This window comes from Salvelinus namaycush, chromosome 7, assembly GCF_016432855.1.
Source record: "Salvelinus namaycush isolate Seneca chromosome 7, SaNama_1.0, whole genome shotgun sequence".
NCBI lineage: Eukaryota > Metazoa > Chordata > Actinopteri > Salmoniformes > Salmonidae > Salvelinus > Salvelinus namaycush.
In genome coordinates this window covers 47,904,592-47,958,681 of record NC_052313.1, presented here as the reverse complement: position 1 = coordinate 47,958,681, position 54,090 = coordinate 47,904,592, and the positions used below count along the sequence as shown (strand labels likewise).

The 54,090-nt window shown below is 44.3% G+C and overlaps 4 protein-coding genes and 1 pseudogene across 4 annotated transcripts in view; 4 read left to right on the top strand and 1 right to left on the bottom strand.

Annotated features, from left to right (window-relative positions):
- Positions 1–6,250: 6,250 nt before the first annotated feature.
- On the top strand, positions 6,251–8,090 carry LOC120050497 (claudin-10-like). Its single transcript, XM_038997087.1, has 5 exons — positions 6,251–6,470; positions 6,954–7,115; positions 7,199–7,280; positions 7,413–7,519; positions 8,089–8,090. Coding segments are annotated over exons 1-5 (573 nt in total).
- Positions 8,091–11,181: 3,091 nt separating this feature from the next.
- Positions 11,182–12,828, top strand: LOC120050550 (claudin-10-like). Its single transcript, XM_038997140.1, has 5 exons — positions 11,182–11,413; positions 11,730–11,891; positions 11,997–12,078; positions 12,213–12,323; positions 12,429–12,828. The coding sequence occupies exons 1-5, from the start codon at positions 11,182–11,184 to the stop codon at positions 12,826–12,828; spliced, it is 987 nt and encodes a 328-aa protein (XP_038853068.1).
- A 2,992-nt stretch (positions 12,829–15,820) lies between these two features.
- LOC120050496 lies at positions 15,821–18,046 on the top strand (annotated as a pseudogene).
- Positions 18,047–18,293: 247 nt separating this feature from the next.
- On the bottom strand, positions 18,294–29,852 carry dzip1 (DAZ interacting zinc finger protein 1). The gene is made up of 18 exons (XM_038997086.1): positions 29,777–29,852; positions 28,627–28,785; positions 27,699–28,301; positions 25,743–25,827; positions 25,260–25,396; positions 24,991–25,137; positions 24,733–24,858; positions 24,582–24,644; positions 24,307–24,435; positions 23,958–24,006; positions 23,702–23,752; positions 22,847–23,004; positions 22,421–22,625; positions 20,087–20,240; positions 19,510–19,907; positions 19,189–19,316; positions 18,896–19,058; positions 18,294–18,805 (listed from the first exon to the last, which is right to left on the bottom strand). The coding sequence occupies exons 2-18, from the start codon at positions 28,639–28,641 to the stop codon at positions 18,726–18,728; spliced, it is 2,691 nt and encodes an 896-aa protein (XP_038853014.1). The 5' UTR covers positions 28,642–28,785; positions 29,777–29,852; the 3' UTR covers positions 18,294–18,725.
- Positions 29,853–42,290: 12,438 nt separating this feature from the next.
- LOC120050761 (heparan-sulfate 6-O-sulfotransferase 3-B-like) overlaps positions 42,291–54,090 on the top strand; it is a 24,119-nt gene continuing 12,319 nt past the window's right edge. Inside the window, exon 1 of the mRNA XM_038997318.1 lies at positions 42,291–42,838. Within this exon, the coding sequence (XP_038853246.1) occupies positions 42,291–42,838 (548 nt within the window). The remainder of the gene's footprint in view (positions 42,839–54,090) is intronic.

The window sequence follows — 54,090 nt, the reverse complement described above, 5'->3', positions numbered from 1 at the left end:
TCCACCTCCCCGCACTGGTCGGGCTACGGGGAGCATACAACCAGGTAAGGTTGGGCAGGCTCAGTGCTCAAGGGAGCCAGTACGCCTGCATGGTCCGGTATATCCGGCGCCACCTCCCCGCCCCAGCCCAGTACCACCAGTGCCTACACCACGCACCAGGCTTCCTGTGCGTCTCCAGAGCCCTGTTCCTCCTCCACGCACTAGCCCTGTGGTGCGTGTCTCCAGCCCATTACCACCAGTACCGGCACCACGCACCAAGCCTCCTGTGCGTCTCCAGAGCCCTGTTCCTCCTCCACGCACTAGCCCTATGGTGCGTGTCTCCAGCCCATTACCACCAGTGCCTACACCACGCACCAAGCCTCCTGTGCGCCTCCAGAGTCCTGTGCGTCCTGTTGCTGCTCCCCGCACTAGCCTGAAGGTGCGTGTCCTTAGCCCGGTACCTCCAGTTCCGGCACCACGCACCAGGCCTACAGTGCGTCTCAGCCGGCCAGAGTCTGCCGTCTGCCCAGCGGCGCCTGAACTGCCCGTCTGCCCAACGGCGTCTGAACTGCCCGTCTGCCCAACGGCGTCTGAACTGCCCGTCTGCCCAACGGCGCCTGAACTGCCCGTCTGCCAAGCGCCGCATGAACTGCCCATCTGTACTGAGCCTTCAAAGCCGCCCGTCTGTACTGAGCCTTCAAAGCCGCCCGTCTGTACTGAGCCTTCAAAGCCGCCCGTCTGTACTGAGCCTTCAAAGCCGCCCGTCTGTACTGAGCCTGCAAAGCCGCCCGTCTGCCATGAGCCGCCAGAGCCGTCCGCCAGACAGGAGCCGCCAGAGCCGTCCGCCAGACAGAAGCCGCCAGAGCCGTCCGCCAGACAGGAGCCGCCAGAGCCGTCCGCCAGACAGGAGCAGCCAGAGCCTTCCGCCAGACAGGAGCAGCCAGAGCCTTCCGCCAGACAGGAGCAGCCAGAGCCTTCCGCCAGACAGGAGCAGCCAGAGCCTTCCGCCAGACAGGAGCAGCCAGAGCCTTCCGCCAGACAGGAGCAGCCAGAGCCTTCCGCCAGACAGGAGCAACCAGAGCCTTCCGCCAGACAGGAGCTGCCAGAGCCTTCCGCCAGACAGGAGCAGCCAGAGCCTTCCGCCAGACAGGAGCAGCCAGAGCCTTCCGCCAGACAGGAGCAGCCAGAGCCTTCCCGCCAGACAGGAGCAGCCAGAGCCTTCCCGCCAGACAGGAGCAGCCAGAGCCTTCCGCCAGACAGGAGCAGCCAGAGCCGTCAGCCAGCCATGACCAGCCAGAGCCGTCAGCCAGCCATGACCAGCCAGAGCCGTCAGCCAGCCATGACCAGCCAGAGCCGTCAGCCAGCCATGACCAGCCAGAGCCGTCAGCCAGCCATGACCAGCCAGAGCCGTCAGCCAGCCATGACCAGCCAGAGCCGTCAGTCAGCCATGACCAGCCAGAGCCGCCCCTCAGTCCGGAGCTGCCCCTCAGTCCGGTGTTGCCCCTTAGTCCGGTGCTGCCCCTTAGTCCAGTGGGGTTAATTTGGAGGGTGGTCATTAGGAGGAGGTTACGAAAGCGGGGATTGACTATGGTGGGGTGGGGACCACGTCCTGAGCCAGAGCCGCCACCGTGGACAGATGCCCACCCAGACCCTCCCCTAGACTTTAGGTGGTGCGCCCGGAGTTCGCACCTTGAGGGGGGGGGTTCTGTCACGTTCCTGACCTGTTTTCCTTGTTTTTGTATTTGTTTAGTATGGTCAGGGCGTGAGTTGGGGTGGGCATTCTATGTTATGTGTTTCTATGTTTAGGTTCATTGTCTATTAGCCTGATATGGTTCTCAATCAGGGACAGGTGTTTTACATATTTAGGTAGGTTGTTCACACTGTTTGTTGGTGGGTGATTGTCTTCCGTGTCTGTATGTATGTTCGTACCACACGGGACTGTAGCATTGGTTTGTAGTCTGTACCTGTTCGTGCGTTCTTCGTGTATTTGTAAGTTCTCATGTTTTAGGTCAGTCTACGTCGTTTATTTGTTTTGTAGTTTGTTAAAGAGTTTTCGTGTTTCGTCGTTCTGTTAATAAATATTCATTATGTATTCATCACCCGCTGCGCCTTGGTCCGCTCATTCACCACAAGACCACCGTTACAATAGCAGTGGGATGAGTCATTCAAACAGGTTGCTGAAAGTGGTATGACATGGCAATTTCTACAGTAGCTATTCCATCAGGTCCTAGAATAAATAACTTTGTTCTGTGATGTTCATTTTGATGTAAAACTGGATTTACAGCTTCTGGTCAATATGTAACCAGCCACAGGAAGACACATCCACAATAACAGAACACATATCTATCTCTCTCTCACTCAATTCAATTCAATTTGCTTTATTGGCATGACGTAACAATGTACATATCTTTATCTCTCTGTGGTATGATACGGCATTTTTTTTACAGTAGGGCATTTCCATGTAAAAAGCCCCATGAGCACTAACATGTGAAGTTCACAGGAGCACATCAAAGTTGGTATCAAATTAAATTAAGGGCTATACTTTTTCAAACATTTTCCATCCTATAATTTAGGAATAAAAAAGAAAACTAATATCAACATTTATATTTAGTTTTGCAGAGATTATTTGCCTTCTGTAAGTTTAATAAATATTGTCTAGTGTCTTGTCATTCTGCTACCAAAAACCCACATATCTTTTCAAATTTCTCTCCCTCGTGAGGAGGGAGGAAAATGAAAGTTCACAGTGGTAACAAGGAAAGGTAGACCTTCCAATTAGTTATGTTTTTACTAATAATGATTTATTAAGTGATCTATTACCAAATTGGTAACAGAATGCCCCAAAATTCTGTAACAGAATGACTGCAACTGAATTGTCTACAATGGGAATTCATAGTAGTCACAAACCACAGGTGGGTCACCTGCTACTGTCCTCCTTTCCATTGGCATACTGTTATGTTCAGCGCACACCTACCCATGAGGCCCCTCTCTTTCCATTTACTATAACTAGCCCTTTCACCAACTGATCACCGACTGACGGGACGTCCATGGACGTTGAAAATAATTGAAATTTGGGCAGTCCAAATCTGAACCAATCATATATGTCAGTTTCACAAATTTGGACAGTGCAGTACAGTGGATTAAAGTAGAGTTTAATACAGTACAGTACAGTAGCGCACACTGCAGTAGAGTACAGTATAATCTACTCTACTGTACTTTACTGTAGGCCTACTAAACTCAGCAAAAAAAGAAACGTCCCTTTTTCAGGACCCTGTCTTTCAAAGATAATTAGTAAAAATCCAAATAACTTAGAGGGTTTAAACACTGTTTCCCATGCTAGTTCAATGAACCATAAACAATTCATGAACATGCACCTGTGGAACGGTCGTTAAGACAATAACAGCTTACAGATGGTAGGCAATTAAGGTCACAGTTATGAAAACTTAGGACACTAAAGAGACTTTCTACTGACTCTGAAAAACACCAAAAGAAAGACGCCCAGGGTCCCTGCTCATCTGCGTGAACGTGCCTTAGGCATGCCTCAAGGAGGCAGGAGGACTGCCGATGTGGCCAGGGCAACAAATTGCAATGTCCGTACTGTGAGATGCCTAAGACAGCGCTACAGGGAGACAAGATGGACAGCTGATCGTCCTCGCATTGGCAGACCACATGTAATAACACCTGCACAGGACCGGTACATCCGAACATCACACCTGCGGGACAGGTACAGGATGGCAACAACAACTGCCCGAGTTCCACCAGGAACACACAATCCCTCCATCAGTGCTCAGACTGTCCGCAATAGGCTGAGAGAGGCTGGACTGAGGGCTTGTAGGCCATGTTGTAAGGCAGGTCCTCACCAGACATCACCGGCAACAACGTCGTCTATGGGCACAAACCCACCGTCGCTGGACCAGACAGGATTGGCAAAAAGTGCTCTTCACTGGCGAGTCGCTGTCTTGTCTCACCAGGGGTGATGGTCGGATTTGCGTTTATCATCGAAGGAATGAGCTTTACACCAAGGCCTGTACTCTGGAGCGGGATCGATTTGGAGGTGGAGGGTCCGTCATGGTCTGGGGCGGTGTGTCACAGCATCATCGGACTGATCTTGTTGTCATTGCAGGCAATCTCAACGCTGTGCGTTACAGGGAAGACATCCTCCTCCCTCATGTGGTACCCTTCCTGCAGGCTCATCCTGACATGACCCCCAGCATGACAATGCTACCAGCCATACTGCTCGTTCTGTGCGTGATTTCCTGCAAGACAGGAATGTCAGTGTTCTGCCAGGGCCAGAGAAGAGCCCGGATCTCAATTCCATTGAGCACGTCTGGGACCTGTTGGATCGGAGGGTGAGGGCTAGGGCCATTCCTCCCAGAAATGTCTGGGAACGTGCAGGTGCCTTGGTGGAAGAGGAGGGTGACATCTCACAGCAAGAACTGGCAAATCTGGTGCAGTCCATGAGGAGGAGATGCACTGCAGTACTTAATGCAGCTGGTGACCACACCAGATACTGACTGTTACTTTTGATTTTGACCCCCCCTTTGTTCAGGGACATATTATTCCATTTCTGTTAGTCACATGTCTGTGGAACTTGTTCAGTTTATGTCTCAGTTGTTGAATCTTGTATTCATACAAATATTTACACAAAATAAAAATAAACGCAGTTGACAGTGAGAGGACATTTCTTTTTTTATATAGTTTATATAGAATTATACTGTACTGAACTCTATTCTACTCCACTGTACTTTACTGTGCTCTACTGTGATGTCCAAATTAATAAATCATAGACATCTATGATTGTGTAACGTTGAGAATCGGGAAGCAAGTTCAGGGATTGAGTGTTTTAATGAATAAACGTAACACAAAACACAAACAACGCACACTAGAAAATAAACAATAACGCCTGGGGAAGGAACCAAAGGGAGTGACATATATAGGGAAGGTAATCAGGGAAGTGATGGAGTCTAGGTGAGTCTGAAGACGCACAGGTGCGCGTAACGATGGTGACAGGTGTGCGCCATAACGAGCAGCCTGGTGACCTAGAGGCCGGAGGGGCAGCACACGTGACCGATTGGTTGTTCTTGTGCATTGGACTGTGTCTCAGAGTCATTCTGTTACCGTGAAATTGCCCAGTATCTATTGCCCAGAAACTGGACTTACAGTTTCTGGTCAATATGTAACTAGCCACAGGAAGACACATCCACAATAACAGGAATCTCTCTCTCTCTCTCGTTTCATTTCTAACAGCCAAACACCCCCATTTCTGCAGACCATTTCTGCAGCAAAAATAAACAAACATGACAAGACACGTTGGCCTTTGCTGAAATATCAACTTCCACGTCATTTTCAACATACAGAAACAACCTCTACTTTCCTTCCATCTGCACTGATGTGAAGGAAATAAACTAGTGAATACTTGCCCATGGCTTTCACCAATCCTGTGTTTGTTTGAGCTGGATATTTTCAGATAAAACAGACTAGGAAACGCCCCTATTGAAGTTTTTGCATCATGACTCAGAACACCCTCATGTGGTCGCATGAATATTATATATTTTCTCACCACTGGGTGGGGCTATGAGTCAACAGATAGGCCTACTGAACACCATATAACTGCAACATTTAAACACTTGTATGAAACGTTTATTGCAGGACATTTTATAATCAAATCAATGAATTGTATAATTTCAACCAGTATAATCGTAAGGAAACTACGTGACACTAACCTTTGCAACGAGTGAACAACGGTCTTCCTCTGTCTATCTATATGCTGAACAGTTGCTTATTGTCCATTTTTCTGTCATTCACATGTCAGTGTCTTAGCGCTGTTTCCTGTCCACCAACAAACATTTAAGATCCTTTCAATTAGCCCCATCTCCTACTGATCCACTCACTCAAATGACTACTGTGGAGTGGTGTGTGTGTGTGTGTGTGTGTGTGTGTGTGTGTGTGTGTGTGTGTGTGTGTGTGTGTGTGTGTGTGTGTGTGTGTGTGTGTGTGTGTGTGTGTGTGTGTGTGTGTGTGTGTGTCCTTGGGATTGGTCCACAGGTAGAAGTGCAGAGGCTTGAACACAGAGCCCTCCCTGTTGAACATAAACCAGGCTACGACATCTTAACCACTGACACATTTCACCTCCTAACCATTCACCCTGGACTGCCTCTGCTCTCCATCCACTATCTTTAGCTCCACAGACATACAGTCTCATCTGCCGCAGTTGCCGTTAACCAGCTTACCTGACCCAGCTCTACAACAGACAGGACAGGACTATCTGAGGAGGATGAGCAACATGGCCACGGAGATCGTTGCCTTCATCGTGACCATATCTGGATGGATCCTGGTCTGCTCCACGTTGCCTACTGACTACTGGAAGGTGTCCTCCGTGGATGGGACGGTCATCACCACGGCGACCTTCTGGTCCAACCTGTGGAAGACCTGCGTCACGGATTCTACAGGAGTGTCCAACTGTAAAGATTTCCCCTCCATGCTGGCTTTGGACGGTCAGTTCAAACTTTAGCTGGTTGCTATTTTTGCTGTGATGTTGTATTGTCATTGTAATTGTATGTGATTATGTGTATTTTTTGTGTGTGTGTGTGTGTGTGTGTGTGTGTGTGTGTGTGTGTGTGTGTGTGTGTGTGTGTGTGTGTGTGTGTGTGATTTCTTTGACCTAATCACAGATGTGTTACATTTTAAGCATCCGTCTCCTGGGGATGAATGGCTGGCTTTGAAAAAAGTGGTATTTGGAATTTGATAACCCTATCGGTTTGTTGGCCTAAGCCCAAGAGCCTCTAAAAGACACACTACCAGAGGCCAGAGCAGCATTTGAACCGGGTGTTCAAGCTGCCATTTGAGGATACAATGCTTTTAAAGTGGCAATGAGAGGAAAACTGAGAAAGTCAGAGCACTTTTACAAGTGTGAGATAACTCAGTGTTTGTCTCTTTATCTCTCTCTCCCTCACACACACACACACCCACACACCCAGCGTATATCCAGGTGTGTCGGGGCCTGATGATTGCGTCTGTGTGCCTGGGGTTCTTTGGAGCCACCTTGGCCCTGATGGGAATGAAGTGTACCAGGATCGGAGGCTCAGAGAGCACCAAGGCCAGACTAGCAGGCCTCGCAGGCCTTCACTTCATACTCAATGGTGAATATTCATTATATTGTATGCTATTTGAACTACTCCTTGCTATTTAGACCAGAGCTGAGTCCTCTCCGTTTTCTCTGCAGGGCTTTGCTCCTTGACTGCATGCTCCCTGTACGCACACAGGATCACGTCAGAGTTCTTTGACCCACTCTTTTTTGCTCAAAAGTAAGTGTTCAGCTTAACTGTGCTACTTAATGTCCTACTGCACTGCATGTCGACAAATGAAAATGCAGCGAGCACATGTATTTACTAACTGGTCACTGGCTTTACTGGCTATGCCCGTCCTCTCGTGGCCAGGTTTGAACTGGGCGCAGCGCTCTTCATTGGCTGGGCTGGCTCTGTGCTCTGCATTTCAGGAGGACTCATATTCTGCCTCTCCTTGTCAGAGGGCTTCAGGCAAGTTTGTACAATTAATTAAACGATGATCAATTACAGAAAAGTATTACTTTGATAGACATGTTTTTTCCCCCCTTCCATTTACTCAATGTGTTATGTAATCTGTAAGTACTGTACGTATCTCAACATCATGTTGACTGAGATACAGAAATCGAAAGTTATCTGTAATAGAGTAGACGGATCGTAAAGCTTGTCATTCAGTAAGTCAATGAAGCAGTTTAATATGAACTGTAATTAAGTTGTTTAAGTACTGGCATATCCAGGGATCACTGTCAACATCTTGTCTCATAGTGATAACAGTATAAGGACATGCACTGTATGTTGATGACTGAATGTTTTCTTTGTGTATAGTATCCATGTATTTATGTGAAAGTCACCTTGGGTGGGGGGCCTAGGGAACTAGTGTACGGGGTGGGATGAGGTACCAGGCTACTTCAATAACTGTCACTACAATTGTCTTAGACCCGGAGACTTCTCTGTCTTCTGGACTCTGACTTTTTCTTGGACCATGGAAATGGAATGAGGACACTGTATATCTCATAGGAGTAACCCTTAGTGTTTTCCTCTAGTCGAGCAGAGTACTCCTACAGTGGTGCTACGTCAATGGTAACCAAGCGTCACAAACCCGGCAAGTCTGCCAACGGTTTCTACAAATCGCCAGTTCCCACAGACCCCCGAGCCCCAGCAGAACACCCAAGGCAGTTTGGAAAGAATGCCTATGTGTGACAACGGACGGACCACTGGCATTGGCATATGGTCATATGAGGTGACCGTGGACTATTGCATATGAGGTGACCTTGGGCTAAGCTTGTTGAGGTCACCTTTTCATACCTCTTCAGCCAGAACCCCAATTCCTTATTGAGACGGATTCCCGTGTGATTACATTACCTAAGGGTGTGATGCATGCTACCTGCTTTTATTTTCCTTAATAGCGCACTTCTTTCCAATGCACTGTACATAGAACATTGTTTTTGATATCTTCTCTGCCAAAGGAGACTCCTTACTGTCCCTGTGCCTCTGCTGTATAACTGACTCGAACGATGTCACCCCCTGTGGCACAAACAATGCTGGTGGAAATAACCCTTGAAATCAGCAAGAGGAAATAGATTGTTGGCTCCTCTCTAAAACCACATTAGGTAATAGGTCTCTTCTGTCAACGGGCGATAAACAAAATAAATCAGATAAGATTGTTTTCTTCACAGGGCAGGAAATTCGGTTTGGCTAGGATCACACTATGAGCTCCTGGGTCACCTTGAAGGGACAAACGAACTGGTGCTCTTCCAAATCCATTGTTGTTCATTAGATATGCCTCAAGAACAAATATCAGGAATATGTGTCCGTTTGAGGTCATCTAAAGACATTACTCGATTGGTTCATTCCTGTACATCTCCCAATATGTTGTAAACAGTGGCAATGTCAATAAATGTTGTTTTTTTTGCATACAAGAAGGAATTCAGTGATCATTTTCTCTGAATGATCCGATGAAATTAATGAATTAAGGATAAAGAAAAGGGCGATTGAATAAGTGGACTTTTTAATTTGGGGGTTTATCACTTTGACATGGACCTCTGTATGAGTGTCTCATGACAACTACCTCTGGAACTCAACTGTGGAGCCAATGTCTGTCTGCCATATGCTGTCACTCTTTAGCAGACCACAAGCGAAGCCTAGATGAAGGAAGAGTCAATAGAGAGCATTGTGCGCTCTCAAGAACTGTCAAGTTCTTGTATTTTTGCAATATACCTCACACTGAAAGATGGCCCCCTACCAGCCACCACAGACAGAAAGGGGCTTCCGTTGCCTCGACTGATCACAGAGTTACCAATCAACAGCAGTCCTGCCCCAGTTGATCTTTGTTCGGACTCGGATATGGGAATCGGAAGTTTCCCCCCGCCGCCTGCCATCTATCTCCACCTTCTGATCAATGGAAACCTTAACCCTGTTACGCGAATCCTCTTGGCCCTCCGAGCCGGGGGACTCTCACCAGCTGGCATGGAGCTACAGCTGGCAGCCGCCCCGTGCTCCCTGCTCCAGTCCTGTGTATCCGTAAACAAGTGTCGGGTGTCCCGCAGCTCTGGTTGGTCAGAGGACCTACTCTGACTACGCTACTATGTTTGGATGATAGCCAGACATCTAGACAAAATCAATAATGGTGAGTGATTTCCCATTTTGATGTCCATATTTTTCAGAATGAATCAAGAGATGAATACGCCATAAAAAAACAAACAGTTTTATTGTATGCAATAAGTCTAAGATTCCTAATTTGTATGGATTGAAGCATCAGAATGACCACATGATTCACAAGCATCCATAATTCATGTTTATTTTGTTACATCAGATTCTACATTCAAACATGAAGCCACCAGCAGAATCCTTGCCCCAAAACGTTTATTTCTGCCAGATTTACAGCATATACTTTCCGTACAAAATACACAAGTTGAGTCTGATTCGGACTGTGGTTGAGGCACAGTTTGGTTGCCTTTCAACAAGACACCACCAGACCTCTATACTTTTATTTAGAGGACCATAGAATCAAACTATTGACAGATAGAAATTCAAACAATGTTCTGTGTATGCATCTTTGGATGGAATCTTACTTAATATTTCTTCAATTATCATGGTAGGTTATTATGCAGCAGGTATTTGTGCTTTATAACCCATGATTAACGTGAGGCTCTGCCAGCGAAGACAACCACTCTTTTGTTCTTTCTCTCTTATTAGCCCTTGATTAATGAAAAGCATGAATTACCACCATATAGGTCCATGCATCACAACAGTGGGTCCATTCCAATGTCCCATCTACTTTGCCAATAAGCCGAGGGACTCGGTACAAAGAAGACCCTTCTGATCTTCACTCACCACAAGAAAATCCATCATTCCCCATGCAACTAATACCATCAGAGAGAGCCGTGGATTTAAGCATAATTATATGAGGTCAAAGACGTTATGTTTTAATTATATAAGTGAAGCAGGCAGCACACCTAGCTAATAACCTACCGCAGCCCGAGGCAATGTCAACGGACAATGGAAGCGCTTCAACAGACTCTGAAGTTGTAATTCCTCAGGTAATGAGTTCTTATTGAACTAGTTAAGGTCAGACCAGCACTGTATTTAAAATAATGATAATCTTGAGATGAGGTCAAGTTTTTCCCATAGCATTTGGGCCATACTAGGTCATGTTTATGTCCTTCGAATACATTTGATCAGAATTAGTCAAGTAAATCAAAAGGAATCAGCTTGGGACATAGAGATGGATGTTTTTGAAACGTGAGATAAATGCTTAGATCAACATTTTTAGCACCCAAACAAGGTTCTGGGAACCTGAGCAGCAACAGACCCATATCAACCCTCATGCAGTATGGGAAAAGTGACAACCAGTTAGAGCCACAAAATGACTGTCTCCTTCGTCATACTGAGCCCTGCTACCAAGCTGTATGACTGGGATGAGCAGGTTTCTTCTACAGCACAGCACAGCACAGCAGGAGACTCAGGCTCCACTGGATGGTGGCTCCACCAAGGGGACACACCTTTGTATAGACGAGAGAAAAAGGAATCGCCAATAAGTCAGATCTTGAGAAAAGAAATGCAACAGAGACGGTCATAATAAGACAACTTGAGGGTTATCTAGATATAGAGCATATAGACTGACTCCACACACCGGAGTATCAGGATGAAAATCCGCGTGATGCAGATCTGGGGCTTCCTGATGACAGTGCTGGGCTGGATCTTTGTGGCATGCACCATGGCCATGGAGGGCTGGAAGGTCACGTCCATCGGGGGCATGGGCGGCTCGGCTGTCATCAAGGTGGCCTGGTACTGGTCTAACCTGTGGAAGGCCTGCTTCACCGACTCCACTTCTGTCACCAACTGCCAAGACTTCCCTGTGCTCTGGTCCGTGGACAGTAAGTACCATAGAGATATGCATAATATAGTATGTTCTAATTCTATTTCTATGGTGGGCATAAAGTTGTATATTAACAAGAGGGACACATCTGAAGACAGCCTGTTAATTAAGTTAATTTACCCCCCAAAAATAGGGCTTAAAACAAATTATGTTAATATGTGAGTATTACTGTGCTCTATCTTTTAAGCAATGCAGACAAACTTCTGTGAGTTTAGACTGTTTCAGTACAGTGACATTGGTTATTCCACTGAAGTTATAAAGCCTACTGTAGTGTAAAATGTGACCGTGCGTTCGGTTGTGTTCTAATCAACCAGACCACATCCAGATTGTGAGGGGCCTGCTGATGGGTGCTCTGTCTTTGGGGATGCTGGGGTTCGTACTCAGTCTCATTGGGATGGAGTGCACCTTCCTCGGGGGCAAGGACAAGGCGAAGTACAGGAAGCTCTTCACTGGAGGAGTCTGTCACATCATCAGCGGTAAACATATTCTTTCAGTTGACTTTTCCCTCTGTGAAAGCAACCTGGTAGATGCACACTGTAGCAGATTGAGAGTAGATGACTGACTCACTTCGTCTTATGCAGGCTTTCTGGCTGCGTCGGGATATGCTGTCTACGCAAAATACGTCTCCGGGGAATACTTCAACCCCTATTTTGAAGGTTTAAAGTAAGTTGACTTGGATGCAGGTTTTTCCATTCAGTTACAAGATAATATTAATTCTCTCTCTCTCTCTCTCTCTCTCTCTCTCTCTCTCTCTCTCTCTCTCTCTCTCTCTCTCTCTCTCACACACACACACACAGGTTTGACCTGGGGACTCCTCTGTTTCTTGGCTGGGTGGGATCAGCTTTCCATATGACAGGGGGTTGGTTCTACTTGGTCTCTGTGTGCAAACTGCTCTGTGGGGACGCGAGGTGAGTACAAGCATAGCCATGCTCATCATGGAATAGTTATTCATTTACTCATAATACACTTGTCATTGATTTGTTCTTTCTCATTTTGTATGTTATCTCTCCCAGCAAAACTATAGTCATCCCTGAACTTCCCGAGGTTGAGAGTGACCAGGCCAAGTCCACCACAGTACAGTCCCCAGTATCCCAGATCACCTCAAAGATCAAGGTTTCATCTGCATCTAAGATTTCTTCCAAAGCTGCACACTCAGATGTGTCTGCCATCTCCTCAAAGTCTGGTCAGTCCGGTCGCGCGTCCAAATCAGAGCGGTCTGGGCGGTCCTCAAACTCCGGGCAGTCCTCGAAATCTGGCGGTGGGTCTTTGACGTCTGGTCGTCCATCGAGGTCGAGGTCTCATGGGTCAGTGCACTCTGAGGTGAGCAGCGGCAGCAGTAGTACAGTGTCCTCTTTATCCAGTGGGTCAAGGAGGAGCGAGAGAGAACCGTTTATCAAAAACTCCTACATATGACCTGGTTCTGTCCATAGTATGTGTGATTTTGACTGGATCGAACTGAAGTAACAATTGTCTATACTGTATATGATGATTAGGGCTGTCAGAGTTAATCCGTTAACTTTTTGGAATTTTAGTGAACTACTGTTTTTTTAAATCGGGATTGATCGCATTGTCTGAAAGCTTTCAAAATACAGTGAGAATATCCAAAATACATCATTTACACAGCTAAACACAATGCGGTTAAATTAAGTGTGCTTTATTAATTTACCTGATTTGCTAACCGTTACTTTGGACAACTCAATGTGAGCAAAAACTGAATTTGCGATGAATCACAACAAATCCTTTGATTAACTCGATTAAATGTTTGAATCGTATGACAGCCCAACGATGATCCAATTGTGAATCTGTATGTGGGGGAAAGTCTCTGTATCTAACGGCCTTTTGTCCTGGGAGTGTTTCACTATCATCAAATGAACTGCTTCATCACATTTATTGTTTCATGTATTGCTATTGATAATGTCATTAAAGCAGGACTTTTCTGCCTTTCGACCAAGCTCTCTCTGACTCCGTGTTGTTGTTCTTCTCCCTTTTCAAATGATTCAACTGTAGTCCAATCAAAATCAAGATATTTTATAGGTCTATAAATAATCACCAACTCTTTTAGATGTTACTTTCCTAATATTGTCAGCAGTCATACCTGCCAAAGCAGTCAGGGAGGTTGCCTGTAAACAGTCTCTGTTTTTGGTGTTGCCACTCAATTCTGCCCGGACACTGTTTCCTATTTAAACCAAGAGTGATATGCCGCCCAACTGACAGACCGATGCTCCTATCTTGTGCTCTTCTAAACTAATATGGAATCCTTTTTAATGGATGCATTTTTGTGAATTCCGTGACTAGATTGGGTAAAACCAGTAACCTTGTAATAGCTCCATTAACTTACCCTCGGTAGTCCCTGTGAGCGATCCTCTCCACCTGTCCAGACAGAGGAATGTGGAGGAAGTTGGTTCAGATCCTGGGCCTCGTGGTGTCCATGCTGGACTGGGTGTTTGTAGCCTGCACCCTGGCTATCGACTACTGGAGGGTGGCCCAGGTCGGGGACAGGGTAGGTCCTCAATTGTCAGTGTGATCTGGTTCTGGTCCAACCTGTGGAAGGACTGCTCTGAGGACTCTACCGCTGTGGTCAACTGTGTGGACTTTGGGGTACTGAGGACGGTGAAACGTGGTTGGAGTACTAGAATCTCTCATCTCGTATCTGGTATCTCTGTGTGGAATAATCAGGAGTCTTACGGGTGCAGTGTCTGTTAATATGAATCTTTCTCTGAATTGAACTTAATTAATTAAAGCATATTGGCAGGCTAACACAGCTATGATACATAGTGACTAATACAACAATACATGATATTTGCGATATATTTTATTTGGCTAAGCTAGGTTCAATTCATTTTGTACATAATGTTACAGTAATTGATTAGCCTCCAAAGCAATGAGACCCGTCTGTGTAACACAGCGTACATCCAGGGAGTGAGAGGACTTCTGATGATTGGTCCTTCCCTGGGGCTGGTGAGAACTGTGTTTTCCTTTGTTGGAATGGAGTGCCCTTACATTGGAGGAAACCAGAGAACCAATGACAAACTACTATTAACAGCTGCCTCTCTCAGGACACATACTGTACAAATCACTTTAACTTAGAGGGTTTAAACTTCCTCATCCCGACTATATGTTTTTCTTCTTCGTCATTGGTTCCTAATCCCTGACGCATCATCATGCAGGCGTCTCAGACATCAGCAGTTATTGCTAATAAACACAGTTGCAGCAGCCATTTTTACATGCCTAAGCAGACCTATCAAAACTAAGGCAATGTCGCAAATAGAACAATCTGAGGGAAGATGTTGGAATAACAAACCGTATGGGAATATCAAACTGTTTTTTTCTACATTTTTCCCTACTCAGGTATGACATTGGATCTGCTCTTTGGCTTGGCCTAGTGGGATGCTTCCTCATCATATTAGGACCCATACTGTTCTCTGACACTATATTCACAGTAGCCCATTCAAACAGGTTAAATGTACAGTACAGTATAAGCATACATGCCTGATTTACATACAACACCACATAAGCATGCTTCTCTAAATGAATGGTGTATTTTCAGTCTACAATGCGATTTGCATAAAGCTTGAGTGCATGTTTTCTGAATATATCTTAATTCGCTAGCAGGGTGGAATTGGCCCCCTCCTCCAGATCTCCCATGGTGCCCCTCACCAGAGAATTTTGAACTAGAGAAAACAGCCAATCAAAACAGTCACAGGAGCCAAAGGGATCCAACAAGTCCCACCTCTACAGTGATTGGTTGTGATCGTGTGGCATGTTGCACTGGGATTGAAGTTTGTTTTGTTATGTAGCTGTTCCATGTGTATTAGAATGTTCTTTTTCATTTTAAAATGCTATTTTAATTATTGTGGCAAAACAAATTGTCCAATTAAGATCTACTTTGGGATACTGTCCTCAGCTCTACTCTATAGGTTATTTTACATAGATCATTATCAGTTTGTTCAGAGAATATTGACATGAATCAGTTACATGTACCAGTGTCTTGTGACCTTAGCTGGGAGGGAGCAGTTCACCCACTGTGATTTGAGATAAAGGGCTATGAGAGAGAGACCTAGTCAAACCCCCATACGAGTGGAGGGAGGAAACCAGTTTCATGAATCCCCATCCCTGACGCTATCTCCCCCTGGATCGTGGGAAAAGAGACTTACGGAGCAAAACCCTGTGAGATAAGCCAAACGTCCACAATGCTGGTTTGACTGGGAGGCATCAGTGGCATAACAATGCAAGTGCCTGGCTGCACCTTGACTTCCACAGACCGAAGATCCCTGAGCAACTCTGGAACTTCACTCCAGCTTCGTTCACTACATCCATTTCTCTGGTAAATCCTCTTCATAAACATAGCTTTTTCCCTGTAACCACTGCCAAGCCCGAGGAGAGCATTCTCCTTATCACCATCATCATGAAGCATAGGACGGTGATGATGTACATGGAGATAGGCTGCTTTGTGTCGTGGCTGGCTGGATTCTGGTGAGCTCCACCCTGGCTATAGAGTACTGGACCTGGTCTGAAGTGGGCAGCGTGGTGCTCACCACCGGCAACTACTTCTCTAACCTCTGGAAGTACTGTGTCTCAAACTCAACGGGGGTGTCCGACTGCAAAGAGTACCCCTCCATGGTGGTACTACCAGGTATGTTCTGGTCAGCTTGTCACAACTTCCATGGATGTGTGATTCTGTCTTAATATGGACACCTAACATCTGATGATACATGATGGGATATTGACTCTTACAACTTGGAGGGTTGTAATCAAGATCTTCAGTGCAGTTCGGTGCAGTTGATTGTCATTCAGCAGATGCTCTTATACAGTACTACATTACAGGCAGATAATGGGGCAGGGCAGAAGTATGAATATAAATATCATGATCAACATTTTGCAGACGGAAGTAGCGATACCATAGAGTGGAATCCACAAACTCCAATATACACGGGGTATACAACACATTAAAAACACCCGATCTTTCCATGACATAGACTGACCAGGTGAATCCAGGTGAATGCTATGATCCCTTCTTGACGTCACTTGCCACTTCAATCGGTGCAAAGGGAAGGAGAAAGCTTAAAGGACTGTGGACTGTGTGTGTGTGCCATTCAGAGTGTGAATGGGCAAGGCAAAAGCCTTAAGTACCTTTGAATGGGGTATGGTAGTAGCTGCCAGGCACACCGGTTTGTGTCAAGAACTTCAACGCTGCTGGCTTTTTTTTGGACATCTAGCCAACTTCACATAATTGTGGGAAGCATTGGAGCCAACATGGGCCAGCATCCCTGTGAAACGCTTTTGACACATTTTGTTTTACATTTCAGTCATTTAGCAGACACTCTTATCCAGAGCAACTTACAGTAATGAGTGCATACATTTTCATACGGGTCCTCCATGGGATTCAAACCCACAAGCCTAGCTTTGCAAGTGCCATGCTCTAACAAGTGAGCAACACGGGACTTGTTGTACATTGTAGAGTCCATACTCTGATGAATTGTAGCTGTTCTGAGGGCAAAAGGGGGTTGGTACAACTCAATATTAGGAAGTTGTTCCTAATGTTTTGTATACTCAGTGTATAATACATAATTGTAGTCCTGTACTTTGGCTTCCTGTTTAACTGAGTGTTCTACTCTTTGCATCAGCGTTCCTTCACTCAGTAAGGGCTCTGTCCATCTGTTCTGTCATCCTTGGGTTCTTCGCTGGAGTCCTCACACTGATAGGGATGAAGTGCGCCAAGATTGGAGGGTCAGAGCTCGCCAACACACGGGTCACCTTCGCCGGGGGAATCACCTATCTGGCGTCTGGTAAGATATGTTTATGGAGTGGCACAACGGTCAAAGGCACTCCATCTCAGTGCTAGAAGCGTGACTACAGACCCTGGTTTGATTCCAGGCTGTATCACAACTGGCTGTGATTGGGAATACTATAGGGCGGTGCACAATTGGCCCAGTGTCATCGGGGTTAGGGCTTGGCCGGGGTAGGCCATCATTATAAATAAGAATTTGTTCTTAACTGACTTGCCTAGTTAAATATGATAATAATAGCTGTTTTCCTCCTAGAATTTGCTGGCCTGATCGTGTACTCCTGGTGGGGTAACAAAGTAAGATCAGAGTTTGTGGATCCCAATTTCAAGGCACAAAAGTGAGTGGATTTTTTTCCCAATGAGACTGCTGGAACACACTAGAACAACATTGTTTTCAAGTAGTTAAGTATACAGTATATGCTTTCTAATTTTTTCTCTTCAGATTTGAAATCGGAGCAGCATTTTTCATTGGCTGGGGAGGCTCGCTCTTCCTCATCACCAGTGGTTTCGTACTCAGTTTCTTCTCTGGAAAGGAGGGTCTACGCTTGACGTAATACTTTCCACAATATTTCTGCTTCACTCGAAAGACAATAGATTGCATCAAAGGAATATATTTTGTGTCGGATATGTTCATCATCTCACAATTCTCTTGCTCCGTCTTCCAGTTCAAAGAAAAGGCCCCGCAGACCTAACTCCTATGCCACAGCTCGGACCAGATGCACATACATGATGCCAAACTCTTCCAGAGTGACTCCAATGCCACAATAGGTCCAAGGGAGCAGAGGTGGCAGAAGGATCAGGACAACAAGGACCACTGGGACGTTTAGCAGGGACGATTTAGTTTGAGCTGCAGTAGCTCCTGTACTGCAGGAAATACACTGCTTCATATCATTGGCCGTTAGTTACCATGAAAACATTGTGGGAACTGACTCAATTTGATTTGGTAACTGTCTCACCACCTACACCTTGTAGATAACTCATGTATGACTGTTTTACTAACATAGAACTGTGTTCCTTTAGTGAACTGAATTGACATCAAGGAAAGGGATGAATGTTTTCATTTGATTAAAAAACAAATGTTGTATTGCTTGTCTACTAGCATGTATAAATATTTTATATACAAACAAAAATTATTTTCTTTCATAGGACATTCAAATGTCTTACAAATGTCATGTAAATTGTTTTGACACAAATCATACAAGTACCTCACATGGAGTGCAATATCACATTTCATAAAACCTCTAAGGTGACAATTCCCTGTAGCTAATATATAATCTGTATATAAAATAAAAACACTGAAAACCGCCACAAGGCAGATGGCTACCACTGTCATAGGTGTATATCTCAAGAGATAAACTGTGTCCTGAGCAGAGGATCTCTTCCTTAAGTCTCTTTTATATGCAACTGTAATTCTAACAGTATCGGTAAATCATGTATAAGTATATTTGCCTTCCAAAGAATTCCTATGGACGTCATATTGAGTTTTATCATTCTAGAACTGTAAACCCGTATCACCTCCATATTACTATATATCATCGTCACTCCAGTCGCTGACAGAGACCAGGCTGCTCTTCAGAGTGCTGCCGGTTCCTGCTTCATTCAAACCTGGGGAATGGATAAACATCATCAGAGGCTGAAGGTGAAGGATAAAGGGACCTGAATGGAGCCGGGTCTGTGAGAGTGAGTGAGACTGACCTGTTTTCTGCCCCTTCCCGGTGGATGTTCCCCAGACACTGGTAGTGCTGTCTGATTCCAGGCTCTTCCTCACGGGGGCGGTGGGCTTGCCCACAGGGGCGGGTACCGATAGGTCATCCAACGAGGAGATATCCCAGTCATCCTCCTCATCCTCGTTTGTATACTGAAACGCCACATAACAGTCCAGATGAACACGATTAGGATATGAGAACATTCTGACGTCAGCAAATGTTCTGTTTGTTCTCTGAGTTGATGATGACACTGCAGAGAGGAGACTAGAGAGGATTTCTCACCTTGAGTTCCTGTACAACGTCTTTGTCTTTCCTCTCTGGTAAGATGCTCACTCCCCCTAGTGGCTTCTTTGGTCCTCTGTCTGCAAGCTGCTTCTCCAGGCTCTTAGTCAAGTCCTTGACCAGGTTTTCTGGAAAGACAAATATGGTCAGCACAACGCATAAAAACCTATGGGCAACAGTTTTCAATAAACACACAACTAAAAGAAAAGGCTGTAGATTTGAGATATGTGTGTTGTTATCTGATATTAGCACTTAAAGGAGTAAATCACACAAAGGAGTAAATCAGCCTCGTGGTGTAAAAACAACAAAAGTCCCTCTTACTGTTTGTAGTCTTCTGTACGTTCCCATTCTGGTCTTTGTAGTTCTGGAGCTGTTGTGGGTCGACCTCCTCCAACTCACTCCCCTCTGTCCACTCTCCCTCGCTCTCTACCACAGTGACTGCCGTCTTGGTCGTGTTGACCGCAGTGCTTCTGGGCTGCTGGGTTTTATATGGCTGAGCCTGGGTGGTAATGGGCTGGACCTGTTTGGGCTGGCTTGATCTGGCCTGGACCGGTTTGGACTGGGTGAGTTTGTGATGGGGGGTGGTCTTTGGTTGTGTTGGTTTGGGCTGGGAGGCTCTGTGATGAGGGACTCTCTGCTCCTGTCTGGGTTTCTGAGGTGGCTCCTCCTCCTCTTCCTCCTCTGATGATGACTCATCGTCTGAGCTGAAAGGAGGGGTCCTACGAGAACAAAGGCAATGTCATAATTTGAAATGAACGTACAATCAATCACTCCCTTATAAGGTAATAAGAAACTGACACCACATAAATGAAGCCAGTGGTGAGGTAGTCTCTTTAGACAGGGTGTCTATCTGGCATGCATTGAGACAAACAGCAGGAGATTCTGACTCGGTAACTACTTTGGAGTGGAGGTCTTGGGCAGGGTACTGGTAAGGGTCCGGGGGGCAGGCTGGGGGGTCGTCTGCAGCTGTTTGGCAGGCGCTGCTGTGGGTCCTGACATCACTTGGGTCACCTTGGAGGAAAGGCTGCTGGACAGCTGTCTGGCCTGGGTCACTGTAGGGAGGGACAGAACAACAACAATCAGCTGATTTGTTTGTTTGAGGACGTCTCGAGGCCTAAGTAGGTTAAAACAGTGACGAACATAACTCCTGTTGCGAGCCGCTTAAGGCTTAAACTGTTACATTGATTAAGGGGGACTTGTTTAATGTCACCAGCAGCATGCTAGCAAACTATCACAAGAGAATGGAATAGACCCACGAGATGAAACATGAACTCCTCAGCAAAAACGACATGAACATTCTTGAATGCGTTAAAAGTGCTAAGTCTTCATACATGCTATAGACCACCAAGTGCTAACAGTCAGTATCTGGATAATATGTGTGAAATGCTTGACAATGTATGTGATATCAACAGAGAAGTATGTTTCCTGGGTGATTCAAATATTGACTGGCTCTCATCAAGCTGCTCACTCAAGAACAAACTTCAAACTGTAACCAGTGCCTGCAACCTGGTTCAGGTTATCAGTCAACCTACCAGGGTAGTTACAAACAACACGGGAATGAAATCATCAACATGTATTGATCACATCTTTACTAATGCTGCTGAATTGTGCTTTAAAGCAGTATCCAAATCCATAGGATGTAGTGATCTCAATATAGTACCCATATCTAGGAAAACCAAAGTTCCAAAGGCAGGGCCTAATATAGTGTATAAGAGGTCAGACAATAAGTTTTGTAGTGATTCATATGTTGATGTAGAGAATATTTGCTGGTCTGTGGTGTGTAATGAGGAGCAACCAGACACTGCACTTGACACATTAATAAAATAGCTTATTCCAGTTACTAATAAGCACACACCCATTAAGAAAATGAATGTAAAAACTGTTAAATCCCCTTGGATTGATGAGGAATTGAAAAATTGTATGGTTGAGAGGGATGAGGCAAAAGGTATGGCAAATAAGTCTGGCAGCCCAACTGATTGGCAAACTTACTGCAAATTAAGAAATCATGTGACTAAACTAAATCAAAATAAACTATACTATGAAACAAAGATAAGTGATATAAAGAATGATAGTAAAAAGCTTTGGAGCACCTTAAATTAAATTTTGGGTAAAAAAGCCAACTAGGACCCTTACTTTTTTCAATCTTTACTAACGACATGCCACTGGCTTTGAGTAAGGCCAGTGTGTCTACGTATGCGGATGACTCAACACTATACACGTCAGCTACTACAGCGACTGAAATGACTGCAACACTTAACAAAGAGCTGCAGTTAGTTTTGGAATGGGTAGCAAGGAATAAGTTAGTCCTAAATATTTCCAAAACTAAAAGCATTGTTTTTGGGACAAATAATTCACTAAACCCTAAACCTCACCTACAACTCGTAATAAATAATGTGGAAATTGAGCAAGTTGAGGTGACTAAACTGCTTGGAGTAACGCTGGACTGTAAACTGTCATGGTCAAAACATATTGAAACAACAGTAGCTAAGATGGGGAGAAGTCTGTCCATAATAAAGCACTGCTCTGCCTTTTTAACAACACAATCAACAAGGCAGGTCCTACAGGCACTGGTTTTGTCACACCTGGACTACTGTTCAGTAGTGTGGTCAGGTGCCACAAAGAGGGACTTGGGGAAATTGCAGTTGCCTCAGAATAGGGCAGCACGACTGGCCCTTAAAAGTATGCGAAGAGCTAACATTAATGACATGCATGTCAATCTCTCATGGCTCAAAGTGGAAGAGAGATTGACTGCATCATTACTTGTCTTTGTAAGAGGTGTTGACATGCTGAATGTACCGACACCCATGCATACCCCACAAGACATGCCACCAGAGGTCTCTTCACAGTCCCCAAGACCAGAATAGACTATGGGAGGCACACAGTACTACATAGAGCCATGACTACATGGAACTCTATTCCACATCAGGTAACTGATGCAAGCAGTAGAATCAGATTTACAAAGCATGTAAAAATACACCTTATGGAACAGAGGGGACTGTGAAGTAACACAAACACAGGCAGACACATGCATACACACAAACGATAACATACAACACACGTACATGGATTTTGCATTGTAGATATGTGGTTAGGGTTAGTGTGTTGTGACTTCTGTAATGATTGGATTGTAATGTTTTTTAAATTGTATAACTGCCTTAATTTTGCCGGACCCCAGGAAGAGTAGCGGCTGCCTTGGCAGCAGCTAACGGGGATCCATAATAAATACATCTACCTTGAGTGGGTTGTTTTGGTTTGACCCGCTGCTCGGGGGCAGAGTCACTCTCCGTCCTCTTGTCCTTCAGTCTCAGACGCAGTGTGTGAGCCACATCCTCACGGTGACGCCAATAGTCCGGAATGTCCTTCGCCACTCTCTCTCTCTCCGAGTGCAACTTAGCCATGAGATCACTGTATTCGCTCCCTCCGAGTCCCCTCAGACCCTACAGAGTTGTGTAGATTAGAAAACGGAAGACGCTTAACTATCATAAGGATTATCTTTACTGGGGAAACAAATGATCCCTCAAGTCTATAAGTGAAGTCAATTTGTTGTATGTTTTTGATGGTGGATCTGTCAGGCTGACTCTTTAATGGCATAGATCTTCCACAGAGTGATTTTAAAGATGCCATTGTGTATTTGTACTCATGAAGGTACAGTACATACCGGTTTGACTCCCAGGGACTCGAGCTTCTCTAGGAGTGCCTGCTCCAGGGCGGGACGCAACTCCCTCTTGATGTTGGGGTTCTTCCTCAGGACACTGGTCACAGAAGACGGCTGCTTCATTACAACAACTGGCTTCTTCTCAGACACGCTGGACGAGTCTATGACAAGCACCAGACAGGTACAGTACACTTACACACATACACTTGATAACACACTCAAAATAACAGACGCCTTTGTAGTTTCAGAGGACAGGCTGGGCAAGCATGAAAATGATTTGAGAGAGAGAGAGCGGTGCATATGAGCTTCCTTTTCTTCCATTTACAAAGGACCTGTGCCATAGATAACTACAGCTAACAGCCACAGGATTCTGGAGAGGGACGGGCAGAAGAGAACATCTTGCTGCATTTTTGGGCCAACGTGGCTTTGACTGACTCGACTTCACAAATGCTCACTGACTACATGGCAGGCATCACAGACCGACTGACACGTCCGTGCAGAGAGCATGCATGGAGCAGACAGACAGACGCTGCTGCCGTCTAGACTGTGTTACCTTTGTCCTCCTCAGACAGCTCCTCTATAGGATCCAGTTTAGGAGCAGAGGGAGGCTGCTCTGATTGGACAACACAGGGGGTCAGAGGTCAGACAAGAGCGGGAATTAGGAAGAGGGAACTCAGGTAGAGGGAACAATAACATTGATCTCGAATGGTGTCTTGTTGGGAGGTCTGATCAACAGGGAGAGATCGCTGACAGAACAGCCTTGTTACATGCTAGCATACCTTTTCTCTGAGCAAAAGGATGCAGATGTCTAGAATGACTGAGCTACATATGGTTGGGAATCTCCTGCTAATAACTTACCCTTCACTACTCTCTTTGGTTTAGGCTCTGGCGCTGGGGCTGTTATGATCACTGAAACATACAAAGTAGGAACAATAGTCAGTAATAACAGGTTCTTTACAGAACTATAAACAGCTAATATCCAAGTTCAAGCTAACATCCAGATTAAAGCTAATATCCAAGCTCAAGATAGTATCCAGATTCAAGCTAATATCCAAATTTGACAAATATAAACATAGTAATACAAAAAATAAAGTCAATGAAAAAGTATGCATACCTGGAACTTCAACTACTTTAGTAGGTGGATTTGAGGACATATGCTTTATCTGTGAAATGAAGTACAATTAGCTACATTTCTTAATTATATATTTTTTGTATGTTTTGTATTCAACCCCTGCTGTTGAACCCCAAGGGCGTAATTTAATTTAATGAAACTTTTTAACATGCTTATGAAGTCAGAGCGGCCCTGACGACTACACTATATGAGTGTGTGAAAACATGACACGTCCATCCGGCACCATCAATCCAGGATTTCCTGTATGAGGGCCAAGTAGGCGCCCAGTTTCCTCATATTCCCAGCTGCCCCGGTGGCCGGGTCGCCAGGGGGTGGTGGTGAGTGAACTGACCTGCTGTCGCTGAGAGAGGATGATTACGTCCCGCTCCTGAAGCCGCTGGTCACTCTCCTCCTTCTGCCTCTGGCTCTGCTGCTGCCACTCCACCACAGACGACTCCAACCTGCTAAACTGATCCTGCCACTGAGAGGAGACATAGAACAGACGTAGACGTTAGAGATCCCACTGCGATGGCTGCCTCTTTCAAGGCTCTCCGCTGACCATTAACTATTCAACAGAACTCACAAGTAGTTCTGTTAACCAGTATTCTTCATGAAAACTTCAGATACCTGATTTTTCTCACTCTCATGGTTTGCCTTCATTTTTTCCATTTTTGATGTAAACCTTTCTTCCTGTAACAAAATAAATAGTTGATAAAAAAAAATCGTTTTAATCACAACTTGAAATATTTAAGAGAAGAAGTATTGCTTAGCTGCTTACCAGTTTCTTGTGTTTCTGATCCATCTTCTGGACCACAACCTTGTGTTTTTCATCCATGTCTTGGTCAGTCTGCTGGGGAGCAGGACTGGGCCTCCTCTCAGGAGTGGTCATCTTGAGGTCCACTTTCTGTACAGATCACATCCAATCATTCAAACAAAAACCTCCCTGACTTACAGAACCAAATCACCAACGCATCAGTTTGAATTGGACACAGAACCATGAAAGTCAGCGCTTTGCCAAATGGACTAGTGGACTCACTTGTTGAAGAAGAGCGTTCCTGTTGTGAAGCATCTCTATCTCCCTCCGGAAACCGACTCTCATCTCCTCCATCTTCCTGTGTTCTTCTTCCTTCCAGCTCTCTAGCTTTCTCATCAAATCCTGGTGCATGGACTGCTGGTCTCTTTCCTACAGATGAAAAGAGAATACAAATGGTCAAAATCTCTCAACAAATACGCAAGTGCAAACATTGCGTTCAATAACAAAGTTGATCAATGCCATGGAAACAATCACGGTTCTTATTGTCCCACCTGAGAGGCTTTGGCCAAGAGGGCTTGCCTCTGTGACTCCAGCTCAGATGTGGTGTAACTCAGCTGCCCTTTCAGCCGACTGATCTCCTCCTCATCTGCAATGCTCTTCACTTTCCTCTGGTTGCCTGTCCTTAACTCTGACAGAAACAATCACAGAGACATACTAATGAAGAAAAAGTTAGCCTAACTAGTGTTTCAGGGCTGGGCTCAATGATACATCTCTCTCGTTCTGCTAGACTGGGAGTGTGTGACATGTCTACTGCTGCTGCAAACTAGAGTGGGATGTCATAGGAACTGGTTTCCCAGCATTGTAGGAACACTGCGGTGCGCTTGGGGACACCCATACCAGTGGGACTCCCTATGGGACTGTCAGGGGAGACAGGGTGGTTGGCTGCAGCGAACCTTCTTACCTGACTGACAGTTACTTTCCATACCGTTCTCTCTAAACTGATGATCAAACCTTTTAAAGCTCTCTTGACTTACGGCTGTCGTACTCGTCTGGATGGCGACGTTGCATATGATTCTGGAGAAAGGAGGAATTCATGAAGGCTTTATCACAATGTTGACACTAAAGGAAAAGAAAAGGAAACAGAATTATACATCTACAGTACATTCCCATGCAATGATTGCAACGAATCAATGGTCTGAATATATGTTGTATTCACTTATAGATCAAATGTAAGGCCAATTTCGCAATAGGCAACTTGGGCTGTGTGTAAGAAATTAACACATCTGAACCCAAAGCTCAAGCCGCGAGTATACTATATACCATTAAGCTTCAGGGACTGTTTCCTGAGAGACAGATCTACATAGCGTGTGTGACGTGATTCACCCCATATGCCTGGCGTCACCTCGCTCCAGCTCACAGGGGGAGTGACAGACGGGGCATATTAAACGCCGGAGCAACCACATCACACGCCACATTTAACGCCCGACACCAACACAGCACGCATCTGTGCCTTCATTCAAACTGAGCCGCACTGCCACCGATACCTTGTTGCCTCGCGTGCTGGTGCTCTACCATGCTGCAGGGGAAGTGGTGGTTTCTACAACAGAGACCCTTGTTGTTGTGTGCTGTAATTGCATTGCTGCTCTGGAATAACTTTGTAAATCGCCAGTGAAATTGAATTAGGGCTGGTCCTTGATAGAATCAAGGCGGTTGTGTGTCTGTTGGCATCCGTTTGCCGTGTCTAGATGTGCGAGACGGTAATAAAAAAAGCAGACTAAAACGTTCATTTACTAGAGTGCATTGACAACACACAGGCTGAAATAGGCAGGACGTTTCTTGAATGATAAAAGTACTACAATTTAGGCAACATTTCTGCGAATTGCAGACAATTAGGCTAGATACTGTGTATCAGATACACTGTGCATTCTGTATATCTGTTGAAGTTTCTGTATCTGTAAATGTAGCTTGACGCAATACATTTGAGTACCTGTGTGAAACAATCAACACATCTAGGTCTATTTTTGGATGCATGGTGGCCCATCAATAATTGAGCTGTACAGACGCCTCGGTTATCAACGTGCCTGTTTGCCGGGCAGGGCACTCTCACCTAGCAACAATGCTCAGTCATATGAAACACTAGGTGTTGCCTTGGCAACAGCTGGGCCCTATTCAACAGCAATGCCCGTTAAAAATATAAGGATCCTTCTATTCTACATCTGTACAATAAATGCATACATTTCTGGTGTAGAAAATAGAAGAACATCAAAACGACACGTTGACGCGATACCAATGTCATTATGGAAACATGAATGAGGGTGGGGGAGGTGGGTCAGTCATTTTGGTTCCGTCTCTTGCCACCCTTCTGTAAGTGGATTAAAAGAAGTAGGTCTAATTATCACCAGCTGACACCATCTGCTCAGAGCACAATCCTATTGTTTAGGTCCCAAAACAAAGCTGATAATGATTACGTCTACCAATCCTTATAAAGTGGCCACATTACAGCTACGGGACGAGGTGAACCTATTTCTCTGATTTAAATGGTATAATTCATTTAGACCAAATCAAATTTGATTTGTCACATGCGTCGTAAACAACAGCTTGACTAACAGTAGACTAACAGTGAAATGCTTACTTACGGGCCCTTCCCAACAATACGGGGGAAAAAATCATTATAGAAAAATAATAACACGAGGAATAAATTCACATTGAGTAACGATAACTTGGCTATATACACAGGGTACCAGTACCGAGACAATGTGCAGGGGTACGAGGTAACTGAGGTAGATATGTACAAAGAAGACCTCCTGTTAACATTCTCACTCTTCTGACAATGATAATTGAACAAAGCTAAAGCAGCTCTGAATACCGCCTGGGGAACAATGGCTAAGAGGGGGACCCATGAGGAAGGTGGGTGGGGGGACTAACTGTTGTACAATACAAATGGAAACAGACACCGAGAAGAAGCGGCAGCGTGAGGAGGTGTTCAGTACCTTATGGCAATTGGTCATGTTGATCATAGCCTGCTGGTTGAGGGCAATGATTTTCTTCCTCTGCTTCAGCTCCGTCTTCAGTACCTTGGCCTGGTCCGCCTGCTTCTGCTGCTGGGCCAGGAGCTGCTGGTGCTCGCGGGCCTGGGTCTGCAGCCTCTCCTCGGCCGCCCCCAGGCTCAGGGTCAAGTACTCCTGGGAGTGCAGCAGGTACTCCACTGTCAGCTGGGCCAGGCGGAAGAGCTTGAGCAGCGCCGGGTCCACAGGGCTCTGGCAGCGGACACAACGCTCCCCCTCCACGTTGCAGAAGGTCACCCCTGTGATGTGCTCCTGCAGGGTCTGGAAGTCCAGCTCGCTGGCCACCAGGTCCACGTCCACCGCGCTGATCCGGCGCCAGTCAACGCTCTCGCGCCGCGGCCGGAATTTGAAGGGCGGGATGGTGGTGGATGTGGAGGCAGACATGGCTGGTGGTGGTGGTGCTGGAGGACACCGGCCGCTGGAGGAGGGCTGGCTCAGGGGGGAGTTTAGGAGGGAGGGGATCCCAGCTGATGAGTGGGTCCCTTGGGTCTCTGGCTGGTATGGGTAATAGACGTTATTGTAAAATGGCTGAAAAAAACAAGACATTTATACTAGGTTATTCTTTTTTATTTGATTTGTGACAGACAACAATGAATAGATTATTGTGTGCTACAGATTAGAAATGCAGCATCTCAATCAAGGTCAGGGAGAAACAAACCTTCCACCGGTATCACAGCAATACAACAGCAGCATGAACAGAGTATAGAATATGGAAGAAGAAAGCAAAGATTCCACCTCTCAGCACATGAATGAACAATATGAGATGACACAAAAAAGGCTAAGCATTACATTCGTATTCGATGGTAATCTACCCAGTTCTGCTGATGTCGAATTGATGCCGTGTTGTCCTTACCATCGTGGATTTCATGAGCCTTTATGAGATTGAACACAGAGAACGAGTAGTCGTTCCCTATTGGTGCACGCCCCCTTCAGCTGTACGCCGCGACACCGAGGCAGGGCGTCCTCTCGATCACCATGGGAACAGAACAGTTCGCCCCACTTTATGGGCTCCCTGGGGAGACATATGTTATCAAAATATTGCACCTAATCAATCCTAAATGATTCCACAATGCACGCGACAACAGCATCAACAGCATCCTCGCAAGCTCGACAACAGCATCAACAGCATCCTCGCAAGCTGGATGTTTTCAATGTTTTTGTAAAGTCACCCATGACACTGACGTAATAATATATGACCAATTTTAATTAATGTTCTGCTATTCTGACCACGTGATATCTGTCTGGCTAACATCTGCAACAAAAATGCTTAAACTTCAGTCTTTTTTTCTATTTGTGCATTAAAAGCCACATAACCAATTGTGTCAAGTGAAGTGTCAAGCTCTCAACATGCATGACATTGCTTGATTGCTATTACCAAATCATGTAAACCAAATCACGCAGCTATTCTCATCGAAATAACGTTAGATACTTTGTATCCCAAATTTTTACAACTAATGACTGTTGACAAATAACCATATATATATTCTGCAGCATCACCCACTTCTGGTTGCCCCTCTCAATTACGGGCACTGTGCCTCAAAACAGTTCAAGTTGGGACAAGTTGAACCCAACAATAGAACAGAACGCATGTGGAGAAACAGTTTTAGGACTTTTTTTTTAACGTTAGTTAGCTACCTAGCTATAAATGTAACTAGGCTATATTAGTTAATAGCGTAGTAACTAGTTCTTTAGCTAGCTAAGTAACGTTTATTTTGTAGACATGAACAAAATAGCAACCAGTAAATTAGCTAGCTCACACGTCTGTATATTCAAAAACATTACTAGCTAGGTAGCGGACTAAACTCCACTCAATGGAGTGGAGTTTAGTCCGTTAGTTACTACTGTCAGCACGCTAGCTAGCTAAATTGGCTAAAGGACATTTAATTTAGCAGCAAACTAATTTATTGAACATGGACTTCATCCTATGTGCCTTTTGAGTGTATCTCATAAAATAAATAACATTCTGATCGAACTCTTAAGTTTTAGTTAGAACTCAAACGTACCGTCCGCAACGTTTTTAGAGTCCATAAAAACAGTTTTTCCACCGGACTCAAGCTTTACTGAGATCTTCGGATGGAGTGAGACTGGAGAGACCGCGGTGACGTAGCAGCTGCTGCACACATTCCAAAAGCTCTGCTCATCCCGTGTCCCCTCTCAAAAGAGGGGGGAGGGGAATTAGGGAACTCAAACTGCTGAGATTTAGGAAAGGGGGATTGACAAATGTGGGTGTTAGTCTATTATCCCCTGAATACGCAATTGCATATACCATATACACATTTAGAGCCACAGTGCTTTTAACATTTAGTTGGCTGTTGGCCGTTACTTTTTAGCCACAGTCGTTGTTTTTACAGGCAAGAAAAGCAACCGCGCAAAGGACAGGCTGCTGCGCTCAAGGTGGTGTTCGTCCTTAAGCAGTTTTTAGTGGCTAAAGGACTCCCCCTTGTGGTGTAGATTATGAACTTCCCCACAGAGATGTGTGCCTTGTTCTGCCAGAAGATGTCAGTAGTAGGTCCTTAATAAAAATGCGTATGATTATGCATCACTGGCATGAGGCATTTTCAAGATAAGGCTGAGCAGTTAGCCTAGTATTTCTGGCAAAACGTATTCCTATTTATTTTATTATATTATAATTTTATCACATTTTTAAGACACATTCTAGTTAATTTGGTCCTTTGGAATCACATTCCAGATGTCTCATAATAAAATAAGACCATGTTGAGATTATTAACATGAGTACACTGTCAATGACTCAACAATTCCCTACACACTATTATTAGCATGACACAGACAATAGGACATCTAAGTCACTATTATCAAGGGGAAACATGTCAGCTGTTTTAGTTGAGGGCAGTCAGGCCAAACAGCTGTGGGGGCAGGGAGAGAACACAGCACCTCCTTGTTAAAAGAGACAGAAAGACACTGTGGGGTGCTTCGTGCCAGTCAGCGCGCACACACACACACACACACACACACACACACACACACACACACACACACACACACACACACACACACACACACACAGTGAACATTACTTTGCTCATTTAACAAGGGAGTTTAGGTAGTAGGACAATCCTAAAACTCGTACTTTACTTTCCATCTTGAGAGTGCCTTTCATATCACATCAGCTTAAAGGGGTGGTAGGTAGCCTAGTAGTTAGAGCGTTGAGCCAGTAACCAAAAGGTTGCTAGATCAAATCCCTGAGCTGACAAGGTAAAAAAATCTGTTGTTCTGCCCCTGAACAAGGAAGTTAACCCACTGTTCCCTGGTAGGCTGTCATTGTAAATAAGAATTTGTTGTTAACTGACTTGCCTAGTTAAATAAAGGTACGAAAGATAATCTAGTGCTGAACCTGCTGTTGGAGTCCTGCTGCTGTGGTAGACTGAGAGTAGATGCTATATGAGCAGTGGATGCTGGTCAGTCCCCAGGCTGTACCACTAGCAGCAGATAGAAGTCCTGATGAATGGTGGATTTAATTGAGACAGACAGGATAGCCCCAGATAGACTGACAGGATAGCCTTGGGCAGACAGACAGAGACTTTTCCCTCAGGTGCTTTTCCAGGAGCAGACAGGAAGCCCATGCTGGTGTGATGTGGCATCCCAATGAAACATCCCACAGTTCAGCAAAAGGACATCATGTTGAAGATGATGTGTAGAGGTCCAATTTCACCCAAAGGCACCTGACCACACACCCGTAGATGCTTACTCCAAAGGTATTGGTAATGTCTGGAGACCTTTGGAAGGTGAAACCATCAGAGCCACTTCAGCAACTATCAAGCTGAGTGACAAGGAAAATTGCAAGACAATTGAGTGCTACACTGTTGTCGCTATGCATCTTATCCTCCAATTTTCTCCATATCTCGAGCCTAGTGAACGCGGTATAACAATTGTGCAGTATCTGAGAGCTGAACATTCTATAGAAATGGTCCTTTTCCTTTCATCCAAGCCACTTTGTTGTCTATTTTTGACAGACGAGCCGAGTAGTGTTTAGATACAGTGTAGCGAGGTGACTCGGCCTCGTAGGAAGAGAACATGAAAGGAAATAGCGACGAGGACAGAGGCAACCCACGGATCCTTTTATTGTCTACCCACAAACACATGTTGCTAAGTTCACTGGGAACCGAGGACTCTGTGTTCACAGGTTGTGCGTGATTCGTTCCTGGAGCTAGGGCGGAGAAGGCTCTAATAGTGTGAGAGGGAAGGAGATAGAAATAGAGAGATTACCAAGAATCTCAAAAGTAATAAGAGGTAAGAGTCAGGGAGAGGTACCTGTATGCTGCATGTGGACTAGGACTGTGCTTTAGTGCTATAAAATGGCTGCTTCTTCTTCTATCCTTTCCTGGAAGGTGAAAGGTCTCCGTTGTTTCCACTCATCTCCAACCTGGTTCTATATCACTGGTCATCAAACCAAAGGTCAAATAAGGGGGGGCTATATTTGTCCTGTTTCACACATATACAAGTGTGTAACCTGTATAAGTGTGTGGTGGGAATTGGAAATGTGTTTTTTGCATATCCCACTCCCCCTGAGAAACCCTCGGTGAGTAGGGGCTGCGGTCAGGGATCAGCCATTATTGACAGGATCCCTGGAGAAATTAGGGTTAAGTGCCTTGATCAAGGGCAGATCTACAACAACAAAAATTCGAACCAGTGAACTAGCCACTTTTCGGTTACTGGCCCAACGCTGGTCAGCGACAAGGAAGGGAAGATAGTTCCTAAGAGTCACAGCTTAATAAGAGTGTAGGTGGGCTCCAACACTCATGAAGGAACTGTGAGACATGAGCACTTCTTACCATCTTCCAAGATAGTGCTATGTGCAACACAGAATAGTATATTTTGTATGTTAGTGAGTAGCTCTCACCGGTTCTGATGATGGTTATTTTTACATCAGCGCAATATGCATCTCAAGGTTGCTGCTTACAGCCCTGTATGCAGTAGTTGTAAATCTGGGCTGGGGGGGGGGGGGGCATGTCGATAGGTCCCTGTGCTTTATGCCATGTGACATCACATCAAGCTGTGTTTCACTCCCTTTGGCCTGGCTCCAGCACACAAATAGTAATCATCTCACTATAACACGTCTTTTAAAAGCAGTAGTCATTTCTAAATGGCTCCTCCCCGCTTGTCTTCCCAGAATATTCAATTATACAGCTTTTAATCAATGAAACATTAAAGAGCCATCAATCCGCTGAACGTGTGTGGGTGTCTTCTTGACTTATGTGATGCAATGCTTTCAGACTTTCAGTATCTCTATATAACTCACTGTGTAAAGTCTGTACGGTATGACTCTTGTGTTGGAGATAGGGAGTTCACACAACTGCAGTGAGCCAAGCATGGCAGGAGGGGAAGTGTTTGAGTACTGGCTGTTGCTATGTGATAGGGGGATGGGAAGTGGACATCACCATGTATTAACATAGATCATACTGTATTTTGATGTACCTTGTTAGGAATGTTAGCAAATAAATAGTTTATGGCTCCACTTTCTATTCATTTGAAATACTTGAGTTCTCTATCTCAGTGTGCAGGTAGAGAGCATCAGTAGCTATCTTAATTTGATAGGTTGAAAGACAAAAAAAGGGTGTAGATTTGAAAGGGCGATATCCGACATGGTCCCTAGCAATTCTCCAGCCTGATTCTCTCCCAATTCAGAGAAGGGATCTCATTCCTGTCAAGCCAGGACAAGAAAAGCACTTAACTTGACATTTAGAAAGGCACAGAGATTTTCTCTAGAGGCCAGGGGAAAAAGAAAAGAGGAGGATGTTATCGCAGACGTGTTTAAATGTCAAATGGGCTGGTAGCTCTGTGACCACAGAGATAGCAAAAACCTGTCCTCTGGCCTATTTGGAGTTCACATATTAAGCTTTCTCTACACATTCTCTTTTTTTATCAAACATTATCTTCCAAGGCTTAGTGCTTAGCGAAAGGTCATCATCCCAGAACAATCTTCTTACATAGCATGTTAATGCTGCTCCAGCCCTTTCAGATATTACTGTAATACAAATTGATTTGAAACTGTCCACACATTTGGGCTGGATGAGATTTCACTGATCTTCATGACTCATCTGAAGTCATAGCTGCCTCAATAAATGAACAGACAGTTTTATAACACACATACAATCAAAAACATAATAACAGACATATACCTGAACAAGGTTGGTATTCTCTTGTGTCCCAAATGGCACCCCATGCCCTATATAATGCACTACTTTTGACCCGAGCCCTACGGGTCACGGTCAAAAGTAGTGCACTACATACAACTAGTGCACTACATCCCGACATACTGTAGGGAATAGGGTGCCATTAGGGACGTATCCTACATCTACTTCAGGTGTCCCTTTGAAGCAGTCATCTATGGGTCCCGGTCAAAAGTAGTGCACTACATAGGAAATAGGGTGCCATTTGGGACGTATCCTACATCTACTTCAGGTGTCCTTTTGAAGCAGTCATGTTTTAAGACCTCTCTAGATATTCAACCACCGCTCTTGAAATATTGAGCACTAGCTGCATCATTCATTCATCGTTCCAACTGCTGCTTGTTGAAAGAATCATTACAATGTTATTTTAAATGGTGTTCCTTTACGTTGATATACAGTACCAGTCAAAAGTTTGGACACACCTACTCATTCAAAGGTTTTTCTTTATTTTTTCTATTTTCTACATTGTAGAATAATAGTGAAGACATCAAAACTATGAAATAACACAGCTGGAATCATGTAGTAGCCAAAAAAGTGTTAAACAAATCAAAATATGTGTTTGACAAGTATGACAGCTTTGCACACTCTTGGCATTCTCTCAACCAGCTTCACCTGGAATGCTTTTCCAACAGTCTTGAAGGAGTTTCCACATATGCTGAGCACTAGTTGGCTGCTTTTCCTTCACTCTGTGGTCCAACTCATCCCCAACCATCTTGATTGGGTTGAGGTCAGCTGATTGTGGAGGCCTTGTCATCTGATGCAGTACTCCATCACTCTCCTCCTTGGTCAAATAGCCCTTACACAGCCTGGAGGTGTGTTGGGGCATTGTCCTGTTGAAAAACAAATGACTGTCCCACTTAGCGCAAACCAGATGGGATGGCGTATCGCTGCAGAATGCTGTGGTAGCCATGCTGGTTAAATGTGCCTTGAATTATAAATGAATCACTGACAGTGTCACCAGCAAAGCACCCCCACACCATCACACCTCCTCCTCCATGCTTCACGGTGTGAACTACAAACGCGGAGATCATCCGTTCACCTACTCTGTGTCTCACAAAGACATGCGGTTGGAACCAAAAATCAAACATTTGGACTCATCAGATCAAAGGACAGATTTCTACCGGTCTAATGTACATTGCTTGTGTTTCCTGGCCCAGGCAAGTCTCTTCTTATTATTGGTGTCCTTTAGTAGTGGTTTCTTTACAGCAATTCGACCATGAAGGCCTGATTCACACAGTTGAACAGTTGATGTTGAGATGTGTCTGTTACTTGAACTCTGTGAAGCATTTATTTGGGCTGCAATTTATGAGGCTGGTAACTCTAATGAACTTATCCTCTGCAGCAGAGGTAACTCTGGGTCTTCCTTTCCTGTGGCAGTCCTCATGAGAGCCAGTTTCATCATAGTGCTTGATGGTTTTTGTTACTGCACTTGAAGAAACTTTAAAAGTTCATTAAATTTTGAGATTGACTGACCTTCATGTCTTAAAGTAATGATGGACTGTTGTTTCTCTTTGCTTATTTGAGCTGTTCTTGCCATAATATGGACTTGTGTTTTTCCAAATAGGGCTATCTTCTGTACAGCAACCCTACCTTTTCACAACACAACTGATTGGCTCAAACGCATTAAGAAGGAAAGAAATTCCAAAAATTAACTTCTAACAAGGCACACCTGTTAATTGAAATTAATTCCAGGTGACTACCTCATGATGCTGGTTGAGAGAATGCCAAGTGTGCAAAGCTGTCATCAAGGCAGAGGGTGGCTACTTAGAAGAATCTCAAATATAAAATATATTTTCATTTGTTTAACATTTCTGTTGGACACAACATACTCTATTTTCTATTTCTGTCAGCTCTCACAATTCTTCATCCCAAATGGCACCATATTCCCATATAGTGCCCTACTTTTAACCAGAGCCCTATGGGCCCTGTTCAAAAGTAGTGCACTATATGGGGGAATAGAGTGCTATTTGGGACGCACCCCATGTCACTGTGGAACATGTCACTCAGGGAATGTACTATAAAATACTCCCTGTTGGCTGCCTTATGGAATGTGCCAAGATGAGATTCACTATATTTATGGCTGGAGGGAGATGACTAATCCATTAGTATATTTTTCTTACCATTTCTGCTCTGCTCACTGAATATTTTGAGGCTTTGATGTACAGTTGTCTAATGCACTTACCTAAGCAGCCCAGCATAACAAGCTTTCAAAGATTTCCCAGTGCAATTCTCCTAGTTTTGTGCAATGTGACTGCATTCTAATATTAAGATATCCGTTTGAAGCTTCCTTGCTCCTTCTCTGGGGAAGGTGTTTTCAGTAGATAATGACTTTCTGTGAGTCAGACTGGATCCACAGGCTGTTCACCTTGTTTTCTTACGCAAGTTGCCCTGTTAAAAGTCCTGAATACCCACACATATTACTGCATGAATTCCACCATGATTCATTGACATTATTACACATACGGCTTTGGGAAAAACAGCAGCAATAACAGCTGTAATAACAGAAAATCATTTTAGACAAATACACATTTTGTTTTTATATATACTCTAGTTGGGATATGACTTTAACAACATATATAAATATTGTTGACTTTCTGTGAGATTTGAAGCACTATGGGATGATTGAATGTTGGCCCTAGTCTTTAGTGGTGGAGTAATACATTGACTGGTGAGGGCTAATCTGGTGCCAGGGTCTGTGTGGCACAGCTCCCACTTCCTCTTTGACTCAGGTGGCACCCTGGGTTAACTCAGCACCCACACCCGCACACGCACGCGCACACACGCACACGCACACGCACACACACACACACACACAAACACACACATAGATCATAGATCAAGGTATTTTGCCCTACCATTACCAATAAAGTCCAGTGAGTGTAGTCTCTATCCTATTCTGCATCCCATGAATGTCCTTCCCTATAGATGGGTTAGCTGATCGCTAGCTGATTGCTAGCCAGAATGACAAGAAACTGCCATGCAGGGAATCGTAAGTGGCTCGTTTCAGATGGTTTCAATTTGTTCTTCATACCATGTCTTGTTTTGAGATGTTATGACTGATTTCATGTCAATTCTAACATGGCAAAATGTGTTAGCTAGCTGACCAACAACTGGAACGAAGTATTTAAGAGACAACTAGTGCTCATTGTGAAAATGTATTTATGTTTTCAATAAACATATAGTTTACATGTTGTAAATAATCTAAGCCAACCCGATCTGTTTTTCCCCATAGTTAGTTGCACATGCGTTGGTTTTGTTGCTAAACAACCAACCTGTCTATGCATCCATCCGATATACCAGACCTGGGTTCAAATACTATTTGAAATCATTTCAAAGACCAAAACTGCAAACCCACCCATTTGGCACTCCAGACAGACTCAAGCAAACGCTTCTATTTGAATGATTTTAAATAGTATTTGAACCCTGCTCTGCTATATACATCTATCGGAATCCTATGCTAATCCAAAATAATTGTATGTATCCCGTCATCTTTGGTTTGACTTGAGACCTTCTTTTGAATGCCTCCATTACACAACTATAGCACGATTTATAATGAACACTGACATATCTTTCAAATAATTGTATCAGGGCCAAGGCAAAAGGACACCTGAGAATTCACTCTCACAGCTTCACACTTTTGACCCACTTTAAATGGATCCTTTGAAATGTGACATATACAGTAATATACAGTACATGCCTGGAATTCTAAAGAATATGATCAAAATAACTAGTATGTGGTTGAGTTTTTTCACACTTTGTTTTTATTTTCTTCTTGAAATCTTTCATTATCTCCTTCAATTATGTCCGTAACTCAATCAATGTAACAGCACCACACAGTCAAGGAATTACTTCAACGGCCCTTGCTACAACGGATCATTTCCCCTCTGCCCGGAGACTGCCTGCAGAGAGGAGACTGCCTGCAGAGAGGACACCCCAGCACTGGATCACTCCTGTGAAATCAACAGCAGGAGACAGAGAGGGAGGTAAACACCGTCAGAAACACTTGATGACACATCTAAGCTCTTTATCTCACACAGCAGCACTTATAATTAACATATTTTGATGTAAAAAAAACATGAACGCATTAATTCACAGGAAGGATTCTGATGCTTGTGCGTCCATGGATTGCACCATGCAGTATGTCAAAGCTGCCAGTACATGCATTTCAACTAGTTTAATTCTAGCTTTAAATAGACAGGTAGGACAGCAATTACTTGTAGGCCTTTTCACATGTGATTCCCCCCCGCAGAGCGGTAGAAAGGCCTTGCAGCGGTGAGTACTTCCTCCCCCAGCCCTGGCCCGATGGCAAAGCGCTGGAAGGCTGAGGTGACAGACTCCGGTCGGAACCCAACAGTCCTCCTCCAACGCCCCAATTTCCTGCCAAATCACAGAGACAGGTTCTGTGTATTTCCTGTTTGGACAGGAGAGTGAGTAATGGGCCTCCTGGCACACAGAGAAATCATAGCTGCCATGGTAACCTTGGTGGGCAGAGCATGAGCGAGAAGGCTTTTATACAGGCCCGAGAGGAAGACATGGGAGATTTACCATTGTGTAGTTGGACCATGGGGGACAGTGGGGGGCGAAAGCTTGGCACTGGAGCTCCACAGGGCAGTGGGTTTTTACAGAAGCAAAGGGCTTCTATCTAACTCATTTATGTGCTGGCACACACACACACACACACACACACACACACACACACACACACACACACACACACACACACACACACACACACACACACACACACACACACACACACACACACACACACACACAGTCAGTTATATGCAGCCAAGGTGAATGGCACAGTGTGTTATTCATGCACCTATGAAGTTAGATGTCACTTCCTGTCCAGAAAGTATGTTGATTTGGAGGGCCATCTCAGCTCTCCAATGAGGATTTCTCTTGAATCTCTTCAACCAGAACTACTTAGAACTATTGAAACTGAGAGGACATGTTATGTACCCCCTCAATGTGATCCAGTTCTAGGACAGAAATACAACACATACACAGAGCATGAATGCAAACAGTCACATGACTGTCCTCACATCTGTCCTCACATCTCAGGACACCAGGGAACGTTTAAAAAATGTATATATAAAAAAATATCTAATATCCTGTAGTAGCCTGTGCACGTCGGGGCTGTATATCAGCGATGAGGTGCTGAGTCTGCACTCTGAGGGGTTGTTCCTCATACCGCTGCCTGCTTGTCTGAGTCTCAGGCCCTATAAACATCACAGCCACAGGATTACAAGACTCTTTACCACACCTCACTAACTGGGACTGGTGCCAAGGGGGTAGCCAGCTAGCACAGAACATTCCCGTAACGATTCTGAGAACCAACATTTGTTAGCTGGGATGGCTGATGTTGATGTTTACAGTCACCAGGACTGGAATCTTTTATTCTGTTCCTGATAAGACTGGATTCAATTGAATAATAAGACCCCAACCTTATTGAGTAATGTACATCAGCTCAATCTTAAATTGTAATCAATGATTGTAGCATTGGGAATGGCTCCAACTGCCAAACGTCTGTTCAAAGGTGTTCATGTGAACATCAAACAGTTGGCAAGTGGGTTAATGTTCAACCAACGAGGAGAGGAAAATGGCGAGAACTTATCCGTCTAGTTTGTTATGGTGTTCTGTTTGAACTCATTCAACTGCGTGGGGTCCCTTAACAGCGGTGATCTCTGCGCTGTAAGAGGACACAGCTGTTGTCTTCAACCCTTTCTACAACACAACTTCTGCTGCATTATCCACAGTCTCTCACCGCTAAAGGCCGGCATGTGTTTATCTAACACTCACAGCTTATGGCTTTGTTCTCCTGGCTGCAGTGACACAAACCACAATGTCACATTTTCCGATGCTGATCAAAGCTGTGATTATGTTACCGCAGGACAGGGCAGGAGTCATGTGCTGGAGCAGTCACGGCAAAAAGACAATGGAATACTAAAGTGCTTCACCACATCGTCATAAAATCCTTTGATGGTGGGTGTTTCAGGCAAATCACAACAAAAGCTTGAGATCGGTATAAAAGCTTAAGAAACATGCACTTGTTAAAAAGCTTAGTGGAAGCACTTACAGTCATGATGCAGATTGAGAACAGCATGAGAATAGGCTATATTCACGCACACTGTCCTGCACGAGTCAGCTATGCACACTGTCCTGCACGAGTAGGCTATGCACACTGTCCTGCACGAGTAGGCTATGCACACCGTCCTGCAAGGCCATGCAGGTTATGGTGTAATTTTGGAAAAGGCAGTAATGTTGGAGGTGCATTGCAAAGAAAATCATCAGGAAATGATTACACACACTTGCGCTCGCACGCACACACACACACACACACACACACACACACACACACAAGGCTGCCGGCCCAGACGGCATCCCTAGCTGTGTCCTCAGAGCATGTGCAGACCAGCTGGCTGGAGTGTTTACGGACATATTCAATCTCTCCCTATCCCAGTCTGCTGTCCCCACTTGCTTCAAGATGAACTGAACTAAATGAATATTGCCCCGTAGCACTCCCTTCTGTCATCATGAAGTGCTTTGAGAGGCTAGTTAAGGATCATATCACCTCTACCTTACCTGGCACCCTAGACCCACTTTAGCAGGGAGAACAGCCACGGCCTGTTCTCCCCGCTACCATCCAGAAGGCGAGGTCAGTACAGGTGCATCAAAGCTGGGACCGAGAGACTTAAAAACAGTTTCTATCTCAAGGCCATCAGACTGTTAAATAGCCATCACTAGCCGGCTACCAACCGGTTACTCAACCCTGCACCTTAGAGGCTGCTGCCCTATGTACATTGACATGGACTCACTGGTCACTTTAATAATGTTCACATACTGCTTTACGCATTTCATATGTATATATTGTATTCTATTCTACTGTATTTTAGTCAATGCCACTCCGACATTGCTCATCCTAATATTTATATATTTCTTAACTCCATTCTTTTACTTTAGATTCTACCGGTCTAATGTGCATTGCTCGTGTTTCCTGGCCCAGGCAAGTCTCTTCTTATTATTGGTGTCCTTTAGTAGTGGCTTCTTTACAGCAATTGTATTTTAGTCAATGCCACTCCGACATTGCTCATCCTAATATTTATATATTTCTTAACTCCATTCTTTTACTTTAGATTTGTGTATATTGTTGTGAATTGTTAGATACTACTGCACGGTTGGAGCTATGAATACAAGCATTTCACTACACCAGCAATAACATCTGCTAAATATGTGTATGTGACCAATAACATTTGATTTGATTTGACACACACGCACACTAACGTAGTATTTGCAAAGGTGCTTTGCTTTCCTGTAATCTAGGGACTGTCTGTCGCTATTGAACCTGTCCAAGGTTCTGAAACGCTATAGTCTAGTATAGACCGTTCAGTTTAGCACAGAGCTCACTTTAAATCCAAGAAGACATACGACATTTGTTTGAAAGTCATGTAGTTACTATTGGGAATTTGATAAACCAGAAGTTTGACATCAGAATTCTCCTTTGTAAGCTGACGGGAAAGGAATTTGATGTCCATTCATGGGGCTGGCCGGTGTAGGCTATAGGCATAATCATGTATCCCCGTTTCGATTGGCTTAAAAAGTAATGTTTTAGTGCGAACATTGTTATGGTGGCCAATGGGTATTTCACGTAGGCTATGTTCATGGATTGGTTGATTTTACAGCAAGTGATAATAAATGATTGGTTGATATGTAGATGGTTCTCTATCCTCCGCTTTCAATGTATTGCCCTGCGCACAGATGAACAATTGTTGTTGAGATGTTGACTTGAAGAGCCGGCCTTAAGCGACACAAAATTATTATTTAAAAACATTGTCGTGGTGACGCAAAGGTTTAAAATGAACAGTGAACCGGTAGGTTATAGAGAGATGCATGGGTAGTGCGTGTGCGCCTGGTGGTTAAACTACTAATAACAGCGTGATGCATTTATGCGAGCTTGCACTCGCCGCCTCCAGACAGTGCCGTTGTAGAAGAAGATGCTGAATCAGCTGCGCGCTCGTGAGATAGACTACCCTGGATAGGCTATGTCTCCTTTTCAAATTTCACAAATGTCTCCCTTGCTTCTGACAATAGAAGACAATACATTGGCACAGCGTTGGGAATAGTTTATTTTCACATTTTGCTGCTGGAAATAAATAGGCTGCCTGTCTAGAGAGATGTGCATCGCTCCAAAGGAGACATCACGTTTGACAACTGTAACCATCTAGGCTACGATGAAGCAGGGTGCACGAGGAGTTAGAGCATTTGGTTTGGCTGGAGACTTTATGTTACCGCTTATATCAATGGCATGACTATTTCACCACGCACAATGGAGCATAAATCCAACAAACTCATTTGGATTCCGATACTGGCCGTGGTCTTCTTGATGATTGGCTATCAGTACATTTGTCCAGCCGGCAGTAACTCTTGTCGCTTCCTAACTGGGGAGAAGTTGAGTGGAATGTTCCGCCAATATCACTCGGGGGACGACATTTACGCGTACCAAGAAGGGCTGGAGTCGGAGGGTTCCTCAAAAATTCTGTCCAAATTCAATTTTACTGACCGAGACCTTGAGCGACACGTGGATTTCAACATCAAAGGAGATGACGTTATAGTGTTCCTCCACATCCAGAAGACCGGTGGGACTACTTTCGGACGGCACCTTGTCCGAAACATTCACCTCGAACAGCCGTGTGATTGTATGCCCGGACAGAAGAAGTGTACCTGTCACCGCCCGGGCAAAGCGGAGTCCTGGCTTTTCTCCAGGTTCTCTACTGGCTGGAGTTGTGGTCTACATGCGGACTGGACCGAGCTCACTAACTGCGTGCCTGTAGTGATGAACAAGAAAGACAAGAAGGATGCTCAGAGGAACGGACGGTATGGGGTCTCAATTTGATTCTTGTTCCTGTAGCTAATCAGTAGAGCCTAAACTGTTTGTGGCCAGGAGAAACAGTGTGAGATGCAAGTGTACATTGACAGAATTAAATTCAATGATCAGATAGGTTTGAACGAATAATGTAGCCTATACTACATTTCTATAACAGGAACAATAGCATGCAACACGGGTGGCAACCTGGCCCTCAGGGGCTGCAGTGGGCAGGCTTTTGTTCCAACCCAGCATGGACACTGATTAAAATCGTTATGGTTTGTATTACAAGCCTATGATTAGCCTCTCTTCTGAATAGAGAGTGCTACAAGCTTGATTAAACGCATAGAAGACAAGGAGCTTGACTAAAGATATGAACAATTTCCCCCCTTGCACTCATGTTCCTGTTGAAAATGAATTTGCACTTTTCTGAAGGCTTTAACAGGCAGTAGTTATCCTCACAGAAGGCTACTGTAAATGATTATAAACAGCCTCTATGTCAGGGTAATTCCATTTTGGGGTAGAAGGGCTGAAACACTTCTAGTTAAAAAAGAAACAAGGTTTTTTACTTTTGGGTTCTGCTTGACATTACAATAATTTAATCTTCTTGTATTTTTGTTGGTGCATTTGTCCTCTTGTTGGTCCTGATCCCATACTTCTGACTGTAGCTTTAGGATGTACTGTAACTATAGGGATAATACAAGTAGAGTACTGTAGATTATCCCCATGGTTTCTATTGGTATCAAGAGTTCAAAGATAATCAACGATTATGAGGGTGTTATAAAATACCATAAAGACTGAGATAGTAAAACCTGAAACAGGAAATCTGGTACAATGCACGTAAGTCTTACAGAAATATGATTTGCTCGTATAAGAAGAATAAGCATGGAAATGAAACGGATCAAACGATCAGACCAAAATCATGGCACTGGTTTGTTAAAGTTCCAATGCAGTCATTTTAATCTCAATATCAAATAATTTCTGGGTAGCAATTAATTATCTTAATTTGAGAGAAAAAATCTCAAATAAAATGGTAAAAGATTAACAAAAATAGCTTGTTAGCAAAGAGCAATTTCTCAACAAAGATATTTTCTAAGACTGTCTGGGAGTTGTCTGAGTGGGGAGGGGATAACTGAAAACAAGCTGTTATTGGCAGAGAGGTTTGGAACTCTCTTTCTTATTGGTCTATTAACCTATTTGCCTCCTGGTGATGTCACCAGGCAACCCAAAATTCCACCCCACCAAAACAGGCTGAAATTTCAGGCAGCCTTATCAAACTGCTCTTACAGTAAAGGGCATTATCACCATTCTCACAATTTTACAGTATTATTCCTTCTGTGTCATATTGTGGAAATATATATAAAACACATGCAAAGCATGTTTTTGACTTAACTGGGACTTTAACATGGGAAATTGAGAGGTTGTCACTCTCAGAGTCTCCATGCCTATAGGCTAGCATGGAGCATCTACGGGGACATGATGGTCTTTAGTGGAGACAGAGCTGCCATCTGTCTATTGTTGCCCTCGGGTCATCTCACAGACACCCCATCATCTGGTCTCCCCTGGTCGAGGCTGTGTCAGGGCTGGTGCCAGGGCTCTGACAGCGTTGGCATTTCCAGGCAGTCCCCATGCAGCTCCAGAGCATGGGACGCTTCAGTCAGGCTAACGCATGAAAGGCCACATCCGATCCTGTCACATCAGACTACTTTCATTGGAGCGCCCAGCGTGGGTGAATGTGGATGTATCTCCTATTCCTAACCAACATGATCAGGATTATGCTCTGCCCCAAATGCTAAAATCCATCCATCCATCCATCCATCCATCCATCCATCCATCCATCCATCCATCCATCCATCCATCCATCCATCCATCCATCCATCCATCCATCCATCCATCCATCCATCCATCCATCCATCCATCCATCCATCCATCCATCCCTCCCTCCCTCCCTCCCTCCCTCCCTCCCTCCCTCCCTCCCTCCCTCCCTCCCTCCCTTCTTGACTTCCGTCCTACTTTACACATAATTTACCTTCACTTGACCAACCCCATCAGTGATTCATGTGAGATTACTGCCAATTACTAATAAGAGCACTGTACCACAGAGTCCAGCATGGCGCACAGCAGAAACACTGCTCCAGCCTTAGAATCTGCTTCATTTGTCAGGTCTGCTCTTGCACAGTCAGCTGCGAGAGAGAGAGAGAGAGAGAGAGAGAGAGAGAGAGAGAGAGAGAGAGAGAGAAGGCAAACCTCACTGTCTCACCCAAGTATAAAGATAACATAATTACCTGTTCTGGGGTCAATTCCATTTCAGAACAATCAAATTCAAATTGCATTGAATCATCGGCTATGAACTGGAAAACTGCCCATTATCTTTGATGACAGTTTATTTTCTTAAATTCATTGAAAATAAATTGAAGTCAAACCCTGAGGCTGACGGACACGGCTTTTACTCAGAGCCCGTGAACATTGGCTAATGTGTTTCTTCCATAAAGAGACACCACTACTAGAATAGAGAAAAATATATTATTAACGTTTTGCTTTGTTTTATAGGAGGAGAGATAAACCATCCTTCCCAGGGCCCACAGCAGCCTAGTAGTCTAATAATATGGGTTTTGTGCACAAAATCTAGTACACTGATGATTCAGCGTTGTCTTCCTCCTCCATGTTTCACTGGCACTGGGACCCAAAGCAGCCCATGAGAAAAAACCCATCTGGTGGCAAATTTCTGACATTAATCTTGTCCTGCACTTAAGTCAATTTCTCATCCGTTAAATCCCTCAGCTCAAGATTCCCATCTGAAGAGAAGGCTGTTTTATGTAAGCTCCTCTCCCAGTTAGTTCAGAGGGTAGATTGAAATTCAAACTGTATTTACATTGAATTTCAATTGACTCTGTGACAACCCATTTCACAAACACATATAACAAGGAAGTCACATCAGATAGGACGAAAATGAATAAGTCAATAAAACGGATAATATATGATCAGAAGGTGATTATCAGTGGAGGTGGAGCCCCAGGTGTATTCATGTACAGCAGATGTCTCACACTTCGAGGTGTGTGTGTGTTCCAGACACTCGGTATAGATCAGCAACACACACGCACGCACGCAAACACACAAAACCTCTGAGCATGTTCTTCACACATCATTAGACACAGCATCCCAGTTCTGACACTCATTTACCCTTTTTTTCTTCACATAAGGCAAGAGAGAGAGAGGTATGATTTCCGACATTAATTAGCCAAGTTGGTATAAGGTAACTCTGTCATTAGTGTGTTCTCTCTGTGTAGTTACTATAGACCTGGAATTAACTAGACCAGTGCTTCCCAAACTCGGTTCTGGGGCCTCCCAGGGGTGTAAGTTTGGGGGTTTTCTCTAGCACGACACAGCTGATTCAAATAATCAAAGCATGATGATGAGTTGGTTATTTGAATCAGCTGTGTAGTGCTAGGGAAAAAACCCAAACTTACACCCCTGGGAGGCCCCAGGACCGAGTTTGGGAAGCCCTGGTCTAGATCAAAGGTCCATTCAGTTATTATTTTCCATAGAAGTTGGTCAATTGATCATATGCCTTAATAAAGTCTTGTGTCAGCAACACTTTCTGCCAGCAATTGACTGGGAAGTCTTTCAAAAAACCAATGTGTCGTTGGTTAGGATCATATTCCAAAAATGTATCAGTCCCTAATCAGAACATGCAAAAACGTAATATATTCCATTGTAATGTAATATCATGCATTCTGCAGAGGTATTCAGAGGATAGTAGTAATCTCCACACTCCTTTACGGGAGATTAGAGATTACATCCTTTTATCATCTGGAGGCAGATTAAGGAGCAGATCCCAATGTATACACAAACTTGTTGTTCTTCATGTGTATGTATAGCACGCCACTAAAGCCCCGAATACAAGCCTGTTGTTCTTCATGTGTATGTATAGCACGTCACTAAAGTCCCAAATACAAGCCTGTTGTTCTTCATGTGTATGTATAGCACGTCACTAAAGCCCTGAATACAAGCCTGTTGTTCTTCATGTGTATGTATAGCACGCCACTAAAGTCCCGAATACAAGCCTGTTGTTCTTCATGTGTATGTATAGCACGCCACTAAAGTCCCGAATACAAGCCTGTTGTTATTCATGTGTATGTATAGCACGTCACTAAAGCCCCGAATACAAGCCTGATGTTCTTCATGTGTATGTATAGCACGTCACTAAAGTCCCGAATACAAGCCTGTTGTTCTTCATGTGTATGTATAGCACGTCACTAAAGTCCCGAATACAAGCCTGTTGTTCTTCATGTGTATGTATAGCACGTCACTAAAGTCCCGAATACAAGCCTGTTGTTCTTCATGTGTATGTATAGCACGTCACTAAAGTCCCGAATACAAGCCTGTTGTTCTTCATGTGTATGTATAGCACGTCACTAAAGCCCTGAATACAAGCCTGTTGTTCTTCATGTGTATGTATAGCACGCCACTAAAGCCCCGAATACAAGCCTGTTGTTCTTCATGTGTATGTATAGCACGTCACTAAAGTCCAGAATACAAGCCTGCTGTTCTTCATGTGTATGTACAGCACGTCACTAAAGTCCCGAATACAAGCCTGTTGTTCTTCATGTGTATGTATAGCACGTCACTAAAGTCCAGAATACAAGCCTGTTGTTCTTCATGTGTATGTATAGCACGTCACTAAAGCCCCGAATACAAGTCTGTTGTTCTTCATGTGTATGTATAGCACGTCACTAAAGTCCAGAATACAAGCCTGTTGTTCTTCATGTGTATGTATAGCACGTCACTAAAGCCCCGAATACAAGTCTGTTGTTCTTCATGTGTATGTACAGCACGTCACTAAAGTCCCGAATACAAGCCTGTTGTTCTTCATGTGTATGTATAGCACGTCACTAAAGCCCCGAATACAAGCCTGTTGTTCTTCATGTGTATGTATAGCACGCCGCTAAAGCCCCGAATACAAGCCTGTTGTTCTTCATGTGTATGTATAGCACGCCGCTAAAGCCCCGAATACAAGCCTGTTGTTCTTCATGTGTATGTATAGCACGCCACTAAAGCCCCGAATACAAGCCTGTTGTTCTTCATGTGTATGTACAGCACGTCACTAAAGCCCCGAATACAAGCCTGTTGTTCTTCATGTGTATGTACAGCACGTCGCTAAAGCCCCGAATACAAGCCTGTTGTTCTTCATGTGTATGTACAGCACGTCACTAAAGCCCCGAATACAAGCCTGTTGTTCTTCATGTGTATGTACAGCACGCCGCTAAAGCCCCGAATACAAGCCTGTTGTTCTTCATGTGTATGTAGGGCACGTCACTAAAGCCCCGAATACAAGCCTGTTGTTCTTCATGTGTATGTATAGCACGTCACTAAAGTCCCGAATACAAGCCTGTTGTTCTTCATGTGTATGTATAGCACGTCACTAAAGCCCTGAATACAAGCCTGTTGTTCTTCATGTGTATGTATAGCACGCCACTAAAGCCCCGAATACAAGCCTGTTGTTCTTCATGTGTATGTATAGCACGTCACTAAAGTCCAGAATACAAGCCTGCTGTTCTTCATGTGTATGTACAGCACGTCACTAAAGCCCCAAATACAAGCCTGTTGTTCTTCATGTGTATGTACAGCACGTCACTAAAGTCCCGAATACAAGCCTGTTGTTCTTCATGTGTATGTATAGCACGTCACTAAAGTCCAGAATACAAGCCTGTTGTTCTTCATGTGTATGTACAGCACGTCACTAAAGCCCCGAATACAAGTCTGTTGTTCTTCATGTGTATGTACAGCACGTCACTAAAGTCCCGAATACAAGCCTGTTGTTCTTCATGTGTATGTATAGCACGTCACTAAAGCCCCGAATACAAGCCTGTTGTTCTTCATGTGTATGTACAGCACGCCGCTAAAGCCCCGAATACAAGCCTGTTGTTCTTCATGTGTATGTATAGCACGCCGCTAAAGCCCCGAATACAAGCCTGTTGTTCTTCATGTGTATGTATAGCACGCCGCTAAAGCCCCGAATACAAGCCTGTTGTTCTTCATGTGTATGTATAGCACGCCACTAAAGCCCCGAATACAAGCCTGTTGTTCTTCATGTGTATGTACAGCACGTCACTAAAGCCCCGAATACAAGCCTGTTGTTCTTCATGTGTATGTACAGCACGTCGCTAAAGCCCCGAATACAAGCCTGTTGTTCTTCATGTGTATGTATAGCACGCCACTAAAGCCCCGAATACAAGCCTGTTGTTCTTCATGTGTATGTACAGCACGTCACTAAAGTCCTGAATACAAGCCTGTTGTTCTTCATGTGTATGTACAGCACGTCACTAAAGCCCCGAATACAAGCCTGTTGTTCTTCATGTGTATGTATAGCACGTCACTAAAGCCCCGGATACAAGCCTGTTTCTACTTGCTCCTTTCCCCTCTCTTTTTCTGTCTTATCATGAAGTGTTTTGAGTACACAGGTTTCACGACAGAGATTCTGTGTGCGTGGTATTACAGTAACAGCTGTGAGTGTGTGTGTGTGTGTGTGTGTGTGTGTGTGTGTGTGTGTGTGTGTGTGTGTGTGTGTGTGTGTGTGTGTGTGAGTGTGTGTGTGTGTGTGTGTGTGTGTGTGTGTGTGTGTGTGTGTGTGTGTGTGTGTGTGTGTGTGTGTGTGTGTGTGTGTGAGAGGTGAGTGCTGCATGTAGCTCACCCAAGACAACCCAGAGGATTGGAAGTGACTTGTTTAGAAGAAAACAACTGCTACGATTAACATGTCAAGCTACTGTAAATACTAACACTCCAGGTTTGAGTATTAGAGTAGTAGCATGCCATTGGCTGTGTCAAAGAATTTCAAAATACTTTTGTCTGACTCTGAATTGCTCTAATATAAGGTCATTTGAAATAGAGACATAAGTTGACTGTTTTCATGTCTCCGTAGCAAGTTATTTTCTGAGAAGCAATCAGGACATGCTCATAAGTGACATGTGATTGCTTTATTACCTGTTTGGCTATCTGTGTCTGTAGGCCTATGCTGTGGTTCCATGTATTACTGTATGTAGTTCCATAAGCAGTACATGGTCTTTCTGAGAGAAAGGTGACATGCTAACTCCTACAATCCTGACAGGCTGCTGTGCTCCTGACTTGTATAGTTTATCTTTAGGAAATGTCCAAGTCTTTGCAACAAAAGCAGGTTTCTGTCAATTGAGAAATATGCGTTGCTTTGTGCTGGGGGGAAAGTGAAGGCTGAAATACATTGTGGTCCAAGTAACTCACTGGAGAGACCATTATTCTTTGGTGTCTCCCCGCCTACCCACTGTCTCTCTCCCTTGCCCTCTCACCCTCGCCCTCCTTCTCCCACTCCCCTCTCTCTCTCAATTCAATGGGCTTTATTGGCATGGGGAACATGTTTACATTGTCAAAGCAAGTAAAATGGATAAACAAAAGTTTATCTCTCTTTCTCTTTCTGTCACACACACACTACCCAAGATCTACCCGGTAAATCTCTCATTTTACTCCACTGTCTCCACACGAGTATCCCTGGGGCTTTCCTGTAGCTCCCGAAATAGCATCCCAGATCTGAGACCATCAGAGAGCCACAGTTAGCTCTCTCTCTTTCTCTCTCTCTCTCTCTCTCTCTCTCTCTCTCTCTCTCTCTCTCTCTCTCTCTCTCTCTCTCTCTCTCTCTCTCTCTCTCTCTCTCTCTCTCTCTCTCTCTCTCTCTCTCTCTCTCTTCTCTCTCTCTCTCTCTCTCTCTCTATTCAATCTGAAATGGATCTCTGTGCTGTATCGAGTAACATACCTTCTCTGCCTTTTCTCCCGTGGGCTTGTAATGGACTGCACATTGTACTGTAGATGTGCAGTAAGTGTGTGGACATTTGTGTGTGTGCGTGTATGGGTGTGTGTGTGTTGGCACGTGGGTATAGAAAAGTATTATATTATCACCTCATGTAACAACTGGCAGAGCATTCCAGTAGAGGAAGTGATCTGTTCAGTCACGTTCACTAATTGCTCAATTAATATGCAAAACTCTATTTAATCCAACAGCATCAGCCAAACGAGTGGTGTTAAGTTATCACAGCGTCTCTAAAGGAAACAAGGATTTCACACACAGCTGTTCACGCTTGGCTAGCACGTAGCATCTTTCCCTGCTTTAAATGAGTGTTGCATCAGCATTCACTCTTCATCTGTGGAGAGAGACTATACACGCCGTCGAACAGAAGAGAGTGAAGAAGTGATCTGATTGGTCCCTAATACAGTTGAAGTCGGAAGTTCACATACACCTAGGTTGCAGTCATTAAAAATAGTTTTTCAACCACTCCACAAAATGTATTGTTAACAAACTATAGTTTTGTCAAGTCGGTTAGGACGTAATTTTTCCAACAATTGTTTACAGACAGATTATTTCACTTATAATTCACTGTATCACAATTCTAGTGGGTCAGAAATTTACATACACTAAGTTGACTGTGCCTTTAAACAGCTTTGAAAATTCCCAAAAATTATGTCATGGCTATAGAAGCTTCTGATAGGCAAATTGACATAATTTGAGTCAATTGGAGGTGTACCTGTGGATGTATTTCAAGGCCTACCTTCAAACTCAGAGCCTCTTTGCTTGACATCATGGGAAAATCAAAATAAATCATCCAAGACCTCAGAAAAACAATTGTACTCCTCCACAAATGGGTCTTCCAAATGGACAATGACCCCAAGCATACTTCCAAAGTTGTGGCAAAATAGCTTAAGGACAACAAAGTCAAGGTATTGGAGTGGCCATCACAAAGCCCTGACCTCAATCCTATAGAAAATTTGTGGGCAGACCTGAAAAAGCGTTTGCGAGCAAGGAGGCCTACAAACCTGACTCAGTTACACCAGCTCTGTCAGGAGGAATGGGCCAAAATTCACCCAACTTATTGTGGGAAGCTTGTGGAAGGCTCCCCAAAACATTTTACCCAAGTTAAACAATTTAAAGGCAATGCTACCAAATACTAATTGAGTGTATGTAATCTTCTGACCCACTGGGAATGTGAATAAATAAATAAATGCTGAAATAAATCATTCTCTCAACTATTATTCTGACATTTCACATTCTTAAAATAAAGTGGTGATCCTAACTGACCTAAGACAGGGAATTTTTACTAGGATTAAATGTCAGGAATTGTGAAAAAGTGAGTTTAAATGTATTTGGCTAAGGTGTATGTAAACTTCCGACTTCAACTGTACATGGTGACAGTCATTTACATTCAGGAAGAGAAACATTGGTTCCGTCCCAAATGGAACGCTATTCCCTATATAGTGCACTAATTTTGACCAGGGCCCATAGTGCTCTGGTTAAAACTAGTGACCTTTAGGGAATAGGATAACATTTGGGACTCACCCACTGAGAGAGATACACTACCAGTCCCATTCTGCCTAGTGTGAGCTCTGACGTTACTTGATGCTCTGTATCAAACATTCTCAGTGAGGACTTAGTGAGCTCAGTTGTCATAATTGGGGCTAGTTCGATTTTTTTACCTGACCATGATGATCTCTGGGCTCTAGTCATTACACGTGAATTACCCCAACAACATCTTCCAATCCTGGAACTGGCTTGAGCATCAATCAGTCATTTAACAAAATCAATCTCACACTAGAGTGAATGAATCTGTTCACTCCCAAACTTGGCTGTACGGGCCGGGGACAGTGCTGAGAGTGTGAATGGACAAGAGGTCAGTCTGACCGATAGAACTGGAAGGAGTTTCATTCTATTTCTAGGATCTGACCTTACTCTACAGACAGCTCAGGCAGGTCTATCAACTCCTGTGGAGTTGTCCTCCCTGCAGTCTCTAAGAAGGGGCTTTGTATATATAGTATCTATGCTCTTTTATCCATCACTTATCATATCATTCTCTGCCTCTTTTTTGTCACTTCTCCCTCTCACCCTCTGTTTGTATTTTTCTTAGACCCTGTGGTGCAGCGAGGGTTTATAATGTAGAGCTCCAGCTCTTTGTTGTGTCGTTGTGTCTGTGTGTCTCCCTGTCCCTCTCTGCCTCTTCTTCTGTAACTCTCTCTCTCTCTCTCTCTCTCTCTCTCTCTCTCTCTCTCTCTCTCTCTCTCTCTCTCTCTCTCTCTCTCTCTCTCTCTCTCTCTCTCTCTCTCTCTCTCTCTCTCTCTCTCTCTCTCTCTCTCTCTCTCTCTCTCTCTCTCTCTCTCTCTCTCTCTCTCTCTCTCTCTCTCTCTCTCTCTCTCTCTCTCTCTCTCTCTCTCTCTCTCTCTCTCTCTCTCTCTCTCTCTCTCTCTCTCTCTCTCTCTCTCTCTCTCTCTCTCTCTCTCAGTGAGGGGTCATTAAGTAGATCTCTATACCAGACTGGAGAGGATATCTCCTACAGTCTGGCTGCTGGCAGTAGTCACACAGCTCCACATGGCTCTGGCTCAATGGACACACTGATGATCCAACTCCCATCTGATCGTTTCCCACACTAATATAACTCCCATACTGACATTCTACTATTCTGAAAGAAATGTTTAGGCGATGTGATTTTGTGTTATCTTCAGTTCCCTGTTTTGACAATCTTTCAGGCCCCTACAGTAAGTATTGAATGAATCTGCCACTAAGTATAGTAACATTGCCAGTGGTTGGTTGGTTAATGGTTCATGGTAAATGGTTAATTGCCGGTTAGTGATCAGTTAGTTAGTGGTTAGCTCTGATATCTCTTCATTCTCTATCTTTCTAGTTCTTGTCTCACTGTTGGCCTGCTGCCTCTACCAATCCCAACGTGCTGGATACAAACATGACACTGCACGGTTCAAGGACACAACCTCCATTCCCAGCAGCAAATTCCACCTCTTGCAGGGGGGGCGGGGAGCAGGAGGTCACAAACTCACACCCTCTGGGTCTCCTGCAGGGAAGCTAATTCACACAACAGAAAGGGGTGTCGGAGAGTGTTTGAGGGTGTTAAGTTTGGGAATAGGACAACCGATTGGGTTATTGTGAAGATGAAAGTGTATGATAGAAAATGGTACGCCTCTTGTAGCCTATGTGGGTGAATGTGGCTTCAGTGTGGTGTTAGTGACACCTTTGAATTGGATTTGCACTGGTTGTATGGTACAATCCCCGAGAACCATCAACACCCTAGCTTCAGTGTGAAGTAGAAACCTCCACCTCTTTCAAACCACTTATCTACCAGTATCACACAATATGGCTGAAGTAAGAGTAGGGTAGGAACGCTAGTACACAAGTACCAGGTCAGGCAACCGTGATTTATGAAAATGTCTGATGAACCTATTCACCTCGTTGGATTGGAAT

Coding starts and splice junctions, on each gene's coding strand:
- LOC120050497 (XM_038997087.1), top strand. CDS start 6,251: ATGAGCAACATGGCCACGGAGATCGTTGCCTTCATCGTGACCATATCT. Junction 6,471..6,953: donor CTCCATGCTGGCTTTGGACG/GTCAGTTCAAAC, acceptor CCACACACCCAG/CGTATATCCAGGTGTGTCGG. Junction 7,281..7,412: donor CCACTCTTTTTTGCTCAAAA/GTAAGTGTTCAG, acceptor TCTCGTGGCCAG/GTTTGAACTGGGCGCAGCGC.
- LOC120050550 (XM_038997140.1), top strand. CDS start 11,182: ATGAAAATCCGCGTGATGCAGATCTGGGGCTTCCTGATGACAGTGCTG. Junction 11,414..11,729: donor TGTGCTCTGGTCCGTGGACA/GTAAGTACCATA, acceptor CTAATCAACCAG/ACCACATCCAGATTGTGAGG. Junction 11,892..11,996: donor AGTCTGTCACATCATCAGCG/GTAAACATATTC, acceptor CGTCTTATGCAG/GCTTTCTGGCTGCGTCGGGA.
- dzip1 (XM_038997086.1), bottom strand. Junction 25,828..27,698: donor ACATGACCAATTGCCATAAG/GTACTGAACACC, acceptor CTTTTCCTTTAG/TGTCAACATTGTGATAAAGC. Junction 19,908..20,086: donor CCCAAGACCTCCACTCCAAA/GTAGTTACCGAG, acceptor TTGTTCTCGTAG/GACCCCTCCTTTCAGCTCAG.